Consider the following 70928-nt stretch of genomic DNA (forward strand, 5'->3'; position numbering starts at 1 on the left):
TTGACTTTCCGTAGCAGGTTTAGAATAACTTACGCAACAGCTTAGGATAATTCATGTAGAAGGTTTGGAGGAATAGGTTAAGGTTAGGGTTAGCTAGAATGCACCAAAACAACGTTTGACGTCAATTCGACAAAAGCAATATACAATCTAGACATAGGTGACAATGGTTGGTTCCACCCCCACGTGTAATACTGTTTCGTCAAACGCTCCCTACACTGTAGGCTGGGCAATTGAACGAGTCAAAATTCGCCCAAGCCAGTGACGTTTCTGAATTTGTGAATAAATACTCGAGCGCCACGAACGAAAGATCGTGAATGCATGACATGAACTGACTGAGGAGAATTCGCAGGAGGACACGATAAATTAATTAATAAAAGCCACAATATACGGCATTTATTTTATCTGCCAAACGAAGAACGCTAACAATGATGAACGGACAGATGAACGGTTTTCATAACTACCTTATTGACGAGGACTGCTTCCTATTCACCTCGGAGTCGGTAGGAGAAGGACACCCTGGTAAGAACTAACTAGCTACAAATACACCCTATAATAAAAACGTATGCCTTTGCTGTGTACCTATTTATTTAGATATGGGTAACAAACGTTGGCTTGCTAGCACACACGCAAGTCGGTGGTGCTTAGTTTAGCTTGCTAGTTAACATACTTAGCTAACTACCTGCAGATCAAACCATATTACATAAAAAGCCGCATGTGAGGCCCAACTGCATGCTTCTTGATTTATTAGCCAGCTAACGTTAGCTACTTTGCTGAACGTTAACATGGCCTCTATTGGACAATAATATCCGTCCTAGGGATTGAGTCGCTTAAAAAAAACATATGTTCTCGAGTCATAAGTATGCCTAATTCAAGAACGCTTTTGCCCGGACCGAGCCATAATATATTTCCAAGATTCGGACTAGTTTGCGCGCATGCTCTCGGGGAACGCGATCTATACTGGCGTTTGTTTCTACGTAAGGACATATACAGAGATTTTATTAATTGTTACACCCTTGTCTCGACGGGTCATAGTTTAGCTTTAGACGTCCAAACAAATACGTTTTTATTTACACGTGAACCCACGGAAATGGTGGCGGGTTTATCCCCATTGAACGGCTGCGAGTACAAGGTGTTCCCCGGTTCAGCCTCTCCCACCATCGCCATAATCCTGAGATATGGTACCGCATGTGTATAACTGCAGTCAGTAGACCACTGCGTAGCCTGTCATAAAATCGCGCCAAACAGAAGAGCACTACAATAATTCCCATCAGTGTCATGCCAGACGATTTACATGTTCTGTTCAATCTACCAACGTTGTACAAATGTCTGTACGATTGTGAACTAGTGCCAACTCTAGTCTTCCCTTTTTATATTTAGATAAGATTTGCGACCAGATCAGTGATGCAGTGCTTGACGCCCATCTCAAACAGGATCCTGATGCCAAAGTTGCTTGTGGTAAGAAAAATAACCTCTATGATGCAACTTCTAGCTGCCCTGGAGTCAGCTGTGACCACATAAATGAAGCAGCTCATTAAACTCTTGATGCATCTTGTTAATGTGTAGTAGGTCTATATTATGTCAACATTCCCCTGAGTTTTTTTTCCAGATGAGTATTGATGTGTCCTCTGAAAGGATGTGGTTATGTACTCTTCCCCTTCCACCTTTCTCAGAGACTGTTGCTAAGACTGGGATGATCCTGCTGGCAGGTGAGGTGTCATCGCGTGCTACAGTGGACTATCAGAAGGTTGTTCGCGACACCATCCGCCACATCGGATACGATGACTCCTCCAAAGGTTTTGACTATAAGACCTGCAACGTGCTGGTGGCCCTAGAGCAGCAATCTCCAGACATCGCCCAGGGTGTTCACATCGACCGCAATGAGGAGGACATAGGGGCAGGGGACCAGGTAAGTGTTGGGATGCAGAGGACTGCTGCAGGAGCAGTGTTAGCTGTACATTTATCTGAGTGCTATATGTGCAGCTTTCCTTTCTGATGTAACAGTTCTGTGTTCTATCCTCAGGGCCTGATGTTTGGATATGCTACTGATGAGACTGAGGAGTGCATGCCCCTCACTATTATGCTCGCTCACAAGCTCAATGCTAAAATGGCTGAACTGCGTCGCAATGGCACCCTGCCCTGGCTCCGGCCTGACTCCAAGACCCAGGTAAGCTGCCAGTGTGTAATTGATAGGTGATTTACATTAGGTTAATTTGAGGAAGTGCCTGTAAAACTAGTTTGTCCTAGCTTATTTATCACGCATCAGATAAGTGAATAAGAAAAGCAATATTGCACTCTTTCCAACCTAGTTTGTGGCCAGCAGTATCTCCAGCATTGAACTAGTTTTAATCCATGCCTGCTGTTGTACCACCCTGCTGACGTTCTCTCTGTGTAGGTGACAGTTCAGTACCGCCAGGACCGTGGCACAATGCTGCCAGTGCGTGTCCACACCATCGTTGTCTCTGTGCAGCATGATGAGGACATCTGCCTGGATGAGATGCGTGATGCTCTGAAGGAGAAGGTTGTCAAGGCTGTGGTGCCCTGCATTTACCTGGATGATGACACCATCTATCATATGCAGCCCAGTGGACGCTTTGTCATCGGAGGCCCACAGGTGAGACTAAGGGGTGGAGGTAGGACTGGGCATCTAGGACCTGGAACTCTGTGCTTGGGGGGAAATAAAGTAACTTTGATGGATGAGCTTGTTTAACTGATATTTTTTAATTTTTACTACTGTTAGAATTATAGTACCAGTAATAACTTTTGACACCTACTCATTCAAGGGTTTTTCTTTATTTTTGCAATTTGTAGAATAACTTTTGACTGGTACTGTATGTCTTGGTAAGAGTGACCATGAACTATTCATCCTTTCCCTTGCAGGGTGATGCTGGTCTGACGGGCCGTAAGATCATTGTTGACACTTATGGAGGCTGGGGAGCCCATGGTGGAGGAGCCTTCTCAGGGAAGGACTACACTAAGGTGGACCGCTCTGCTGCCTATGCTGCCCGCTGGGTGGCCAAGTCTCTGGTTAAGGCAGAGCTGTGCAAGAGGGTCCTGGTCCAGGTGAGGGCAGGGTGATATTGATACACCTCATGCACAGAAATCATAGGCGCAAAGGGGTGCCACAAAATCAAACCTAAAGTCTGCTGTATGTTTCTTCATCCATCTATGCTACATCAGGTTGCTTATGCCATCGGAGTGGCACACCCCCTCTCAATCTCCATTTTCCACTATGGCACATCCCAGAAGAGTGAGAGGGAGCTGCTGGACATCGTCAAGAAAAACTTTGACCTTCGTCCTGGTGTCATTGTCAGGTAAAGTATATGCCTCTATCTGAATCTCCCTCATGTTACTCACGCTTCCTGTCTTTCTGTTCTGCCTAAACATCACAGCCAGTGTTCAGAGATGGTTCTAAGCCTTTACTGTATGATTACTGTCATACTGCTTTCTGTTTGGCTCTGTCAATCGGGGCTTGTGATCTGTTTGCTGAATCTGATATTCTACCCCTTTCGCACCCAACCGGTCTTGCTTTCAATGCCAGTACAGTGTGTAATGTTAAAGCTTGGCGCATTGGGGTCTCTTCTGCTAGATGGCATGTTTAATTACCCAGCATGACTAAAGGTTTCCTGCTCATCCAATTGGAAGGTCATAGGGTTCTCAGACCTTGTTAAAGTTCAATGCCATTTATAAATGAGATCAGTGTGCTTTCCATCTCCAAGCTGCAGTCCCTACACTGCTCAAGGATGAGTTGATTGGCAGGGTAAGTGTCAACGCTTCACTCACCCTTCTTTACAAGCTGGCCTAATGAACCCTTCTGATCATGGTTTTCTTGCTGTGGCTCGACACTCCCTATTGGCTGGTTTGAGTGTTATAACTGTTGCTCTGAGGTAATCTCCTGTGACAGGCCTCTAAAATGAATCGATTGTGTATTCCAGGGAGCTGGAGCTGAAGAAGCCAATGTATCAGAGGACTGCTGCCTATGGCCACTTTGGCCGGGAATCCTTCCCATGGGAGGTGCCCAAAAAGCTAAAATACTAAACCTGTCAAGCTTTTTCCCCCAGGCCTGTTGGTGTATACTACAGAGAAGCCTGCATGGTCTTGGGGTGAAAGGCCCTTTAAACTCCCCTTCCCTCTTAATGGCATATTAAAACCTGATCTACCCCTCCACCTTCCCTCAAAATGCACCCCAACCCCCCCCCCCCGTTCTAATTCCGCTCTGTTATCTGTACTGTCTTTTTGCTGTTAGTAGTATAAGCTCTAACGTTCTCAAAAATATTTCAGGAAAGTAATGTTAAGTGAGTAAAAGGGTGTTAGCTAGCTACCTGAATCACTGAAATGTGCTTCATTGTCCCCTTTGAGGAGGTCCTGAAGTACCCTGGTCTTCTACTGATGTCCCTCACACTACAACTCCTAGCCCCTGCCCAGCCTTAACCAAACTGCAGTATTTACAGTTTCTTAGTATCTGGGCTTAGCTGTACTTATACTTGATTAGTTTGTTACCGTTAAGTCTAATGACTTACCAAGGCTACACTTTTATCATGTTAATTTACTGGTGCTATGGATGTAAGGGACACCGCTCGAAGCAAACCGTTTAGGGAAACCGTATTGACTGGGGATCCCCATTAGCTACTCTTCCTGTGGTCCAAACAGTAATGCCCCCAATCTTTCCTTTTAGTGTAGACTTTTTTTTTTTGTCTGGTTTTGTGACCCGCTAATCCTTCTCCCTCACCTTTTCAAGCTTTAACTTCAATTATCCTTTTGGAGGATATAAAAAGGGCACGGTTTTAAGGGTCAGTGGTTGCTGTTTTTCAAAAATGCTATGCATTGCATGCTGAATAACAAACACATTTTTATTGTCAAGTTCTTGAATAAGCGGAGTAAAGTCTCAGATACCCCTGCAGATGTCTGTGCTGTTTTCTGACGTAATACAGAAAAGTCAGAAGCTGCTATGTCACTGCGACTGTCTGTAGGTGTGTTTTGATATTATACTTGATCGTTTAGAATATTCTCATTGGATTGTCCTAATATTGAAGTTTAAATTTTAAACAATTCTTTCAAAAGGTAGTTTAATTTCCTTCTGTTTTTTTATTTACATTTTATATAAAATGGTTTAAGGTCAAGGCCCTCCTTCCTTGTGTATTGGTGGCAGTTGTAGCTACAAAGAAACCACAATTTTTATCCTGAAGGAGAGCTGTCTTTGCCACAATGCATAGTTCTTACTACTGGCAAACAATATAAAATAAACCTTTTAATATTTATTTGTTCTCTGAAACTTGCCATGGCTTCAGAAGGCAGCTTAAAGGTTTTAATCACATTTTGACTTGACTGAATGCCATAACTAAGGTCACATTTTTCAGTGTTTCTCTCGTGGTTCCAAAGTGTCATACAGAAAAGCTTTGGTCTGCTTCCACAGGGAACTGTCACTGGCTGATGTGATGAATGTTGCTATTTTGACCACAGATTATTTTGGGTGTGATTGTATTAACCATACAAGTCTACTATTTGCCTAACTCCCCCACCTTATCCTTACATGAAGAGATGGCAAAGTTTGGCTGGTGTTGTACAGAGAAACCAGCCTTGTTTACAAGCTGTCTCTTGTATGGATGGGGTTTCCCTTGGAGCTTTGGTTTTGTTTCCTGTTACCACTTGAAGACTAGTCTGCTGGCTACTGTGAGTAAGAGTGCCTTTTCTATTTCCTCCCCCCAATCCCTGTATTGAACCCATTTTTTCCCCTCCTGTTCTCTATCAGCATGCATCTGACATCCTGAGGAACATGTAGCTTGTCTCAATTCTGTCTTCAGAGGTTGGCTACTGATTCCTCATGTCAAAGATCTGAAATAAATGGCTACTTTCCTTCATGAAGCATGTTTCTGGTGTCTCATTCCTTGTCTTTTAAAATATATATATATTTTTTTTACTGTATTTGAAAAGGTAATTTGCTTTAATTGTCTGTCTAGCTAGGTCTTTGTGCACAATTGTTTGACCAGTGCTACCACTAAAAGTCATTAGTAACTAATGGTGTCATTAGTTGGGTCAGTCATGGGTGGTAAACATAAATAATAGTGTTGGAGTAACACATTGTAATTTGCCATAATCCCATGTTTCTGGGTATTTAAGCCATGGGGAACATTGGCTGTTCTATAACTGATAATGCAGCACAGAGCTGTTTACCTGAAATGCCATCTGGACACAACTGCTTTTTTATGTAATGGTAGTATCTTGCCTTAAGGCGATCCCATCCAAGTCCTTGACAGTTTTATGGTGGCTGTGCAAGAGTGTTTCCCCCAATAGTGACTTGTTAGGATGACTATTTAGTCAAGACAAATATTATGATGAGATATTACACATCCTGTATAGTGTACCAGCTTGACTTTCTCAACACTTGCCTGTGTGTAGTGGACACTGTTGGTGATTTACGTACTTAACTTAAAATATGACCCACCCAATGCTTTTCTCCTTGTATCTTTCATACTTACAAATGGATTAATCCAGGATCAAGTTGAAGGGCAAACAATTGTCAGGATAAGAGCTTCTCTTGCGATCTTTACTGTTAACCAATCACCTCACAGAATGTGCATACACCTCCTTGGACCACTGACAGAAATAATTACGTCGTGCAGGGTGTACAGTAAGATTACCAAGACAATGACTTGTTTTACCTACAGGTGTGTAGCAACTGAATGTAAAAATGTGCATAATGTAAATTGAATTATGCAGTGATTGCATTGTCCTAAAACATTTTTAATTAGTGTAATGCCCACTGGTTTGTGTGTCAAGAACTGCACCGCTGCTGGGTTTTTCACAATCAACAGTTTCATGTGTATCAAGAATGGGTCACCACCCAAAGAACATCCAGCCAACTTGACATGTGGGAAGAATTGAAGTCAACATGGGCTGCATCCCTGTGTAAAGCTTTTGATACCTTGAGTCCATGCATGCCCTGATGAATTGAGGCTGTTGTGAGGGCAAAAGGGGGTGCAACTCAATATTAGGAAGGTGCTCCTAATGTTTGGTATACTCAGTTTAAGAAATTAATGATCCAAGAAATAAAATGACAAAGCTGTAAAATGTTTTCCTGAATATAATCCTATTTCGTGGATACTGTTGGTGTTTGAGGGTTTTAGTGTGAAATATCCTTAATATTTTGAAACTTATTTTACTGAGTTTATTTTTCAATGCGTAGGTGTCAAATTGCTGGCAGTTGTGAAAAACGTATGCACTTCCGTTCTGACAGAGTGGAGACATGTCAACCCCCCCCCCCTCAGGTGGAACCATTCCAGCCAATGAGAGGGCAGATAGTATGTGTGTGAACAACAGGCACAACTGATATAAAAATGAGGGTGTTCTATAGCAAAGTTATTTCACATCGACCTCATGAATATGCATAGCCCATCTTGAATTTCAATGGGGACAACTCCAATATAAAGTGTTCTCAGTTGTGGGGATATCATGTGCATCATACTTACTGTATATCAGTACATAACCTAACCTGCTTAGGTTGTCAGTACATAACAACCTAAGCATTATGAAACCTCCAGGGGACCATGTCCCATGAACATCCTAAAATGTTCTCGGGAACTAGAACGTCTTAAAAACATCCCTGGGACAAACAAGGAACTAGACAAAACCTCCAGGGAACCATGACACAATGTCCTAACCACTTTAGGTGACTGTTTTGGGGAAGTCAAAGACTTTTTGTTTTCAGGGTTATCTATAAAAAAAAACATTGCATTGAGATTTTAGTAGTTTGCTAAAAGATTTGATGCACAAACACACACACACACACTCATTTACACAGACAGACTCCCTCAATAACTGACGGCCTCACTGATTCACTGACTGACTGGGGTTGTGGGGGTGTATTGGGGGGTCGATTGTGTAATTTGAAAGTCTTGATATTACTGCTGAAGTCAGGTTTAGAGCTATGATTTAGGAATGGGGTTTGGTGTATAGTCCGCTACTAGTGAAGCATGATACTTGATATGCATGAAAATAAAATGAATATTAAATTATTGGTTAAAGTTCTTACACTATTCATAGATTTATCATATTGTAATCAACACAATGTCATAATTATTACATTATGTGCAAAAACGTTAATTTTTGTTACATTATTGGCAATTTACATTATCAGCATTTATTACATTAAATGCATTATCAAATTAGCAGCTATTACATTATTGGCATTTTATTACATTATCAGTTGCTACAAAAGGTACAAATTGTAAATCCCTGCATTACATTATTAAATTTGTTAGAAGCAGTCAGTAAAGGTTGAGAGTTTGAGGTCTGAAGACAGCACTGTCCTTTGAGGATACAAAGCTACCGTGTCTTAGGTGGTCTTTAATATAAAATATACTGTCCTAGCCCAGTATTATTTCACTTCCTGATTTAGAAATAAACCCCCACCTTTCTCCATACGGATTGTTCTATCTGTAATTCTTAGAGTAATCTGCTTCCCAAAAAGTACAACTGCTTCGTTCTGTAGTATTCAGAGCATGATCGGTAATATAAACACTTTCTCAGGCAGACCATTTACATCACCAGTCAAATCCTGTTCAGTTTGTAACTCAGAATCCAAATAAAAGCTGTAACTAGTTGTTCTAAATGAGTAATCTTTTGCGGTGACTCCCTTCTAATAACTTGGGTGGTCATCGGCCGCTCTGGTACATTGTGACACATTTGACTGGCTGCCTTTTTGATCTAATTAATAGATTTCATAGTCTGCTCAACCCAGAGTCTGCTCCATCTCGAAGGGGATTGGGGATCAACGTTGTGCTATGTTAGCCTGGGCACCATTCTGTTTCTGTCTGTTCTGGCTTATCGCCATCTTGGCAAGGCAACAAAACAGCATTGTTGAACAATTGAGTAGCCTATAGACCAGGGGTCTCCAACCCTATTCCTGGAGAGCTACCCTCCTGTAAGTTTTCGCTCTAACCCGAGTTGTAAATAACATGGTTCAGTTTATCAACCACCTAATTATTAGAAACAGTTGTGCTAGATGAAGGTTGTAGTGAAAACCTACAGGGCGTAATCTCTCCAGGAATAGGGTTGGAGAGCCCTGCTAGAGTGGTGTATGTACAGCTTGTACATTAATTTGTCAAACTTAGTTTGTTTTGTGTCATGGTCTTGTGCCGACCAACCAGTGCTCCCACACATTGGCTAACCGGGCTATCTGCATCATGTCCCACCCACCACCCGACAACCCCTCTTTTACGCTACTGCTACTCTCTGTTCATCATATATGCATAGTCACTTTAACCATATCTACATGTACATACTACCTCAATCAGCCTGACTAACCAGTGTCTGTATGTAGCCTCGCTACTTTTATAGCCTGTCTTTACTGTTTTTTTATTTCTTTACCTATTGTTCACCTAATACCTTTTTTGTACTATTGGTTAGAGCCTGTAAGTAAGCCTGTTGTATTCGGCGCACGTGACAAATTTACTTTGATTTGAATGCAAGGGAAGCCAACGAGCATTTGGCCTCCCTTGAAAAGTATAAAATAATAGCTAAACAGCATTGAGCTAAAGTGAGTGAGCTCAACTGTGAATGGTCCTGGTTTGGATTTGGCGTCACTCCTATCAAATCGCATCGAGAGCATGTCATTGACAGAAACAACTTGAATCGTTGCATCTCGTTGCGTTGTTGTCCTCCGGTTGCTAGCTAGCTAGCTAAAATTGTCCCTTTCCTAAATTAGCCATGGATGGAGATAGGGATTTGGACTTGTGGTTTTACTTAATTCTCCATGCTGGCCAATGATTATAACGGTGATTCTGATCCAACCATTAATTCATACATTGTGCCCCTGGGCTGAGAGGATGGAAGTTCAATATGTAGCTAGATGTAGAAGGCTAATGTTAACTAGCTAACATTGCCCATGAAAGGAAGTTAGGCTAGCTAGCAAGCATTTTAGCCAGGTAGCATAAGACAACAAAAAATAAAAGTGTGTACTCTATGACGGAGTGACAGACCGTTTCGTTTACATGAAAGAGAAGAGGATTGCATTGGCGTTTCCCCAGAAGTAGGATGAGTCAACATGTTTTTTCTACTTGCACAAACGTGCACACAGAAATCAGAACCATGGACAGCCACATCATATTTAGCTTACGTTGATTGGACTAAATTGTTTTTGGTATCTTTTAGTTGTCACTATTAGACTTAGCATAGGTGATTTGATGTTGAAATGGTGCTGGAATAGTGGTGGCAGCTCCTCCTGTTTTCTTTGCGACTTGCGGTAACTCTGTGGTTGTAAATCAATAGTTGTTTAGTGGTCGGAAAACATTAACTTGATGGACCATGCTGTAGTGTTTTGTCACATGCAATATGCTTTGTGGACTTCACCGGACAGAGGTATAATTTATTTTGCCACTGTCTTCTCATTGTCTCGGCCTTTAGGCCTATATATCTCACAGTCGCCAGGCATATGAACTAACAGGTTATAGAGCAAACAATGCAATTATCACAACACATAGGTTGTAATATGGCTTTTCTGACTTCCCCAGTGATTTTACCCAGGCAACGTTACTGAATATTTATTTATTTATTTTTATTTCACCTTTATTTAACCAGGTAGGGAAATTGAGAACACGTTCTCATTTACAATTGCGACCTGGCCAAGATAAAGCAAAGCAGTTCGACACATACAACAACACATAGTTACACATGGAGTAAAACAAACATACAGTCAATAATACAGTGAAAAATAAGTCTATATACAATATGAGCAAGTGAGGTGAGATAAGGGAGGTGAAGGCAAACAAAATATATATATAAATAAATAAAAATATAAAAAGGCCATGGTGGCGAAGTAAATACAATATAGCAAGTAAAAAAAAAGAAAAAAAGTAGAGATAGTAGAGATAGAAAAAAGTAGAGATAGAAATAATGGGGTGCAAAGGAGCAAAATAAATAAATAAATAAATACAGTAGGTAAAGAGGTAGTTGTTTGGGCTAAATTATAGATGGGCTATGTACAGGTGCAGTAATCTATGAGCTGCTCTGACAGCTGGTGCTTAAAGCTAGTGAGGGAGATAAGTGTTTCCAGTTTCAGAGATTTTTGTAGTTCGTTCCAGTCATTGGCAGCAGAGAACTGGAAGGAGAGGCAGCCAAAGGAAGAATTGGTTTTGGGGGTGACCAGAGAGATATACCTGCTGGAGCGCGTGCTACAGGTAGGTGCTGCTATGGTGACCAGCGAGCTGAGATAAGGGGGGACTTTACCTAGCAGGGTCTTGTAGATGACCTGGAGCCAGTGGGTTTGACGACGAGTATGAAGCGAGGGCCAGCCAACGAGAGTGTACAGGTCGCAGTGGTGGGTAGTATATGGGGCTTTGGTGACAAAAAAATATACGAAAGGGGTGTTTAATGTGGTTGTCTCGTGTGTGTGTTTGGACATGGCAAGCATTTGTAAATTCACAGAACAGTATACAGTTAGTCACTCACCCTTTACCGTGGCAAAATTGGTTTGAATTCGGATAGCCTCTGGCTCTAGTTAGGGATTGTCAATGAATTACAGAAAGTACTAAGAGGGCTGGGAAAGCAAATATTCTAGATGGAAGCTAGGGATCGGGCTGGGAGATGCTACTTTTTCACCCTACAAAGATGACATATCTGATAATGTTGCATCATACTGTCACCCTAAACCCTGCAGCACCACACTCCTAACCTTGGCCAAACAGCCAACTGGCCTGATCATGACCTTCTCACCATGACACTACCCTTGCCCCCCAATGCCAAATTTGTTGGTCACATATACACTACATGATCAAAAGTATCTGGACACCTGCAGGTCGAACATCTCCTTCCAAAATCATGGGTATTAATATGGTGTAGGTCCCCCCTTTGCTGCTATAACAGCCTCCACTTTCTGGGAAGACTTTCCACTAGTTGTTGGAACATTACTGCGGGGACTTGCTTCCATTCAGCCACAAGAGAATTAGTGAGGTCGGGCACTGATGTTGGGCGATTAGGCCTGGCTCACAAAGGTGTTTGATGGGGTTGAGGTCAGGGCTCTGTGCAGAACAGTCAAGTTCTTCTACACCGATCTTGACAAACCATTTCTGTATGGATCTCGCTTTGTGCACGGGGGCATTGTCATGCTGAAACAGGAAAGGGCCTTCCTCAAACTGTTGCCACAAAGTTGGAAGCACAGTATCGTCTAGAATGTCATTGTATGCTGTAGCGTTAAGATTTCCCTTCACTGAAACTAAGGGGCCTAGCCCAAACCATGAAAAAAAACAGCCCGAGACCATTATTCCTCCTCTACCAAATTTTACAGTTGACACTATGCATTTGGACAGTCACTGTGCTCCTGGCATGTGCCAAACCCAGATTCATCCGTCGGACTGCCAGATGGTGAAGTGTGATTCAACATTCCAGAAAACGCATTTCCACTGCTCCAGAGTCCAATGGCGGCGAGCTTTTCACCACTCCAGCTGATGCTTGGCATTGTGCATGGTGATCTTAGGCTTGTGTGCGGCTGCTCGGCCATGGAAATCCATTTCATGAAGCTCCCGACGAACAATTATTGTGCTGACGTTGCCTCCAGAGGCATTTTGGAACTCAGTAGTGAGTGTTGCAAGGATTTTTAAGCGCTTCAGCACCCGGCAGTCCCGTTCTGTGGGCTTGTGTGGCCTACCACTTTGTGGCTGAGTCGTTGTTGCTCCTAGACTTTTCCACTTCACAATAACAGCACTTACAGTTGACATGGGCAGAAATGTGATGAACTGGCTTATTGGAAAGGTGGCATCCTATGACTAGCAGGGCAGACATTTGATGGACTGACTTATTGGAACATCCTATGACGGTGCCACGTTGAAAGTCTCTTAGCTCTCCAGTAAGGCAATTCTACTGCCAATGTTTGTCAATGGAGATTGCATGGCTGTGTGCTAGATTTTATACACCTGTCAGCAACGGGTGTGGTTGAAATAGCCAAATCCACTAATTTGAAGGGGTGTCCACATACTTTTGTACATAGGTGTTTTAGGTGTTTTTTGTGTAGGTGTTTTTTGTGTCTCTTATCTTGTGGGAGGTATTGTATACCTAATAGTGAACATGTCCATGGTGGATTGAGGCTGTCATAGTGCAAACCCCAGCAATCTAACAATGACTGTGAGTTAAAAATAGAAGTTTGAGTAAGCCAAGTACTAAGTACTTACCAAGTAAGTACTTGGATAGTGTGAGTGGACAGCAGCTGTGGAGTGTAGTCAATTTGTGGCAGACAGTTTGGACACTGGTCACATGAGTAACTTGAGAATAGAAGCTATTAATGGTCCCTGGTAAGTACAGTGTAACTGTAGTAATGTACTACCTCATGATCCGTAAAATGTGCTTGGGCAGACCTCCTGGAGGTTCCTGGAGTTGACGTGGAGTCATTAAATAAGGGAGAGAGATGAGTTATTAAAGGCCATTGAATGTCAAAGTTTTATTTGGTGTCACAGGGAAGCAGTAAGTAACAGTGATGATGCGGACAGGTTGGTCACAATTATTATATGTGATTCTATGAGGTTGATACTCACTTTGCCAGAGGACAGATTCCAAGAGTTCTGCAGAAGCAACAGAAAAAAACAAATATAGAAAAAGACTGCCCCTAAAAAGAAACTTCTACTTTTTAAAACGGCCTATGTGGCATCGTTATGAGTAAGAAACATTTATTCTTGTGTCAAAATTGACTGCAAAGTGTAAATAGGATAACTTCGGTCATAAAGTCAGTCTCGTCCAAAACTGAGATTTGCAAGATGATAGGGAAAAAAAATGGTATGGCACCGAATGAAGGGTACCGTAACACTTATCCTTGAGTTGGGTTTATTTCAATCCTGCCCACATGCCCACAGTTGGCAGCACCCAAGTAATCATCAATTCAGAGCGCAGCTGCACACGGCTCCATCGTAATGACCATGGTCAATTTGGTTTGACATTCAATATCCCTATGGGGCTGGTTATGGACCATCAGTAAATTACACAATATTTTTAAATGTCAATAGCTCCAAATGTCAGTGACTTAAAAACCTCCAACCAACTTTACATTTTTGAAATTCTTACACAAATATTGAAAGCATTTAATGAGCCAACTAAAAGATGTGCAATATGAAAATATTTTCCCATTTACATTGAGGTTTCGGTATGTAGAGAAATGGCACCCTAGTTCCTATACAGTGCACTACTTTGACCAGAGCCATATGGGAACTTGTCAAAAGTAGTGCACTATATAGGGGCTAGGGTGCCATTTGGGACATACAATGCATTCGGAAACTATTCAGACCACTTCCCTTTTCCCACATTTTATGTTACAGCCTTATTCTAAAATTGATTTTAAAAGCATTTTCCTCATCTACACACAATAGACTAAGTGAAAACAGGTTTTTAGAAATGTTTGCAAATGTAAACAACAAATACCTTAAAAGGTAATCAGACCCTTTGCTATGATATTCGAAATTGAGCTCAGGTGCATCCTGTTTCCATTGATCATCATTGAGCTGTATCTACAATTTGGAGTCCACCTGTGGTAAATTCAGTTGATTGGAAATTATATAGACAGGTGTGTGCCTTTCCAAATAAGGTCCCACAGTTGACGGTGCATGTCAGAGCAGAAACCAAGCCATTAGGTCGAAGGAATTGTCCGTAGAGCTCGGAGACAGGATTGTGTCGAGGCACAGATCTGGGGAAGGATACCAAAACATTTGTGCAGTATTGAAGATCCCCAAGAACACAAGAACATAGTGGCCTCCATTCTTCTTAAATGGAAGAAGTTTGGAACCACCAAGACTCTTCCTAGAGCTGGCCGCCCGGCCAAACTGAGCAAGGGAGGTGACCAAGAATCCGATGGTCACTGACAGAGCTTCAGAGTTCCTCTGTAGAGATGGGAGAACCTTACAGAAGGACAACCATCTCTGCAGCACTCCACCAATCAGGCCTGTATGGTAGAGTGGCCAGACGAAAGACAGTCCTCAGTAAAAGGCACATGCCAGCCCTCTTGGAGTTAACCAAAAGGCACATAAAGGACTCTCAGATCATGAGAAACAATATTCTCTGGTCTGATGAAACCAAGATTGAACTCTTTGGGCTGAATGCCAAGTGTCACACCTGGAGGAAACCTGGCACCATCCTTACGGTGAAGCATGGTGGCAGCAGTATCATGCTGTGGGGATGTTTTTCAGCGGCAGGAACTGGGAGACTAGTCAGGATCGAGGGAAAGATGAACGGAGCAGGGTACAGAGAGATCCTAGATGAAAACCTGCTCCAGAGTGCTCAGGACCTCAGACCGAGGCGAAGGTTCCCCTTCTAACCAACAGGACAACAACCCTAAGCACACAGCCAAGACAACACAGGAGTCGCTTCGGGACAAGTCTCTGAATGTCCTTGAGTGGCCCAGCCAGAGCCCGGACTTGAACCCGATCTAACATCTCTGGAGAAACCTGAAAATAGCTGTGTAGTGACACTCCCCATCCAACCTGACAGAGCTTGAGAGGATCTGCAAAGAATGGGAGAAACTCCCCAAATACAGGTGCCAACTTGTAGCGTTCGAGGCTGTAATCACTGCCAAAGGTGGTTCAACAAAGTACTGAGTAAAGCGTCTGAATACTTATGTAAATGTGCCATTTCAAATTCTAAAAACCTGTTTTGGATTTTTTATTATGGGGTATTGTGTGTAGATTGATGAGGAAAAAACAATTTAAACAATTTTAGAATAAGGCTGTAACGTAACAGAATGTACAAAAAGTGAAGGGGTCTGAATACTTTGAATGCACTGTAGGATTGTTGTCTGATAATCCATCTCCTCCTGCATGGTGACCGAGGAGTAGGCCTACAAGTCTGTCTGGATGACACTAATTTAATCTCTGTCTCCACTACCATTTAAAGCCCATAGGTTTGTGTTCCCAGGGCAACTTCTTCAGCTAGAAAATGTGCAATTGATAGGGTAATGCAATGGAGTTATGTGAACCATCAAACCATAATTCATTTTTACAACAGATTTGAATGTAAATTCTAAGAGAAACTTTTGATATCTTTGCATCTCTGATCTCATCCAGTATTTTGAAATAATGGAGTTATACTATTGTTTTGTTTATACAATTCCGTCATTGCGTGACTGGTTAGACAATACTCCTTCAGCAGTCTTGTCTTAACATGTAAACCTTTTATATAACACCTTAATCTCTGACATTGGTTGAACTGCTTTTCACAGTTTTGTAATATGCTAATTGAACAACGATGACTTACAAAACCAGTCAAAGGTGAGGAAGGAATGGGAGTCACAAAATCCTCTTAGTAATTGCACCATGTTCAGATGTCTGCTCTGCTTTCTAAAATCAGACTTGCCACACAAAGAGGTGGTTAATTAATTAATTCCAAATCAGGAAACCCTGTGCAGGCCAACAAACAAAAACAATTCATGGTGACAAATGAATGGAACACTTTTGCCATTTATACCCAAGCGGTAAAAGTACGCACAGATGAATATACCACCATTGTCCGACCATCAGACACCTGAGTCTGCACTGTGGCAAAATTGTGGTGTAGATATTGGGGGGGGATACAATTTCTGCAATTCTACAGTTTGACATTACTAATTATGCCACTCTTGAGGGGTATATGGAGGTGTATTTTGAAAATATAGTATAAGGATAAGTGGAAGCCTCCCAATCTAAAAATGTTTGTTATTTAGGAAAACATATTTTGGGGGGAGGGGTGAGGGACAGCTAATTTCCTGCATTTCAACACATTTTGCCATTGGGGCAGAGAAAATTGTGCAGTTTTATAATGCTATGCTACACATTTTTTCATGCGTCAGAGAACATATAGCAGTTTTAAAGCAAATATCCTTCAATTCTACACATTTTGCCATAGGGCAGAGAGTAAAATGCACTGTTTTATAGTCCTGGCACCACACACTGCCAGGTCTCTGACCTCCTCTCTATAGGCTGTCTCATTGTTGTCAGTGATCAGGCCTACCACCATTGTGTTGTTTGCAAACTTAATGGTGTTGGAGTCGTGCTTGGCCACGCAGTCGTGTGTGAACAGGGAGTATAGGAGGGGACTAAGCACGCACCCGAGGGGCCCCGTATTGAGGATAAGCGTGGCAGATGTGTTGTTGCCTACCCTTACCACCTGGGGGCAGCCCATCAGGAAGTCCAGGATCCAGTTGCAGAGGCAGGTGTTTAGTCTCAGGGTCCTTAGCTTAGTGATGAGCTTTGAGGGCACTATGGTGTTGACGTTATCGATGCACTTATTGATAAAGCCAGTGACTGGATGTGGTATAGTCCACAATGCCATCGGATGAATCCCAGAACATATTCCAGTCTGTGCTAGCAAAATAGTCTTGTAGATTAGCATCTGCCTCATCTGACCACTTTAGTTTTTGCATATAAGCAGGAATCAGGAGGATAGAATTATGGTCAGATTTGACAAATGGAGGGCGAGGGAGAGCTTTGTACACATCTCTGTGTGTGGAGTAAAAGTGGTCTAGAGTATTTTCCCTCTGGTTGCACATGTGACATGCTGGTAGAAATTAGGTAAAACAGATAAGTTATCCTGCATTAAAGTTCCCGGCCACTAGCAGCGCCGCCTCTGGATGAGCGTTTTCCTTATGGCCTTATATTGCTCCTTGAGTGCAGTCTTAGTGCCAGCATCGGTTTGTGGCGGTAAATAAACAGCTCTGAAAAATATAGAGGAAAACTTTTGGTAAATAGTGTGGTCTACAGCTTATCATGAGGTACTCTACCTCAGGCGAGCAAAACCTCAATATTTTTTAATATTAGATTTTGTGCACCAGCTAATTTTGACAAATATACATAGACCCCCACTCCTCGTCTTACCGGAGGTAGCTGTTCTGTCTTGCCGAAGCACGGAAAACCCAGCAATGTCGTCATTCAGCCAAGAATCAGTGAAACATAAAATATTAGCTATCCCGTTGGTAGGATAGTCTCGAACGGAGGTCATCCAGTTTATTCTCCAATGATTGCATGTTGGCCAATAGGACGGATGGTAGAGGTGGGTTACCCTCTCGCCAACGAATTCTCACAAGGCACCCAGATCTGCATCCCCTGTATCGGCATCTTCTCTTCTTGCGAATGATGGGGATTTAGGCCTGGTCTGGGAGCAGCATTAAAATCCTTCATGTTCAACTCGTTAAAGAAAAAATCTTTGTCCAGCTCGAGGTGAGTAATCGCTGTTCTGATATCCAGAAGCTATTTTCGATTATAAGAGACGGTGGCAGAAACATGTACAAAATAAGTTACAAAACAAGGCGAAAAAACACAAAAATAGCACAATTGTTAAGGAGCCCGTAAAACAGCAGCCATCCCCTCCAGCGCCATTCCAGCTTTCCCTTGTGTATCAAGAATGGTCCACCACCCAAAGGACATCCAGCCAACTTGACACAACAGTGGGAAGCATTGGAGTCAACATGGGCCAACATCCCTGTGGAATGCTTTCAACATCTTGTAGAGTCCATGCCCTGACGAATCGAGGCTGTTCTGAGGGCAAAGGGGCGGTGCAACTCAATATTAGGAAGGTGTTCTTAACCCTCCCCTATTTTGAACCAGTCCCGGTTGTTGTGTCGCCTCGGCTCAGCTGAGGAATGCCCAGTATCTCTGGTAAGGCTGCCCAATTCTGATATATTTTTCCCCCTAATTGGTAATTTGACAAATCCGAGCAGCCCTGAAAAAAAGAGCTGTTGTGAATGGTGGATGTTGTGAATCAGAATTGGGATGCCTGTGTAAACGCAGCTAGGGGCTTGAGAATGGGGCTTGAATTGGGGGGTTGGGCGTGAGTAGTAACAGTGGCAGAGGCTGGCAAGGCATGTGGTCCTAGGATAATTGGCATATTTTCATGCATTGCTGAAAACAATGAATTAATCTCCCACCAAAGGTCGGAGTCAGCAGATTTACAATGTTAGGTCCAATCCCCCTCGTTTTGTCTTTAGGTGTGATTGCTGAGTCCCATGGGAACAAGTTGTACTACAGCTCTGGGAAAAAAAAATACAAAATAAAAACATTGTTTAGTTGTAGATCTAGTCTCTATAAAAATGTTTCCACACCTTGCATTAGTGTCAGTAGGCCTGTGGTATGGATGGAGGTTTGTGTGCCACAACTCTAGTCATGTGACTCGTGAAGGCTGCAGGATCCTATCACTCTGGCTCAATGACTGACTAGTTACATAAGGTTGGACAACCTGTCCATGGGACAGTCAATTTTCCCAAAATGAGTAACCAAAAGGTTCCAAAATAAGTCACATTGTTACTATAAAGAAAAGTTACTTCATGGGTCTGAAAGTGTTTGAGGGCATTAAACCCGAATTAGTGTAAACCTAGACGAAACATACTCACTCCTGTCATTGTTAAAAGAGAAACCGTAACAGTGAGAATGGTGTAAGAGCATCAGCAGGTAGAATGGATGGAAAATACAAGTTGGTAATGGGCTCTGTGGATCAATTTTGTTATATTTGCCCTCAAGCTGGACGATTTCAGCATCTTGTCTAAGTAGTAATGGTATATGCTGCCCCCTAGTGACAAAACATATTGCCCCTAGAGATAAGTTATTTTCACATTACATTGGAAAGGGAAGGCAAAGGGGGATACCTAGTCAGTTGTGCAACTGAATGCATTCAAATGAAATGTGTCTTCAGCATTTAACCCAACCCCTCTGAATCAGATAGGGCTGTGCGTTCTGTTCACTCCATAACATGCCAGCAGCATACCACCCTGCATACCACTACTGGCTTGCTTCTGAAGCTAAGCAGGGTTGGTCCTGGTCAGGCCCTGGATGGGAGACCAGATGCTGCTGGAAGTGGTGTTGGAGGGCCAGTAGGAGGCACTCTTTCCTCTGGTCTAAAAAAATATCCCAATGCCCCAGGGCAGTGATTGGGGACACTGCCCTGTGTAGGGTGCCGTCTTTCGGATGGGACGTTAAACGGGTGTCCTGACTCTCTGAGGTCATTAAAGATCCCATGGCACTTATTGTAAGAGTAGGGGTGTTAACCCCGGTGTCCTGGCTAAATTCCCAATCTGGCCCTCAAACCATCATGGTCACCTAATAATCCCCAGTTTACAATTGGCTCATTCATCCCCCTCCTCTCCCATGTAACTATTCCCCAGGTCGTTGCTGCAAATGAGAACGTGTTCTCAGTCAACTTACCTGGTAAAATAACGGTAAAAAAATAAACATACAGAAGAGCAGGACTCGCCAACCCCGTTCCTGGTGAGCTACCCTCCTGTAACTTCCCTCCAACCCCAGTTGTAAGAGGCTCTATGCATTATACCGCCTCCCACATTCTATTTTGCTGACTTCCAGAGCGATTTCCGCTATTGTTTTTATCATTAGCTTACTAGCTAACTAACTGCCGTCGATGCATTCCTGACTGCAAAGGAGGTGCTAATGAACATTGTTCAGTGTCTGTGTTCAGTTTCTTCAAAATGCAATGGTATTGTGAGCTCCTATAGTTTCCCGGTTGATGTAGAGCTTTATTATTTCCTTACTCACCCCTGACATGGCTGTTATGGTGGATAAGGGCTTTCTCATAGACGACATTGGTCCGTGCAAGGTCTACCAGCCAGCCTTTCTGTCAAGACACACACAGATGCCAGCGCATGAGGTTAGGGAGACCCAATTCATTGCCAGGCTGAGAGTGCATGTTGAAAGAATGATCCGCGGAGTAAAGGAACACAAGCTGTTTGACACAGTCATCCCCCTGACCATCTCAGGCAGCGTCAATCAATTATTTGCAGTGGCGTGCCTGTTGGTCAACTATCATAACAGACCTTTGATCAGACCATGGGCCAAGCCAGCATAAATGTACATGTGCTTATTTGCTAGCAGCAAAATAAACCAATTATTATCTAGGACATGAACCAATAATTTGTGTTGTAGTGAATATGAGTTTAGGGGTGGGGGAAAGAAATCAAGTAAACACAGAATAGCCAGAATGCAAGATTGAATACAATTGGCTGAATACTTTTCAGGCGCATTTCTTTATGGATATGGACTCACAAGTGTTATTGGCTTGTGCCAACGCTGTTCTGTGTCTGTGCAGCTGAGAACTGGTGGTGCAGCAGGAATGTTGAGAGTAGTGCACTGTCTGGTAAAGCAGGGTCACCAGATGATTGCACATAAAACTTCCTGCAACACAGGAGCAGTGGCTTTGGACCACAATCCCTGGTACGGAGTGCTTTAACACCATCTGTGAAGATACGTGTGATGACAGACTGAAGTGAGAAACAAGAATGATGTGGCCCATAAATAACAATAAACATAGTAGTGTCTGGTCTTCTTAACTAGGGGCTCATTTAACTATACAGGAATACATTGTGTCTCAGTAACACAATTACCAAACACTGTATCAACAGATCTTTACCAAATAACCTGTTAAGTGTGCAATTCAAAATTGGGATCCATCATTAAGATCTATTAAGAGTAAATGTTGACACTGTCCCACAGGAGATGTTTAACAATGTCACTAGTAGCTATCTATAACCTTTCCCTACTCTCATGCTGTGCGGTTTTTCACTCTTCCTCATGGACCTGTGACAGGCAGCCCTCATGGTGATCTCCAATCGTCAATGTATCTTTGTTAGATACTGTGGATCTAACAAAGATACATTTTTATTATTTTTAGCTAGAAAATATAGCTTGCAAGCATAATTTGAGGAAACTAACAAAAATAAACATTTCCAGGTAGATTCTGTCAGCATTACAAATTTTAAAGTAACTAGCTAGCTACAGTTACTAGTTAAATTAGCTAGCTAGCATGATTGTAGCTAGCTATATCTGTCACTGACTTGGTACTCACCTTCATAGTGGTCTATGTAGCTTCCTATATACAACTTGAACTCATTTTCGTTCTTGCTAGCTGGAGTCTCGTTGGCTGATTTAATAATTTGATGTAAATCATTAATATTAATTTGAGGCAAGTCCTGAAGACACCTAGTAAAAAAAACTGCGACATAGTAGTAGTAATGTTATATCGTCGATAACAACTAGAATGACTTATCTATAGTATGCGCCACCGGAAATTGCCACACCGGTAGGAAGTGTGCTTTGAACATTCGGTCATGGAATGTGCATAAGGGCTATTTACCTGATTCAGTTTATCAGTTGGAGTGAAAACCTACAGGTTGGTAGCTCTCCAGGAACAGGGTTGGAGAGCCCTGCGCTAGAGTCTAATCTGGCCATGTCATTTAAGACTGCATGAAGCGCATCGTCTGGAATTTTAACCATGACAATGACCTTCTCCCCCACACTAATGGTACTCCCATCACCATGCATCACCCAGGTCGTAAATTAAAACATTGACCTGGAGTTGCGTAAGAGAAGGAGATCGATTAACATACGATCTTGGCCACCTTTACCAAAACTGTATACACTAATCTGCATACAACCAACCACCTTTTGTGAATAAATAGCCAATAAACCCCTCTGGAAAATATCTATATTTAATATACAGTATGTAATACTGAAACAATAAGGACCTCTCCATAAATGTACATTATCAAAAATAAAATCTCAGAAAATATAGGCCAATCAAAAATAAATTAGAATAGAGCGAAGTCATGACCACGGCACATTTGTAACAAACACAAAAAAACAGAACAGCTACGACCAAAAGATTTGCTCTCCAGCCTAATAGTCAAAGGTGGGGGGGTTACAGTTAAGGCCTGGCTCAGAGAGGGGTCCAGGTTGTATCAGCTAGGTCCTTGGGAGCAGGTTGACAGCCAATGCCAGTCCAATAGAGGAGCTATGAGGTCAGATCCATTTCTACCATTCTGTAAGTCAATCTATTCCACACAGAGGGGACGGCTTGGCTGTGTGAAGTCACTCGGATCCTGGCTTACAGTCCCTCAGGATGAGGGTCCACATTAGTCCTCTGCTACTAGTATTCTTTACATACAGGGAGAGTGTTGGCCAGGGGGTAAACAGAGGCTTCTTGGTCCTCCTCACCCGTTTGTCAACTCCATTCTCCTCCTTTAGCGTTTGTTCCGCCGCTTATCCATTTCCTTTCGAAGCCGGGCCTGCAGTGCCATCCTCATGGTGGAGTCCAGAACATTCTCCTCCGCTACGCGCTCCACCACCCTCTCTGGCTTATCCTCCTAAGAGACAGATGGAGCACAGGGGTCATGACAAGGACACATTGTACTGTATGCACCAGAATGAGGACAACCATAAAAATATTTAAGTGATAATGCCAGAGAAGCCAATGTTTGGAGGATATATTGGCATGGATATTCGGCTCGAGACGAAGTCAGGACACTGTTTTTCAGAGGAGCTAGTCAACAACACAGCTAACAATCACTTTAAACTGATGCTGGAAAGACTGCAAACTAGCTTAACGTCATTTAGTTGTACCTTTTTTAAATTTCACACACACACACACCTAGGTGATTCATGATTTAGACTGGCTGAGAAAGGCTGCTTGCCTGTCTGTTTCATCACGTTCATTACTATGGGGCAGCTGGAGATTGAATTTCAATATTGAAACATAGTTGCAAATGTCAGAGAGAGAGACAGCAAAGTTTATACAAATCTCCGCTGTTGAAAACGAAATGTTAGTCTAAAGGAAATGTGAGATAATGTCTAGATGTTTTTTTCTTGTGGAGATCAAGTTTATAAATTGTCAGATGGGTTGATGAGACAGTGCAGTCAGATGGAACATGGTAAATAGGCATTTTAACGTCATAGATTTAGCACGTGGTAACTTGTGGAATAGACACCGGCTGGAATGCGGTTTTAACCAAACAGCATTCAGGATTAGACTCACTCGTTGTATAAACATATAGGACACTTGAAAGTGTGAAAACTCTGCTGAAGGTGTTGAAACTACACTATATGGGCAAAATAATTTTGACACCCCTTCAAATTAGTGGATTCGGCTATTTCAACCACACCCGTTTCTGACAGGTGTATAAAAATTGAGCACACGGCCATGCAATCTCTAGACAAACATTGGCAGTAGAATGGCCCATACTGAAGAGCTCAGTGACATTCAACGTGGCACCGTCATAGGATGCCACCTTTCCAATAAGCCAGTATGTCAAATTTCTACCCTGGTCAACTAAGTGCTGTTATTGTGAAGTGGAAAAGTCTAGGAGTAACAACGTCTCAGCCGTGAATTGGTAGGCCACACAAGCTCACAGAATGGGACCGCCGAGTGCTGAAGCTCGTAAAAAAATATTTTGTCCTCAGTTGCAACACTCACTATCGAGTTCCAAACTTCCCCTGGAAGCAACATCAGCACAAGAACTGTTCATCGGGAGCTTCATGAAATGGATTTCCATGGCCGAGTAGCCGCACAAGCCCAGGATCACCATAAACAATACCAAGCGTCAGCTGGAGTGCTGTAAAGCTCGCCGCCATTGGACTCTGGAGCAGTGGAAATGCGTTCTCTGGAGTGGTGAATCTGGGTTTGGCAGATGCCAGGAGAACGCTACTTGCACAGTGCTAACTGTAAAGTTTGGTGGAGCAGGAATAATGTTCTGGGACTGTTTTTCATGGTTCGGGCCAGGCCCCTTAGTTCCAGTGAAAGGAAATCTTAAAGCTATAGCATACAATGACTTTAGACAATTCTGTGCTTCCAACTTTGTGGTAACAGTTTGGGGAAGGCCCTTTCCTGTTTCAGCATGACAATGCCCCCATACACAGAAATGGTTTGTCGAGAACTTGACTGGCCTGCACAGAGCCCTGAACTCAACCCCATCGAACACCTTTGGGATGAATTGGAACACCAACCTAATCGCCCAACATCAGTGCCCGACCTCACTAATGCTCTTTTGGCTGAATGGAATCAAGTCCCCGCAGCAATTTTCCGACATCTAGTGGAAAGCCTTCCCAGAAGAGTGGGGGCTGTTATAGCAGCAAAGGAAGGACCAACTCCATATCAATGCCCATGATTTTGGAATGAGATGTTCGACGAGCAGGTGTCCATATACTTTTGACCATGCAGTGTATGAACGTGACCAATAAACTTGATTTGATAGACAGACCTTGAGTACGATGTAGGAGGTGACATGGCCAGAGTCAGCCTGGTAGTCCAGCCAGAAGAGCTCAGTTCCATGGGTCTCTGGCTCTGTACTGGACCCACTCTCATTCCACTCCTCAGTCTCTGCACCCACTCCTGGCTGAGATCCATCTGGAGATGCATATTCATACATAAATCACCACTTACCAGATCCTTCCATCAAGTTGACAGAAGAGTTCATACTATCAGCAGTGTTTTCTTACTTCCACGTCGAGGATGGTACACTTGGATGTCTGGTCGTCGGGGGTGTCGGGAGGTAGTGGTGTGCCTGGGCCTCTGATGCTCATTGGCCTGCTTCACTTGCTTATCATAGTCATCTCTGCAAGACATCAAACAAGTCAGTGTAAAGAATCTATCAAAACATTTAGAGAGCATCTTGACTGGCTGTATCACCGCTTGGTATGGCAACTGCTTGGCATCCAACCGCAAGGCACTACATAGAGGGTTGTGCATACGGCCCAGTACATCACTGGGGCCGAGCTCCCTGCCATCCAGGACTTCTATATCAGGTGGTGTCTGAGGAAGGCTCTAAAAATTGTCTAAGACTCCTGCCACCCAAGTCCTAGACAAGCAATACGCACATAATCCAAAAAGTTGAAATAAATTAATATCAGAATGTGCAATATATCGGACTCTGACATCGCTCAGTCCGATATTTCTTCATTTTACTTTTTGGATTATGTGTGTATTGCTAGGCATTATTACTGCACTGTTGGAGCTATAAACACAAGCATTATGCTGCACCTGCAATAACAACTGCAAATCCGTGTACGCGACAAATAAACTTTGATATATATAATAGCACAGATACAAAGATGAGTCCTCTATCCATCTCTACGGCCTGTTGGTCACACGCGTATCTGCCCGCTCATTGGCTAGAATGTTCCCACCTGATCGCGCCTGCCTTCCATCTTTGGGATATGCATTTTCATCGTTAGAGCGGTCACATGTATATATTGTCAATAGAATAGACAGTCTTTAGTTATAGTTAGGGACGTCCCAATGAACCCGTATTGCACTATCCCTTTGACGAGCGGAAGGTCTCTGTTATATGTTGTGCGCATGCGTAGAAGTGATTAGCGTAATAGCGATTAATTTCAACATTATGTAGAAAACACTCGAAATTGAACATCTGCATGCTCTCAGAATTGATTACATTGATAAAATATACACTCCACATGTTAGTTCAGATTAACAAAGTTTAGTGATTCACCTGGCAATCTGGTTCCTTCGAATGTGGTGTAAGAAACCGTGGCTCATGTCCAAACGACCCGTGCGTTTATATTTGAGCTCTTGTTCTTCATCATCACGCAAAATCTCCATCGTGATTGACAATTGATTTAGTATTTCTTTATATGCACAACACCACAACAAACTGCATCGTAACGTTAATCAAGCTTTTAAAGTGGGCTGCTGTCCAACTAGAATTGCACACGGAGTTACGAGCCTGTTCATAGTCTATTTTTAATATCACGTTTCTACACCGCAAATGATAATTGTCTCACATTTTGAATCGTCATTCATTATTTTATTTAAACTGTATAATAACCTATGTGTGAAAGCTGCGTTAATTTAGAGGCCCACATAAAAATGGCCAAAATTATTCAATCTCAACCATTCGGTTTTCGCCAGAGTAAACGTGAAACTCGGGGTACATTCTGGTTGGCCATTTTGATATTGTAGCCTGGAGTTTGCAGTGTTTTGGCGAGCTCGCTAGTTAGCTAAATAAAAACTCACCAGTGGCTTTAGCTAGTTAACTATACATTTTCTCCATACACAACAAAGATGAACGCTATGGTATCTGTAAAACGGGAGCGAGAAATTGACTTGGAAGACGATGAAGGTAGCTAGCCAACATATTTTAAAACTTGTATAAGCGAACTCTAGCTAACGTTCGATAGTAACACTAACGTTACTATAACTAGCGAACGTTGGCGTTTATTTCTAAACGTGTAGCTATCTAGGTTAGCTGCTAAGTTAGCCTAAATCACATTGTTGGTAACTAGCTCTAGCTGGCTAATTATTGTTTGCTAGCTAAGACTCCATTCAAGCATCAAACGTGTTTTTCCTAGCTGCGTTATTGTTTGCCGCCAGAGCAGAGGTTTCCTGTAAAAATAACGATCTGGTGTTAGTTAACGTTACCTAGCTAGATACGATTGTTGTCATTGTTAGTTAACATTTAGCTACACTTAATTATTTGTTGAAATTGTTATTTGTCTTACACAGTACCTGTGAAAATTGGCCGTTCGTCCGAGGACCGCAGAAGTCGCCATTGTCCCTACCTCGACACAATAAATAGGTAACGTCAACTGGCCTTAACATGGAAGATGCACAAGATAAGGCATTTTTTGAATGTGTACTCTTTGTGTAAATCACCTCTAACACACACATTTGTCTTCAGGAGTGTACTGGACTTTGATTTTGAGAAGCTATGCTCCATTTCCCTCTCCCACATCAATGTATACGCCTGTCTCATCTGTGGGAAATACTTCCAAGGTAAAGTATCCAATACTTCAGATTAACGTTGTTTCCCCCCTCTCTACCTGAGAAGTGTAGAAATGATTTGACCTAGGCCGAAACCAATGCATGTATCTTCCAGGTAGAGGGCTGAAGTCCCATGCCTACACTCACAGTGTGCAGTTCACACACCATGTGTTCCTCAATCTGCATACCCTCAAGTTCTACTGTCTACCAGATAACTACGAGATCATTGACTCGTCGTTGGAAGACATCACGGTGAGTCTACAGAGATGGGTGTGCACAAAATTTACTCTGTAATAAGAAAGAACGTGTCAAATGTATCAATTCAAACAGGCACTGATTGAGTGGTGCTAAACTCATAGTTCTGAATTATAACTTTAACAGTTCTTGTTCAGTCATGGTTTATGCAATCATCCAGTGGTATGTGTCTAAAGTTATATAGTGGTGGTAATGTATTTTTATTTGTGTTTTAGTATGTACTAAAGCCCACGTTCACCAGACAGCACATCTCTGGATTGGATAAGCAGGGAAAGCTGTATCGAGCCTATGATGGCACCACCTATCTGCCTGGCATCGTAGGGCTCAACAACATCAAGGCTAATGACTACGCTAATGTGGTGCTGCAGGTAAGACTGTTATCCACACAGAGTATCCACACAGAGTATCCACTGGTGAATCTGACATCTCACCATTCACATGCTGCTAAACATTTTCCTGTGTGATGATCATTCATGTTGATTATGGTGAACTGTCCTTTCAGGCCCTGTCCAATGTGCCCCCACTGCGGAACTACTTTTTGGAAGAGGAGAATTACTGCGGCATCCGTAGGCCGCCGGGTGACATCATGTTCCTGCTGGTGCAGCGATTCGGTGAGCTGATGCGCAAACTGTGGAACCCACGGAACTTCAAGGCCCATGTGTCGCCCCACGAGATGTTGCAGGCCGTAGTGCTGTGCAGCAAGAAGAACTTCCAGATCACCAAGCAAGGTAGGATTTTATTATCACACATTCAGTGAGACACAGAGCCTCGATTCTCAAGAGCAAATTATTTTTTAGTACAGTTAGATGTATGTGTTGCATGTTATGTTGTGAATAAGCTATGCTGCTGATTGGTTTCTGTCCTTCAGGGGATGCTGTGGACTTCCTGTCATGGTTCATGAACGCTCTGCACGGCGCACTGGGAGGAACCAAGAAGAAACCCTGTGAGTGTCAGTGGGAGGTGGAGGGAATGATGTTGTGGTAGTGTTTTCTGCCTCGTTGTACAACCTGTGAGATTAACAAAGATATTTCCCACTTCTTTCCCCCCTCTCTCCTATTGCTATTATAGCAAGCCTTACCAAAGTGTTCCAGGGTTCCATGCGTATCTTTTCCAAGAAGCTTCCTCACCCAGATTTGGTAAGTGGCTTATTGTCAACCCTTTGTTAAAGACTTCAACATTGTATCAAAGTTTAAATCTTTACTTGTGAATTCATGACTCTTCAATATGATTACATATTTGAACTATTAAATTGTCCACGTTACATGCCTTTCTCTCCCTCTCCAGCCACCAGAAGAGAAGGTGGCTCTGCTTCTGAAGGAGGAGTACCAGGAGGAGATGTCTGACACCACCTTCCTCTTCTTGACCCTTGACCTCCCCACAGCCCCGCTGTACAAGGATGAGAAGGAGCAGCTCATCATCCCACAGGTCCCCCTCTTCAACATCCTGGCCAAGTTCAATGGCAACACAGAGAAGGTACTGCCCTCAAACGCACTTAAATTTGTTCAGATGAACAGCACTCCTATCCCCATGCCAGCCATCTCGCCCATCAAGTGAGATGAAAACTAGCCTCGGAAGCCTAGGTTTCTCACATTATTTTATTTTTTTGAAAGCCTGGGGAAATTCTCCTCAGGAAGATGACAAAAAGGGGTGGAATACAGAGGTCAAGATGTAAACTAGTGATGCGTTGCCACTTATCAAGCCAATCAAATATTTAGCATGGGTGGATTTACAAACAGATGTTGTGTTTCTGAGAAGATTTCAGACTAGCAACAAGCTAGCTGGCAGAAGATACAAAAGTAACGCTGCTAGTGCTCCCATTCAAATGCAACATCTTCCAAAAGCAGAGTCAACGAGACAAGATTTAGAATGTTGGCCTGTGAGACTTCAGCTTCTGTTTGAAAGAGATTTGATCACCTCTTGATTTTCATCACCTCTTCTTCGACATTTCCTCTGAACTCTCCTGTTTGCTTTTAGGAGTATAAAACATACAAAGAGAATTTCCTCAAGAGGTTCCAGTTGCTCAAGCTGCCCCCCTATCTCATCTTCTGCATCAAGAGGTTCACCAAGAACAACTTCTTTGTGGAGAAGAACCCCACCATTGTCAACTTCCCCATCACGTAAGTGACTGTTGCATACTTTCCCCATATACTCAGTTGTAATTTTGCATTGTGCTCAGCCTTATGATTATGTGTGTGTTTTTGACTGACCCCTTGCATTTGCTCCTTGATCAGGAACGTAGACCTTCGTGAGTATCTGACAGAGGAAGCACAGGTCACAGAGAAGAACACAACCTATGACCTGGTGGCCAATGTGGTGCATGATGGGAAGCCCACTGAGGGGGCATACAGAATACATGTCCTGCATCATGTAAGTGACAGATGTGTGTTTTAAGATATTTTTTTTTGTGAACTCTACAGGTGCAAATTTGCAAAGCTTTAGATGTGCAATATTTCTTAATATTGTGAAAGAAAATACTCATCCTGTTCAGTTATTGGTGCTAATGTGTGCCTGTCTTTGTCGCTGAAGGGCACTGGAAAGTGGTACGAGCTCCAGGACCTGCAGGTGACAGATATACTGCCCCAGATGATCACACTGTCAGAGGCTTACATTCAGGTAAGTTGTATTGTCACATTGATCACTGATTATACAAGATGCTGTTCTCTAACTTATCTGTTTATGTGTAGATAAGTTACTGACTCCCACTAACTGCCAATTGTGTTGATGTGTGGGTTCTGTGTTCCAGATTTGGAAAAGAAGAGAGAGTGAAGATGACACAACTAACCACACTGGGGCGTGAATTAGGCATTTAATGAGCATTGATCATATTTAAAGATTGATTATACAGGAAAGAGCTGTCACTTGCTGGCTAGTGGTCAGACAGTATCCCGTGTAATTGGATACTGTCCAAGATGACCTCAGAGTAAGCCCCCACCACATGAGGACCAGGACATTTTATTTGCGGATTTTGGCTATAGCGAAAACAATGATGTTTACTATTTTTTGTTCTTCGCTTACATTTTTAAGTGTAAATGGTAGATTAAACCAGCTTTGGCTTTTCTGTTTTCAGTCATTAATATTATTTGAGATTTTGCACAATTTGACACGTGTTGATTTGTCTTAGCCATAGTTGGGTCTTTATTTGTGAAACAAGGAAGTAAATACAATTCCAACATTTTGAATAAGACATGACCAAATAGTGAAGGTTACAAAAAGATGTTCATATTATAAGCAGTACATTATAGGATAAATATACTCATGTATACACAAATACTTCAGACTCACACATGAATATTACTTAGATCATAAAAATGGAACCTAAACATTGTATATTAAACTAAGGCAATGCATTGACATATTACTGGTTTAAAGGATTTCTCCATCAAAAGGAGGTATATGTTCACTCAAATACACTCAAGACACTTCACCACTTTATTTACTGTACCATGTTTGTTTTCCCTGATTATGACTGATTTTATATGAATAACTTTATTCCAGATAACAGGGAAAAGTAACAATTATTTTCTAATGTAAATGAGGTATTAAACTTGTGGATATATCTGCTTAAAAAGTAACACAATTTTTTTAACTCAATCATTTACAGTATGTTTGAATGAATTACTTACTGTACTCGTAATGGCCCACACAGTGAAAATCAAACCTGACACCATCAAATCATCTCAGTGCTACACCATTAGCCTAACACAAGTACAAATCTAAAGAAGGAAATATACAGACATTTTTCTCAAATTGCTCAACAGTGCAATATAATACCTGTTAAATTAAATGTACAGAAAAATTAAGGCAACAGTGCAGTCATTAACAAGTTACGTTCTTAAACACACTTAGCAGTTAATAAATGCAGATAATTCATCATAGCTTCATCCATGAAGGGAGATCTCTGGGTGTGGTTTTCAGCTCTAGTTCATGACCTTCTGGCAGAAGTCTACCATCTGGAGTTGTATCAAAATGAAACCTGATCAGATATAATGCACTATACCAAAACATTGATGTGGGTAGTGTTGTTTTTCAGACAATAAACCCTGGCTTGTACTATGCTCTAGTTTGCTTATTTACCTGTAGTTTGGGTTGTTGTATCAGATAGTAAACCATGGCAGATCTAGTTTACTTACGCCACACTCCTGAGAGGTTTTCACATCCCTGCAGATGTAAATGGGTCCCCAGGTACACTGGTTCTTCCTCAGAAGATGCTGCTCTTTCACAACAACACACACATCAGCTCTCTGGAGGACACAGTGACAAATAGCTGATATACCGACTAAGAGAAGACTCAGTCACTCTACACACAATCACACCACTGTTGTCACTGGGACAGTCAATCTACAAGAGTATTGGTCTGGGGATTATAGACAGTGAGGTTAGGAGTGTCATACACTGTAGAGACAGTGGAGGACCTCCTATGGCTCTGATGTGAATGGTTTAATTACCTCACATGCATCCATATGGCTTCCCAGAACCTTCTGCAGCCTGGGGCCATAGAGTTTGGTGAACATTTCACACTGGAAAGAACACAAAGACGGGTATAATGAAACTGACTTAACTGCTACTCGCTGTTTATTATCTATGCATAGTCACTTTACCCCTAACTAGATGTGCATTCGGAAAGTATTCAGACCCCTTCACATTTCGCTACGTTACAGCCTTATTCTAAAATCAACTCTTTACATACTTTGCATTCGGAAAGTTTTCAGACCCCTTCCCCTTTTCCACATTTTGTTACGTTACACCCTTATTCTAAAATGGATTAAATAAAAAATGTTCCTTATCAGTCTACACACACTACCCCATAATGACAAAGCAAAAACAGGTTTTTAGAAATTTGTGCAAATGTATTTAAAAAGAAGAAATGGAAATATCACATCTACATAAGTATTCAGACCCTTTACTTAGTACTTTGTTGAAGAACCTTTGGCAGTGATTACAGCCTCGAGTCTTCTTGGGTATGACGCTACAAGCTTGGCACACCTGTATTTGAGAAGTTTCTCCCATTCTTTTCTGCAGATCCTCTCAAGCTTTTAAAACAAAAACTGAAATACCTTTACATAAGTATTCAGACCCTTTTCTATGAGCTCAGGTACATCCTGTTTCCATTGATCATCCTTGAGATGTTTCTACAACTTGATTGAAGTCCACCTGTGGTAAATTTAATTGATTGGACATAAGTTGTAAAGGCACACACCTGTCTGTCTATATAAGGTCTCACAGTTGACAGTGCATATCAGAGGACAAAGGAAGATGGTGGAAGTGGATACTGAGTTCGAATTAAGCAGCGCGTCCAGCAAATTTGGTGAAGACAAATGTTCTGAATGGACAAGAGTAGTATTTGAAAGTTGTAACAAAAAGGAAATTGTCTAAAATTGGAGTGGATGATACGTGTGTAAATGATAATGAATCGCTTCTTTTTGGGATGCGTTTGTTGAGTAAGGCTGCATATGTGGAAAACTCGTTTGAGGTGTTAAAAAATGGTGAATTATGCGCTTGGAAAAGTGGAGTCTGTCAGAGTGATCAGGAGAAGTATTATGTTGATTAATTGTATTTCTGAAGAGCAGAGGAAGATTGCAGTGGGCCTCAAAAGAATCCGGACAACATAAGTTTTTTTTTTTTTGATTTTTGGTGTAGGGCACCCGTCAAAGGAGTCATCTCAGGGTTGGCGATGGATGTTCAGGCAGAATACCTGAAGATAATTCCTGGTGTGGTTGGTGCCCGGTGTCTGACCCCGATGGGTGAATGGTGGAAAAGAAGAAAGTCTGTCAGTCCTGTTGTTTTTTTAATAAAGAGCAAATGCCTACACATGTGAAGCTTGGTTATGTAAGATATGCCGTAAGAGCTACCGTCCCCAAACCACTGGAGTGTAAGAATTGTAAAGGATTTGGCTATGTTTCAAGTGTTCAGGTGAACCGAGTATACTGTAGAAGGATGACGGTGTTGCATTTGTAGTGGGGATAATGTTCCTGGAGTGCCCTGTACGGGTGAAGGAAATTGAGGTGGCAAAAAATTACAGCCTGTAGTAAAAGTTTGCTGCCAGACAAAATATCACCTTTTTAACGCACAGGATGATTTTGTTGCGTTCATTGCCACAGTTATAAACTGAACAGCAAGTCTCAAAGAAGTCAAAGAAACTGGACATTATTGTGGTTAATGGGACTCAAGGATTTTACATCTGAAGAATTGCAAGGGGTACTGGCGCCGGAAGACCCGCCCTCCCAGGTTCTCCTTCAGCCTGTGTAGGGATCAGATCAGTTTTATTTTTTTTAACTGAAATTTTGTTTTGATTTATTTTATACATTTTTTGGATAGATTTTTTGGGGGAATCCTGTTTACATCCCGCATAGTAGGTGGCGGGATGCACATTACATTGTGTGATTGGCAATATATCATAGAAAAAGTGCATACAAACATCTCTGCAGCACTCCACCTATCAGGCCTTTATGGTAGATTGGCCAGACGGAAGCCACTCCTCAGTAAAAGGCTCAAGATAGCCTGTTTGGAGTTTGCCAAAAGGCATGTAAAGAGCTCTCAGACCATGAAAAACAACATTCTCTGGTCTGATGTAACCAAGATTGAACTCTTTGGGCTGAATGTTAAGCATCACGTCTGGAGGAAACCTGGCACCATTCCTATGGTGAAGCATGGTGTTGGCGTCATCATGCTGTGGGGATGTTTTTCAGTGGCAGGGACTGGGAGACTAGTCAGAATCGAGGGAAGGATGAACGGAGCAAGGTACAGAGATATCCTTGATGAAAACCTGTTCCAGAGCGCTCAGAACCTCAGACTGGGGCGAAGGTTCACCTTCCAACAGGACAACAACCCTAAGCACACAGCCAAGACAACGCAGGAGTGGCTTCAGGACAAGTCTCTGAATGTCCTTGAGTGGCCCAGCCAGAGCCCGGACTTGAACATGATCTAACATCTCTGGGGAGACCTGAAAATAGCTGTGCAGCAACGGTCCCTATCCAACCTGACAGAGCTTGAGAGGATCTGCAGAGAAGAATGGGAGAAACTCCCCAAATACAGGTGTGCCAAGCTTGTAGTGTCATACCCAAAAAGACTCGAGGCTGTAATCACTGCCGAAGTTGCTTCAACAAAGTACTGAGTAAAGGATCTGAGTACTTATGTAAATGTGATATTTTTTTTATACATTTGCAAAAATTCTAAAAACCTGTTTTTGCTTTGTTATTATAGGGTATTGTGTGTAGATTGATAAGGGGAGAAAACGATTTAATACATTTGTATTACATCTGTATTACCTCAATTACCTTGACTAACCTGTATCCCCGCATATTGACTCGGTATCGGTAACCCCTCATTATTATTATTTACTCATTGTTATTTTATTGTTATAATATCCGGTTTGGAGCGAGCGGTCGCATTTGCATTCGCTCTGCAGGTAGTATAACTTTTCATTACATTTCATTACATTTCATTATAGTACAACGGTTTAATTTGTCTAACCTTAGCAATTTCTTCTTAGCTAGCTACTTAGCCGTCTGTGTATAAAAGATAATTGCGTAATTATCGTATTTCGTTGTCTATCGTAGTCCACACTGCTATCTGCCCAGCAGCTAGCAAACGTCCACCGTCTACCGAATAGTAGTATAACTTTTCATTACATTTCATTATAGTACAACGGTCTGATTTTAATTTTCATTACAGTACAACGGTTTGATTTGTTTGATCTTAGCTAGCTACATAGCCGTCTTTGCATCAAACATAATTGTGTAGTTATTGAGGTTCGCCAGCCAGCTATTTTCGCCCTAACGTAACGCAACGTAGCCAACACTGCTAGCTAGCCAGCTTGCCACCGAATAGCAGCATTGTAGAAACGAGTGCATTACAACGGAACGACTTGATCAGTGTAGTGTTGGCTGACTACACAGTTGTCTTTGCTATCTTTGATTTGTATTTGTTCGATCTTAGCTAGCTACTTAGCTGGCTACATAGCCGTCTTTGTATCGGTGATAATTGTGTAGTTATCGAGGTTCGCTGAGGTTCGCTAGCCAGGTATTCTCGTCCTAACGTAACTTAACGTAGTCAACCCTGCTAGCTAGCCAGCTAGCCACCGATTAGCAGCACTGTAGAAACGATTACATTACAACAGAACGACTTGACTTGTGTAGTGTTAGCTAGTGTGGCAAAGAAGGGGGTCGAGTGATAAATGGCAGATATGTGAGAGCAGAACTAATAAACGGGCTCTGCCCGATCACTAAAATGGCCACCCCGATCAGAACTACAGATCACAAAATGGCCGACTGCCAAAACTACAAGTCCCAGAAGCAAGGGGAACCCACAGAAGGTGGAGCCGACACACAGATAAAGGGTCAAGATAAACCAGGAAGAGGAAGTGAGGGCTGGAAGGATCTGTGAACCATAGAGAAAGAGACAATAGATATTGGCTGGATTTACTGTGTATGAGCTGGACTGTTTTGGACTTACCTGTTGGCGTTTGGACCTGGACCTCCTGAGAACCCGATTCGTGTACCGAACCCTGCTATCCTTGACCTTGCCTACGACCTGGGTGGACCAGGACGGAGAGACAAACACACAGGTACTGTCCTGTTCGAAAGAACTCTCATTCTGGGGTAATTTGGTGACAGTTTCCCACTTAATTTGTGACAAATGCTCATAACCTTGAAGAGGTTTGCCACACGTGGTGGAGAATGTGGGCATATGGACTAACCATTCCGCTGGTTAGGTAAAAAGAAAAAAAAAAAAAAAAAAATCAGTTAGCACTCCAAAGGGGAGTCAGGTTTTTTTTTTGTGGCTTTGTTTGGTTAGGACAGTTTCTCAGGAAAATGAGTATGGAGGGAGCCATACAAGCCCTGTTACAAGCGGCGGCCACCCAACAAGAGGCAACTAGAGCTCAACAAATAGCTCATCAGGATGCAATGCGAATGTACCAGGACACGTTACAGGTCCAGCACCGCACCAACCAGCTGCTCAGAGAAGAGCAAGAGAGAAACACCCAGGAGTTAAGAGAAGGCCTAAAGGGGCTAGCGGACCAAATTGGGGCTCAATTACCAGCTGCAAATACCCAGAGGCGGGCCAATCATTTTCTTCAAAAAATGACAGCACAGGATGATGTGGAAGCATATCTTACCACCTTTGAAAGGACTGCAGAGAGGGAGAAGTGGCCGAAAGAAGAATGGGCAGGGCTTCTGGCACCATACCTGGCAGGGGACGCTCAAAAAGCGTATTTCGACCTGGAGTTGACAGATGCACAGGATTACGATAAACTAAAGGGAGAGATTCTGGCAAGACTGGGAGTGACCGATACCGTGAGGGCACACCGCTTTCACCAGTGGTCCTACCGATCTGGACAACCGCCCCGAACACAGATGTTCGACTTGATTCACCTGGCACGGAAATGGTTACGATCGGAGACCCGTTCCTCCGCCGAGATTGTCGAGACCATCGTACTCAACCAGTTTCAGCGAGGTCTACCCCAAGAAGTGCGACGATGGGTTGGCCAGAACGAGGTACTTTCCGCCGACCATCTCGTGGGCCTAGTTGAACGGTATTGTACGGCAGGAACAGCTGAGCAGGCACAGGAGGAAAGATTCCCATACCCCAGGCCTGGGCGAACCAGCGGACAGGGTAAGACTGTCCCAACAGGTGGAGGGGGAAGAGAGCAGCGTGGGGGCATGAGGAAAGAATCAGAATCGGGCCGAGACACTAAGGGAGAAAACGGAAACCGGGACCGGGGGTTGAGGGGGTCTCCCGCCCGAACGCCTATTATCTGTTACAATTGTAATCGACCAGGACATATTGCAGCCTACTGCCCTATTAAAGAAGAGCCAATGCAATGTAACCTCGGTGAAAAAGAAGATGATATGTGGTATGCATGTCCTGTTGTAACCACTGTACTTGAAAGATCAAGAAACAAACATATGTGCAGGGTGACAGTTGAAGGGAAAGAGGTTGAAGCACTGCTGGATTCCGGCAGTATGCTAACCCTGGTCGTTGCAAACCTAGTGCCAACTCATAAACTGGATACAAGTCAGGATATCAGTGTTACCTGCATTCATGGGGATACCCGTCTGTACCCCACAGCCTTAGTGAGCATACAAACAGAGGACGATCTGCTGAATTGTGAGGTCGGCGTGGTCCCAAAGATGCCATATGATGTAATATTGGGTAGACACTTTCCTAACTTTGCGAAGTTAGGCCAAAAGAATGGCATATTTGAGAAGCCAACAACCCTGACCAAGCAGGAAGAGGCATGGGGCCTTCAACCAAAACCAAGAAAAGAGGTCTCCCAGGGGCCAACCTCACAGGTGCTAGTAGGGGAGGATGAGGATGAAGTGGCAAACCTCGTTGACAACGAACAGCCTGGTACTACTGGGGCTGGGGTCGATCTGAATCCAGAGGATGACAATCTAGAACCAGCAGACCTGGCAGGGTCCTTGACTAATTTCGGGACGGCCCAAAGCCAGGATCCAACCCTGCAGCAAGCCAGAGCAGACGTGCAGGTCGTCGATGGTACTCCCATAAATGATGGGATGAGGCCTAATAGTTTTCCCCACTTTATTATGAAAAAGGGTTTGGTGTACAGAGTCTCAAAAATAGGGGTTGATGTGGTTGAACAGTTGTTGGTCCCCACCCGGTACCGGAGGACAGTACTGGATCTAGCTCATGGGCACATTCTGGGTGGACACCTTGGTATCGATAAAACCCGAGACCGGATTGTAAGGAGGCTTTACTGGCCAGGAATTCAGGCTGAAGTGGCTCGGCATTGTGGAGAGTGCCCGGAGTGCCAGTTAACAGCTCCCCGACCAGCTGTTAGAAGCCCGTTAGTGCCACTCCCCATAATCGAAACGCCATTTGAGAGGATAGCGATGCATATAGTGGGCCCACTACCCAAGTCCGCCAGAGGACACCAATACATTCTGGTCATTCTAGATTATGCCACTCGCTACCCAGAAGCCATTCCCCTCCGGACGATGACTTCCAAAAATATTGCCAAGGAATTAGTGCTCTTGTTCACCAGGGTAGGGGTTCCAAAGGAGATCCTTACTGACCAGGGGACCCCCTTTATGTCCCGCCTTATGGCGGACCTTTGTAAATTGTGGCAGGTGAAACAGTTGAGGACATCGGTTTACCATCCTCAGACGGACGGGCTGGTTGAGAGATTCAACAGGACCCTGAAGTCAATGCTCAGGAAGGTAATCGATAAGGATGGGAAAAACTGGGATTGCATGTTGCCGTATCTGATGTTTGCCATTAGAGAGGTTCCTCAAGCCTCACTGGGGTTTTCTCCCTTTGAGCTGGTATATGGGAGGCACCCCCGGGGAATCTTAGACATCGCCCGGGAAACCTGGGAGCACCAATCCACCCCGTATACTAGTGTCATAGAGCACGTCACGGCAATGCAAGACAGGATAGCCACAGTCATGCCCATCGTCCGAGAGCACATGAGACAAGCACAAGAGCACCAGCGGCACACTTATAACCGGCAGGCTACCCTGAGGGAATTTCAACCGGGAGATAAGGTGTTAGTGCTGATCCCCACGGTAGAGTGCAAACTACTAGCCACATGGAAAGGACCATATGAAGTACTGGAGAGAATAGGAGAAGTGAATTATCGGATCCGACAGCCAGGTCGACGGCCACAGGAACAGATCTATCGCATAAACCTGTTAAAAGCATGGAGAGAGAGAGAAACACTAATGGTCACATACCCTACACACACTCAGGGGGCAGCCGAAGTAAATATTTCACCTACTCTGTCCCCAGCACAAGTACAGGAAGTAAAGACCCTGATCCAGAAAAACAGAGATGTGTTTTCAGAGGTACCCGGCCGAACTGAGGTTACGGCTCACGATATCGTTTCCCTACCAGGGAGAAAAGTGAGCATGAGGCCATATCGGGTACCCGAGGCTCGACAGGCCGCGATTAGAGCAGAGACAGAGAAAATGTTGACAGCTGGAGTGATCGAGGAGTCACATAGTGAGTGGTCTAGCCCAATTGTGATGGTCTCCAAGCCCGATGGGTCTTTGCGGTTCTGTAACGACTTTCGGAAGGTAAATGAAATCTCCAAGTTTGATGCCTACCCCATGCCCCGAGTAGACGAACTACTGGAGAAAGTTGGTAAAGCTCGGTACATTACGACCCTGGACCTGACAAAAGGGTACTGGCAAATTCCTCTGACCCCCAGGGCCAAAGAAAAGACAGCCTTTGCAACCCCTGACGGTTTGTTTCAATACACCGTCATGCCATTCGGCTTACACGGGGCCCCAGCCACCTTTCAACGGCTCATGAACAAGGTCCTAAAACCGCACCAGGCATACGCCGCAGCTTATTTAGATGACGTGGGAATCTACAGCCCTGATTGGGAATCCCACTTACCCCGGGTACAGGCGGTGTTAGACGCCCTTAGAAAGGCAGGGCTCACGGCGAACCCTGCCAAGTGTGATGTGGGGTTAGGGGAAACAGAGTATCTGGGATACACCGTGGGGAGAGGGTTAATCAAACCCCAACAGAAGAAGGTGGAGGCAATTAGAGAATGGCCGAAACCAGTAAATAAGAAGCAAGTTCGAGCGTTCCTAGGGCTGATTGGTTACTACCGGAAGTTCATCCCAAGTTATGCCACAGTGGCTGCCCCACTCACCGACATGACTAGAGCCAGAGGGCCAAACATGGTCAAATGGGATGAAAGGGCCACCAAAGCATTTAGGACATTACAGGAGGCTCTCTGCTGTAATCCAGTGATGGTGGTACCAGACTTTGAGAAAGAGTTTGTGGTTCAGACGGATGCCTCAGAGGTCGGCTTGGGAGCAGTGCTATCCCAAGAGGTAGAAGGGGTGGAACACCCCATCCTGTTTTTAAGCAGGAAGCTGGAACCACGGGAAACCAACTACGCGGTCGTTGAGAAAGAGGCGCTGGCAGTAAAGTGGGCTCTAGAAAGCCTGAAATACTACCTGCTGGGGCGCCACTTCACCCTCATCAGTGACCATGCCCCACTCACCTGGATGCATAGGGCTAAAGAGAAGAACGCTCGGGTGATGCGGTGGTTTTTGAGTCTCCAACCGTTTCACTTTGACTTGAAACACAAAGCAGGGAAGGAAATGGGAAATGTGGATGGGTTATCCCGCATGCACGCATATTTTGCTGCGGTAGCCCGACCTAGGGGGTCGGATCTAGGGGGGGAGATGTGTGGCAAAGAAGGGGGTCGAGTGATAAATGGCAGATATGTGAGAGCAGAACTAATAAACGGGCTCTGCCCGATCACTAAAATGGCCACCCCGATCAGAACTACAGATCACAAAATGGCCGACTGCCAAAACTACAAGTCCCAGAAGCAAGGGGAACCCACAGAAGGTGGAGCCGACACACAGATAAAGGGTCAAGATAAACCAGGAAGAGGAAGTGAGGGCTGGAAGGATCTGTGAACCATAGAGAAAGAGACAATAGATATTGGCTGGATTTACTGTGTATGAGCTGGACTGTTTTGGACTTACCTGTTGGCGTTTGGACCTGGACCTCCTGAGAACCCGATTCGTGTACCGAACCCTGCTATCCTTGACCTTGCCTACGACCTGGGTGGACCAGGACGGAGAGACAAACACACAGGTACTGTCCTGTTCGAAAGAACTCTCATTCTGGGGTAATTTGGTGACAGTTTCCCACTTAATTTGTGACAAATGCTCATAACCTTGAAGAGGTTTGCCACACTAGCTACATAGTTTTCTTTGCTATCTTTGTATCTAAGATAATTGTGTAGCTTTGAGTAATTATCGGTTAGCTAGCCAGCTATTTTTCGCCTGCCGCGCTGCCGTCCTCCTACCTAGCCAACACTGCTAGCTAGCCAACTTCTACCGAATAGCAGCACTGTAGAAACTTACATTACAACGGAACAACTTGATTAGCGTAGTGTTAGCTAGTTGTCTTTGCTGTCCTTGTATCCATGATAATTGTGTAGTTTAGAGAAATTTAGTGAAATTGTCGAGGTTACCTAGCCAGCTTCACTTTCAACAACGTAGCCACTGCTAGCCAGGCTACTTCACCAGCCTGCAGTACTATATCATTTTAGTCAATAAGATCTTTTATTTTATTTATTTTTTTGCAACGTAAGCTTAACTTTCTGAACATTCGAGACGTGTAGCCCACTTGTCATTCTAATCTCCTTTGCATTAGCGTAGCCTCTTCTGTAGCCTGTCAACTATGTGTCTGTCTATCCCTGTTCTCTCCTCTCTGCACAGACCATACAAACGCTTCACACCGCGTGGCCGCGCCCACCCTAACCTGGTGGTCCCAGCCCACACGACCCACGTGGAGTTCCAGGTCTCCGGTAGCCTCTGGAACTGCCGATCTGCGGCCAACAAGGCAGAGCTCATCTCAGCCTATGCGTCCCTCCAGTCCCTCGACTTCTTGGCACTGACGGAAACATGGCTCACCACAGATAACACTGCTACTCCTACTGCTCTCTCTTCGTCTGCCCACGTGTTCTCGCACACCCCGAGACCTTCTGGTCAGCGGGGTGGTGGCACCGGGATCCTCATCTCTCCCAAGTGGTCATTCTCTCTTTCTCCCCTTACCCATCTGTCTATCGCCTCCTTTGAATTCCATGCTGTCACAGTTACCAGCCCTTTCAAGCTTAACATCCTTATCATTTATCGCCCTCCAGGTTCCCTTGGAGAGTTCATCAATGAGCTTGATGCCTTGATAAGCTCCTTTCCTGAGGACGGCTCACCTCTCACAGTTCTGGGTGACTTTAACCTCCCCATGTCTACCTTTGACTCATTCCTCTCTGCCTCCTTCTTTCCACTCCTCTCCTCTTTTGACCTCACCCTCTCACCTTCCCCCCCTACTCACAAGGCAGGCAATACGCTTGACCTCATCTTTACTAGATGCTGTTCTTCCACTAACCTCATTGCAACTCCCCTCCAAGTCTCCGACCACTACCTTGTATCCTTTTCCCTCTCGCTCTCATCCAACACTTCCCACACTGCCCCTACTCGGATGGTATCGCGCCGTCCCAACCTTCGCTCTCTCTCCCCCGCTACTCTCTCCTCTTCCATCCTATCATCTCTTCCCTCTGCCCAAACCTTCTCCAACCTATCTCCTGATTCTGCCTCCTCAACCCTCCTCTCCTCCCTTTCTGCATCCTTTGACTCTCTATGTCCCCTATCCTCCAGGCCGGCTCGGTCCTCCCCTCCCGCTCCGTGGCTCGACGACTCATTGCGAGCTCACAGAACAGGGCTCCGGGCAGCCGAGCGGAAATGAGGAAAACTCGCCTCCCTGCGGACCTGGCATCCTTTCACTCCCTCCTCTCTACATTTTCCTCTTCTGTCTCTGCTGCTAAAGCCACTTTCTACCACTCTAAATTCCAAGCATCTGCCTCTAACCCTAGGAAGCTCTTTGCCACCTTCTCCTCCCTCCTGAATCCTCCTCCCCCCCCCCCCCCCCTCCTCCCTCTCTGCAGACGACTTCGTCAACCATTTTGAAAAGAAGGTCGACGACATCCGATCCTCGTTTGCTAAGTCAAACGACACCGCTGGTTCTGCTCACACTGCCCAACCCTGTGCTTTGACCTCTTTCTCCCCTCTCTCTCCAGATGAAATCTCGCGTCTTGTGACGGCCGGCCGCCCAACAACCTGCCCGCTTGACCCTATCCCCTCCTCTCTTCTCCAGACCATTTCCGGAGACCTTCTACCTTACCTCACCTCGCTCATCAACTCATCCTTGACCGCTGGCTACGTCCCTTCCGTCTTCAAGAGAGCGAGAGTTGCACCCCTTCTGAAAAAACCTACACTCGATCCCTCCGATGTCAACAACTACAGACCAGTATCCCTTCTTTCTTTTCTCTCCAAAACTCTTGAACGTGCCGTCCTTGGCCAGCTCTCCTGCTATCTCTCTCAGAATGACCTTCTTGATCCAAATCAGTCAGGTTTCAAGACTAGTCACTCAACTGAGACTGCTCTTCTCTGTATCACGGAGGCGCTCCGCACTGCTAAAGCTAACTCTCTCTCCTCTGCTCTCATCCTTATAGACCTATCGGCTGCCTTCGATACTGTGAACCATCAGATCCTCCTCTCCACCCTCTCCGAGTTGGGCATCTCCGGCGCGGCCCACGCTTGGATTGCGTCCTACCTGACAGGTCGCTCCTACCAGGTGGCGTGGCGAGAATCTGTCTCCTCACCACGCGCTCTCACCACTGGTGTCCCCCAGGGCTCTGTTCTAGGCCCTCTCCTATTCTCGCTATACACCAAGTCACTTGGCTCTGTCATAACCTCACATGGTCTCTCCTATCATTGCTATGCAGACGACACACAATTAATCTTCTCCTTTCCCCCTTCTGATGACCAGGTGGCGAATCGCATCTCTGCATGTCTGGCAGACATATCAGTGTGGATGACGGATCACCACCTCAAGCTGAACCTCGGCAAGACGGAGCTGCTCTTCCTCCCGGGGAAGGACTGTCCGTTCCATGATCTCGCCATCACGGTTGACAACTCCATTGTGTCCTCCTCCCAGAGCGCTAAGAACCTTGGCGTGATCCTGGACAACACCCTGTCGTTCTCCACTAACATCAAGGCGGTGGCCCGTTCCTGTAGGTTCATGCTCTACAACATCCGCAGAGTACGACCCTGCCTCACACAGGAAGCGGCGCAGGTCCTAATCCAGGCACTTGTCATCTCCCGTCTGGATTACTGCAACTCGCTGTTGGCTGGGCTCCCTGCCTGTGCCATTAAACCCCTACAACTCATCCAGAACGCCGCAGCCCGTCTGGTGTTCAACCTTCCCAAGTTCTCTCACGTCACCCCGCTCCTCCGCTCTCTCCACTGGCTTCCAGTTGAAGCTCGCATCCGCTACAAGACCATGGTGCTTGCCTACGGAGCTGTGAGGGGAACGGCACCTCAGTACCTTCAGGCTCTGATCAGGCCCTACACCCAAACAAGGGCACTGCGTTCATCCACCTCTGGCCTGCTCGCCTCCCTACCACTGAGGAAGTACAGTTCCCGCTCAGCCCAGTCAAAACTGTTCGCTGCTCTGGCACCCCAATGGTGGAACAAACTCCCTCACGACGCCAGGACAGCGGAGTCAATCACCACCTTCCGGAGACACCTGAAACCCCACCTCTTCAAGGAATACCTAGGATAGGATAAAGCAATCCTTCTGCCCCCCCCCCCCCTTAAAAGATCTAGATGCACTATTGTAAAGTGGCTGTTCCACTGGATGTCATAAGGTGAATGCACCAATTTGTAAGTCGCTCTGGATAAGAGCGTCTGCTAAATGACTTAAATGTAAATGTAAATGTAATAATATATTTTTTTACTTTATTTAGTAAATATTTTCTTAACTCTTAGTTTTCTTAAAATGGCATTGTTGGTTAATATGGCTGCAATCCCGTTAACGGGATGATATGACAACAGCCAGTGAAAGTGCAGGGCGCCAAATTCAAACAACAGAAATCTCATAATTAAAATTCCTCAAACATACTATCTTATACCATTTTAAAGGTAATCTTGTTGTTAATCCCACCAAAGTGTCCGGTTTCAAATAGGCTTTACAGCGAAAGCACCACAAACGATTATGTTAGGTCACCGCAAAAACAGTCATTTTTTCCAGCCAAAGACAGGAGTCACAGAAAGCAGAAATAGAGATAAAATTAATCACTAACCTTTGATGATCTTCATCAGATGACACTCATAGGACTTCGTGTTACACAATACATACATGTTTTGTTCGATAAAGCTCATATTTATATCCAAAAACCTCAGTTTACATTGGCACCATGTTCAGAAATGCCTCCAAAATATCCGGAGAAATTGCAGAGAGCCACGTCAAATAACATAAATACTCATCATAAACTTTGATGAAAGATACATGTTTTACATAGAATTAACGATACACTTGTTCTTAATGCAACCGCTGTGTCAGATTTCAAAAAGCTTTACGGCAAAAGCACAATATTCAATAATCTGAGAACAGCGTTCAGCCACAAAAGGAAGCCATACAGTTACCCGCCAAATTGTGCATTCAACAAAACTCATAAAAAGCATTATAAATCTTCACTTACCTTTGCTGATCTTCGTCGGAATGCACTCCCAGGACTCCCACTTCCACAAGAAATGTTTGTTTTGTTCGGTAATGTCCATCATTTATGTCCAAATAGCTATTTTTGTTAGCGTGTTTGGTATACAAATCCAACGTCAGGAAAGCGTGTTCACTAAAACCTGACGAAATGTCAAAAAGTTCCGTAACAGTCAGTAGAAACATGTCAAACGATGTATTGAATCAATCTTTAGAATGTTTTTAACATAAATCTTCAGTATCGTTCCAACCGGAGAATTACATTGACTTCAGATATGCGATGGAATAAAGCTCCCTCTCATGTGAACGCGCATGGTCAGAGCATGGCCAGGTCATGGTAGACATGACTATTTCTGTCTGTCTCCTTCGGCCCCACTTCACAGTAGGCCCCACTTCACAGTAGAGGCATCAGACAAGGTTCTACAGACTGTTGACATCTAGTGGAAGCCGTAGGAAGTGCAAACTCAGCCATATCCCACTGTTTGTTCAATAGGGGCTGTGTTGAAAATCTACCAACCTCAGAATTCCCACTTCCTGTGTGGATTTTTTCTCAGGTTTTTGCCTGCCATATGAGTTCTGTTATACTCACAGACATCATTCAAACAGTTTTATAAACTTCAGAGTGTTTTCTATACAATACGAATAATAGTATGCATATATTAGCAACTGGGACTGAGGAGCAGGCAGTTTACAATGGGCACCTCTGTGCACCTTTCATCCAAGCTACTCAATACTGCCCCTGCAGCCATAAGAAGTTAAAATCCTCTTAAGGATCTGTCCATTTTATTTTCTTTTTTTGTTGTTGCCTAAAATGACATCTAACTGCCAGTAGCTCAGGACCTGAAGCAAGGATATGCATATTATTGATACCATTTGAAAGGAAACACTTTGAAGTTTGCAGAAATGTGAAAATAATGTAGGAGAATGTAACACATGGTTAACGATAATACAAACACAAAAACATGTATTTTTATTTTTTTATCGTCTTTTTGAAATGCAATAGAAATGCCATTATAGAATATTGCATTTCAGACACCAGCTAGATTTTGGCCACAAAATGGCAGCAGTGCGTGTGCAATGTTTCAGATTGATGCAGGGAAGTATTGCAGTACAGGACAATATTTTGTATCAAGTCTGCCCAAATGTGCCAAATTGGTCAATTGATACATTTTAAAGTATTTAACTATAGAGAACATACACAAATTATATGGTAATACAAAATCTAAGTTTACCCACTCCCAGGAATGTCATACATTAGCTTATACACTAACTTTCACACATCTAGATGGCGGGCTGGGTGGGTATGGAGCCAGAGACAGCAGGGTTCAAACTGTAGAACCCAGTTCCTACATTTGAATATAAAAATGGATTTTATCAAACAACTTTGCTACATTTGATTTCTGGGACCCTCAGGATGACAAATCGGAGCAAGATTACTGAATGTAAGTACATTATTTACCTTCACAGGTGAATGTATCAAACCAGTTTCCGTGATAAAAGTTTTTTGTTCCTGTGCACTCTCCTCAAACAATAGCATGGTATTTTTTTCACTGTAATAGCTACTGTAAATTGGGCTGTGCAGTTAGATGAAGAAGATTTTAAGCTTTCTGCCCATATAAGACATGTCGATGTCCTGGGAAATGTTCTTGTTACTTACAATGTCATGCTAATCACATTAGCGCATGTTAGCTCAACCGTCTAGGTAGAGGGACACCGATCCCGTAGAGGTTTTAAGGGCTTGTAAGTAATCATTTCACGGTAAGGTCTCCTACACCGGTTGTATTGGGTTCATGTGAAAAATCTAATTTGATTTGTTTTTCACACCGTTGAATGTTTTTTGTTATTCTGTCTCTTACGGTGACTACAGCATAGATCACTATGTTTAGGCCTACTCCTGGAACTGGTAGTGGTGACAACTTGTGCAAACTCAGAGACTTCTCATACACTAAATTAAAATGTAGGGGCAGACCTTGGGGATGGTGTTGGGGTGCTTCAGGCAGACAGACTGGAGGAAAGAGGAGGTCTGAGATTCAGTGGCGTTGAGACCCAGGTGGAACCGGCTCAGAACCGCCATCGTACGGCAGGAATCACAGTCAGAGGATAGGAGCATCTCTGGAGAGGAGGAAGGGCGGGGGAGTCAGGGTTACAGAGGGCTACAATGTGGAAGAGCAGCATCAAGTGAGACGGACAATCTACAGACCATGGACTGCATAAACAACGAGTGGTGAAGAGGAGAGAGCCGAAAGGAAATGTGTTACCTATCACAGTCTTCTATCAGTATAGACGACACACCACGCATATAACTTTATGATTGAGGAGGATAGAGCCCTGGTCTGAACAAATTATCCCACACACCCATGCTGGGGGTCTCATGGAACAGGTGCAGCAGGGCACAGATGGAGTAAGGGGCGGCTGACGGCAGCAGGAAGTTAACTATCTTCTTGCCATACTTGTTGATGAAGTCATTGCACTGGTCCTTGTAGCTGGCAGGCAGAAGGCCACACACACCTCCCATTAGCTTCACTATGGCATCCTGCAAGGTTCAAGGGGAACAAGGGTGTCCAGCAAAAAGTGTTTTTGTCTGTGTGTTAGTGGGTGCAGACGTATGAAAATAAGAATGCATTACCTCAATCTTCTCCGTAGGCAAAACGCTCTCCAGTTTCTTCATGAGATAAACACAGAAGGTACATTGTGGGCTGACCTGCACCTAAAGAGGAGATGACATGGTGACAGAGCGTTCAGTGCAGACAGATAATGACTAACTGACAGCCAAATAATTTAGAACAAGACAAACACATTGACAAACAAACAGAAAGGGCATGAAAGGGACTTCTGCTCCTAAACTGTACAAAAGTTCAGCTCACTCGCCTCTGGGTTGGTGCCTGAGTCAAGGACAGCGTTGGACAGGTCCATGTCAGTGATGGTAGGAGAAAGCTGTTTAGGTGCTCCCCTCTTTGAGTGGACAGCACACAGTCCCAATACCATACATGTCTCACCTGGCTTCTACAGATATGAAGGATGGAGGAAGAGCGTTAATAGAGAAGAAGACAAGTAAGTTCTTGTATAATCACAAAATCATCGCCCTTGAATGTATCATAAAAGTGAACGTAAAAACATTTTTGATGGTTATGTTGTAGCCCTGTAAACCAGACTTCCCTATCTCTGTATGTTTGCAGTGCTCAGGAACTCACCAGTATGCCAATGAGGTACTGGAGGGCTTGGAGCAGGTACATCTGAACCTGGGATACACAGTGGCTTTGAGCCACACCTCCGGGGAGGCGCTGACACAGGTCATCCAGGGTGCTGTTGATCAGCTCCTAAACAATCAACACAGGTACATATTTCTTAATTATATTATTTTACTTTTAGATATGTGTATATTGTTATAAATTGTTAGATATTACTGCACTGTTGGAGCTAGGAACACAATAATTTTGCTACACATAACATCTGCTAAATATGTGTGTGGCCAATACAATTTTATTTGATTTTGATATACAATTACACTGTTGGTGACTCACTTTGATGAGGGGTGAAATTATCTGTCAATTTGACATCCTTCTAGTAGACTTTGTTTCAAGATCAGAGTTCAACATAATGTAGTCTCTGTTGACTAGTGTAAGGGAGTTTTTGCTAGACATTATATTCTATATTTGCACTGTAAACGGGAACTGAAAGATGGCGGAGGAGAGGTCTGAGACCAGATGTTTTTTAGATGTACATATATTTCTGGCTACAGAAATTGAAGTATAAGTAACACTTTCTGGTCAGGGTGTTATCTGGATCTCTGGCTATAATTTTATTTCATTGAGCAACATACTTCAGCAGAATCAGAATGGGTACTCACCTGGGTGTCTGTGTTGGAGATCATGTCTGTGAATAGCTCAATGATCTGGCTGCAGTCTGAACAGATGTCAGATGTCTGGTAGAAGGACATCAGAGGTGAGAGGTCAGTGATTCACTATAATTGACCATTTCAGGCATAATCTCCTACATCTAATTTAACAACCACATGATCTTCAGCTTGTGTACAGTTCAGGCCTGAAAGCTCTGGTGAAAAAAGGGACACCACAACAACCATCTTTTTAAAGTTGAAAATGACTTGTTGCTCGTGTGTGAAAGCAGAAGTGAAACAGGCTTGGTGTGTTAATAGAAATATGTGGCCAAGAGATATCTATAGATGAATGATTTGTGAACCAAGTACTGGCGTGTATCTTCTAGAATAGAGAATACAAGCTATACAATTGGTAACTGTTAAGAGGGGACTTGGGTATAGTCTCCATCAAACTTGGTCCTGGAAGACTCATGTTAGATCTGTTGGTGTTTTATGCATACAGTAATTATATTACAGTAGTTATATCTTACTGATGACTGCTGTGTGATGTCCAATTTGGCCCTGGTAGGCTCACGGATGACCATGGTCTCACCTGTGAAGATCCCGCAGAATAACTCACAGTTTAGTTAGTTACTAAAAACAAAAGTTGTTAACTAGGTCAGGTCTGAACCAGTATCTGTGCATTAGAGACCTCTCTAATGCCCAGAAAGCTCAGATTCAAACTTCCATTCACCAGCTCTGCAAGCATTATAATGTAAAAATACGTTCATTGCTCAATATGGGTGACAGGCAGCGTAGTGGTTAGGATAGTTGGGCAAGTAAATGAAAAGTCGCTGGTTCAAACACCAGAGTTTACCAGGTGAAAAATCTGTCGATGTGCCCTTGAGCAAGGCACTTAACCCTTGTTGCTCCAGGGTCGTCGTCAATAATGGCTGATGTGCAGGCATTATCAAAGTGTCACTGGACTAGTGCACTTGCCACAGTCTTTAGGTTGTCTATATCTACGTTTCCATTCAATTGGTGACAGATTTTCATGCGAATATTCTAAAATCTGCATATAAACAATATGAACATTTCACGCTTTCCTTTAGGAAAATTTGGCACCGGATAACATGACCGGGAACATTTAAATTTACTGAAAATTTGAGAAATTGACCTCAGATTCAACATGGCGCAGGCAGCGCCGTCAATAAACGAGGGATATTGGCCAAATGAGCCACATTTATTTGTCCTTAAAAACAGCCTAATAACAAATTACAAAACACCATTCCTTTTGTTTCGATATGTAGCATAAGAAAAACTTTATATCCTATTTTTTATTGTTTTTTGGGCTACTTTCCTACAACAATAATTGTCCACCTCGCGGTTCAGGTGTCGGGTATTTGAGCACCAAATGCATCAAGGCATTGCATGCATAGGCCTATCGGCTTAGGTGTCCACTGTATGATATTAATATTTTAAAAACAAATATAGCCTATATAAAGGAAGAGAAGCTTACACCTAGCCCCAGGGAGATGGAGAGAGAGATATGCCGGCGGCATGCTACACAGCCATGCATTTCTTTATGTATGATGGCTGCTGCGTCTGCTATACAGATATAGACTTACAGAAGGAGGTTAATTCGTTAATTTTCTATCAGAATATGTTGTATTATGATAAGCATTATACTGTTAGATTATAGGAGTAACTCTAGTAGGCCTAAAACATTTCTCCTCACCTCAAGTTCAATTGTCGAAGTCAGTGCACTGCCTTCATATCATAGGCTTGCAGTAGCCAAAGCTTAATAATAGCAACACCAAACCTTAACAAAAGTTTTTAAACTTTATTAGGGTAATATCAAAAGTAAGCGAAGCTATTGTTTATAGCGAAAATATGAGCATGCTATTTATTATATTAGCAAACACAGCATTACAGCCAAAGCAAATGGCTCAACATAATTTCATAAAATACTTTCGAACTGATTTAAACATTCACAAAAGTTTTGAATAGGCTATATTGCAGTAACTACCAACAAAGGCCAGCGCCTACCATACCTAACACATGACAGAAATAGGCTAATGTTCTTTATTTTACAACAGACCTACTTATAACCTATTTTAAACTAAATCATTAAAAATACAAATGTTATTTAGCCAATACAAATCTCTGAACAGAATTAAACAAAACAGGTTTTGCATATTTAAAAAAACAGGTTTTGATTAATAAATAGGCTTACAATAATAACAACGATATACAATAATAATAATAATAATGATAAAACAAATGATTATAAATACATTTAAATTCTAAAACTGCATCCTACCTGAATAGGGAGTTGCACAGTAGCCTGCATATGGCCTTGCCAACATCCTTCTCATCTTAGTCCACTACAATATTAAAACTTATATTAAACTCCCATTGTAGGCTTCACTATAGGCATACTATTTGTCCTCACGTTTGTTTTACTTCAATGAAAAAGGCCTCCTTCACAATCAACAGTAGCCTAGGTACCTCTCTCAATCTCTCTCCTCAGCAGCAGGCCAGCGCACACAAGGCGTGAGAGAATGGTGCTGAAGACCGAATTCCGGGTGTAGTCTATGATAGACAGCCTCTCTTGGACAATTTGGCTGGCTACAATTTTATTTATTGACTTTTAATTTTTATCGGCCAAAAACCGCAATTACCGGCTAAGGGAAACCGTGGCGCATTTTCCTATCAGAGTTGTGTTTCCATCAAATGTACTTGTTGCCGATACAAGTATGTGTGTCAATACGTAGTGCACATAAAATAATTTAGGAGGTGAAATTACTCAAATAAAAAATACAAGTTAAATGAGTTTCCATCGCATTTTCAACTCTAGGCCTACTGATGGTTTTGTCACAAAAAGTGTAGCAAATGTGCTGACTCGTATGCATTTGCGCTCTAGCCATCCGTTTGCAGATACAATGCAGGTATAGCCTACTACATGATGAGATTATAATGGACAACAGTGACGATATTATTTTTCTTTGTCAAATGGCGTCGATGATCATGTCACCAGAATAAGACCCTCCATATTTATTGAAAGGAGCATCAACCTCATCACTGTGCACTTTCAAGTGATGAACTGTGAAGTTCATCATACTGTAATTTATTTAATCCGTAGCCTAATAAACTGCATGCGTTCCCATGATTCCATTACATTTTTTAAAATCTCACATGTACGCTACTTTACTGCATAAAAAGGTTGGATGGAAACCTGGTTAATGTCAAGGCATTTTGAGGATGCTGGAATTATATTTTGGATGAACGTGCGTATGGCTACAGTCAATCAATCAATCAAACACATGTATTTATAAAGCCCTTTTTGCATCAGGAGATTTTTGAAATAGCCTAATCCGATTAAAACATTGTGACTGGTTGTGTTTATCCCACATATAAAACGCAATACATTTAAAAAGTGGAATTATACATATTTAGGCTATATTCATGCGTTGGGTTCTAGGTGCGCGAGTAATAGCCGCTCGGATTGGAGAGGAGGCAGAGTACATGTTAAACTTTCTTGAATAACTGGGCCTGCCGGTTGCATATGTGGCAACATTATTATAGGACGACCCGAGAGAATGGGTTAGAACTTAGCTCTGACATGTTAAAAAAAACATTTTTAATCAAAGCTCTCGAGTTCCAATATTGAATTGAATGTATAGGCATTCAGTTAGGCAAACGGAAAAGGCAGACATTTATGTTCCATAATCTGGCTTTACTAATTAATGAAAAAAGCACTGTGGTCAAAGTCTGAAAATAGCACGACTGCTTCCTAGCGCAGTGTAAACTCATTAATTAGTGCAAAATACACCAGGTCTATTTTTGTAACTGGTGAAACAATGCAGCGACAGCCATTCAGTGACAGAGACTCGATGCATTGTCTGACAAGGATTCGCCAAAAAGACTGTCAATATAGAATCATATATTAGCTAGGGTAGTATCTACTTACCGATACAAAAATATGCAATAAAGATCGAAACAATAAATTGTAAAACCGCCATTGTAAGAGAGAACAGAGTATGATTTACAGTCGGCCCTGAATCAATAAAGGGTGACAGTAGGCTATCCAATGGCTATGAGTCCGGAAGCACAGATTGACTCGCAGCCAATCAGAGAGACAGGAAATAATGCATTTAGGCATAGTTTATTTTTAAGTTAAGGCAGTCGAAAAAAATAACAACATAGTGACATGTTATGCTTGCTGTGTCAAATGACCTTACCAGTTGACATGCTTACAAAAAACTTAAACAGAGTTAGGGTACTAAGGGGTAACTAGCCCCCGGGGGTAACTGCCCCGCCCCCACCCCCCTGTAATTCACATTTAAACCACAAGATGTCACCAAATTATTTTACCAACACTTTGCCTGGCTGCCACTGCTCTTGCTCAACAAAAAATGTCCTTGGAGATATTTCAACAAAACGATTTTGTGGTAAGTTGATCTATTTTTTTACATTTTGATTTTTTTTAGATATATTCCACTGCTACTGAGCATACTATTTGCCAATGTCTAGTCTCTAGACAACAAGGTGGACGAAATTAGGGCACGAGTTGCCTTCCAAAGAGACATCAGAGATTGTAACATTCTCTGTTTCATGGAAACATAGCTCACTTGAGATGTGTTGTCAGAGTCGGTACAGCCACCGGGTTTCTTCATGCGTAGCGCCAACAGAAACAAACATCTCTCTGGTAAGAAGAAGGGCAGGAGTGTATGCCTCATGATTAACGACTCATGGTGTAATCATAACAACATACAGGAACTCAAATCCTTTTGTTCACCTGACCTAGAATTCCTTACAATCAAATGCCGACCGAATTATCTTCCAAGATAATTCTCTTCAATTATAGTCACAGCCGTGTATATCCCCCCCAAGCAGATACCTCGATGGCCCTAAAAGAACTTCACTGGACTCTATGTAAACTGGAAACCATATATCCCGTGGCTGCATTTATTGTATCTCTGGATTTTAACAAAGCTAATGTTAGAACAAGGTTACCTAAATTCTACCAGCACATTGATTAATGCACCCGCTCGAGCAAAACATTGGACCACTACTGCTCTAACTTCTGCGATGCATACAAGGTCCTCCCCCGCCCTCCCCCACCCTCCCTTTGGTAAATCTGACCATGACTCCATCTTGTTGCTCCCCTCCTACAGGCAGAAACTAAAACAGGTCGAATCCGTGCTTAGGTCTATCCAACGCTGGTCTGACCAATCGAATTTCACGCTTCAAGATTGCTTCGATCACGTGGACTGGGATATGTTCAGGGTAGCCTCAGACAATAACATCGATGTATATGCTGACTCAGTGAGTGAGTTTATTAGGAAGTGCATTGGAGATGTTGTGTGTCAGGAAAATAACCTCTCACTCAACGTCAACAAAACAAAGGAGATGATCGTGGACTTCAGGAAACAGCAGAAGGAGCACCCCCCTATCACTATCGATGGGAAAGTAGTGGAGAAGGTGGAAAGTTTTAAGTTCCTCGGCGTACACATCAGACAAACTGAAATGGTCCACCCACACAGACAGCGTGGTGAAGAAGGCACAACAGCGCATCTTCAACCTCAGGAGGCTGAAGAAATTTGTCTTGTCACCGAAAAGCCTCACAAACTACTACAGATGCACAATCGAGAGCATCCTATCATGCTGTATCACCGCCTGGTACAGCCACGGCACCGTCCTCAACCGCAAGGCTCTCCAGAGAGTAGTGCGTTCTGCATAACGCATCACCGGTGGAAAACTACTTGCCCTCCAGGACACCTACAGCACCTGATGTCACAGGAAGGCCAAAAAGATCATCAAGGACAGAAACCACCTGATCCACTGCCTGTTCACCCAGTTATCATCCAGAAGGCGAGGTGAGTACAGGTGCATCAAAGCTGGGACCGAGAGACTGAAAAATAGCTTATATCTCAAGGTCATCAGACTGTTAATAAACAACATTCACTAACATAGAGAGGCTGCTGCCAACATACAGACTCAAATCACTGACCACTTTAATAAATTGATTTAATAATGGTATCACTAGTCACTTTAACTAATGCCAATTTAATAATGTTTACATATCCTACATTACTCATCTCATATGTATATACTCTATTTTATGCCATCTATTGCATCTTGCCTATGTCGCACGGTCATCACGCATCCATATATTTATATGTACATATTCGTATTCCATCCCCTTACATTGTGTGTATAAGGTAGTCGTTGTGAATTTGTTAGATTACTTGTTAGATATTACTGCACTGTCGGACTGGAAGCGCAAGCATTTCACTACACTCACATTAACATCTGCTAACCATGTGTATGTGACCAATACAATTTGATTTGATTTGAAGTTAGATCTATAATTGTTTTTAAATATACAAGTAGGAAAGCCTTAAACTATTGAAAGCCTTTTGCTCCTGAAAGTCATTTTATAGACTGCTGGGATTTAAAATCTTACATTATTCAAATAATATTTAATACAATTGTAAATAATGGATTGAATGGGAAAAGAACAACAAAGAGAGAACAAGGGAAATTAATGTGCAGGTGAGATAAAAAGAGGGACTTTACATAAAAATCTCCTCATAGTGCGGATATTAATAGTAACATGTGCGACACCATTTCCCTCCATATTTTATTTAAATAATTAAAATAAGACAACTAGACAACTAATATTTTTTGAATGGCCAAATTTGGGGTGTAGGTTTTGTCGTGACGTTGCTATCATTAATGCAATGATGGCTATTCATTGAATAATTACATATCACGTTCAATTATTACGTGATTAAATTAATCATATAACAATTAATTTAGTAGTAATCTGGGGCACCAGAGAAAAAAGTTTATTTAGCAAGTTACCGTTTCCCGAATCAACTCAAAAAAATCGAAATATCTCGATATACTAGCCGTCATCCATCAATCATTTGCTCCTATTTCAGTCTCATTCTGAACGTCGTAATATCCTAAAAATCTGCACAAACCCTAGTCTCCATGATGAATCAGCTTACAAAAATTGGCTTAATTATTTATTTACTAACTAATGAAATAATCGCACAGAAATAGATAAACACACATAGTATAGTATTGAATATTAACATAATGCCAATGAAAAGTCCCTAGTTGTCTAACCCGATATTACGGCTGGTTACACAATGAAAGAGGGTGGGGAACGAAAGAGCGGGAGGAGGAGAGACAAAGGAATTCAACTATTGTGCATACAGTTGAATAATACGCTCATCGTAACTGTGGATACTTACCACCCTAACAACCGATCATTCGGATTTAGAAATGCAAAGTACATATTTATGCTTGTATGTCATTGTCGTCTCTCTCTGGTGAAATTGCCCAATCAGTCTGTGGAGAGTAATTCGGCAGAAGTCTCTCTTGTGTAAGTCTCTGGTTGTCCACCAGAGGTCACCATGTCCTTTGTATTTGTAATAGGTTGGTCTCGGGGTGTCTGTTAGAACTGATCTTCCAGAGGTGTACCACATGGTGTTCAGAGGTCCTTGTCCTTCACTCTGTTTGTATAGATACCCTAGAGATACCTATGTGTCACTGCAACCTTAAAGGTCCTCAATGATGTCACCATTGCTCCCAGACAGGCTAAATACCTTTTTTGCCCGCTTTGAGGATAATACAGTGCCACTGACACGGCCCACTACCAAAACCTGCGGGCTCTCCTTCACTGCAGCCGAGGTGAGTAAAACATTTAAACGTGTTAACCCTCGCAAGGCTGCAGGCCCAGACGGCATTCCCAGCCGCGTCCTCAGAGCATGCGCAGACCAGCTGGCTGGTGTGTTTACGGACATATTCAATCAATCCTTAGCCCAGTCTGCTGTTCCCACATGCTTCAAGAGGGCCACCATTGTTCCTGTTCCCAAGAAAGCTAAGGTAACTGAGCTAAACGACTACCGCCCCGTAGCACTCACTTCCGTCATCATGAAGTGCTTTGAGAGACTAGTCAAGGACCATATCACCTCCACCCTACCGGTCACCCTAGACCCACTCCAATTTGCTTACCGACCCAATAGGTCCACAGACGACGCAATCGCAACCACACTGCACACTGCCCTAACCCATCTGGACAAGAGGAATACCTATGTGAGAATGCTGTTCATCGACTACAGCTCAGCATTTAACACCATAGTACCCTCCAAACTCGTCATCAAGCTCGAGACCCTGGGTCTCGACCCCGCCCTGTGCAACTGGGTCCTGGACTTCCTGACGGGCCGCCCCCAGGTGGTGAGGGTAGGTAACAACATCTCCACCCCGCTGATCCTCAACACTGGGGCCCCACAAGGGTGCGTTCTGAGCCCTCTCCTGTACTCCCTGTTCACCCACGACTGCGTGGCCATGCACGCCTCCAACTCAATCATCAAGTTTGCGGACGACACTACAGTGGTAGGCTTGATTACCAACAACGACGAGACGGCCTACAGGGAGGAGGTGGGGGCCCTCGGAGTGTGGTGTCAGGAAAATAACCTCACACTCAACGTCAACAAAACAAAGGAGATGATTGTGGACTTCAGGAAACAGCAGAGGGAGCACCCCCCTATCCACATCGACGGGTCAGTAGTGGAGAAGGTGGACAGTTTTAAGTTCCTCGGTGTACACATCACGGACAAACTGAATTGGTCCACCCACACAGACAGCGTTGTGAAGAAGGCGCAGCAGCGCCTCTTCAACCTCAGGAGGCTGAAGAAATTCGGCTTGTCACCAAAAGCACTCACAAACTTCTACAGATGCACAATCGAGAGCATCCTGTCGGGCTGTATCACCGCCTGGTACGGCAACTGCTCCGCACACAACCGTAAGGCTCTCCAGAGGGTAGTGAGGTCGGCAGAACGCATCACCCGGGGCAAACTACCTGCCCTCCAGGACACCTACACCACCCGATGTCACAGGAAGGCCATAAAGATCATCAAGGACAACAACCACCCAAGCCACTGCCTGTTCACCCCGCTATCATCCAGAAGGCGAGGTCAGTACAGGTGCATCCAAGCAGGGACCGAGAGACTGAAAAACAGCTTCTATCTCAAGGCCATCAGACTGTTAAACAGCCACCACTAACATTTAGCGGCCGCTGCCAACATACTGACTCAGCTCCAGCCACCTTAAAAATGGGAATTGATGGAAATTATGTAAAAATGTACCACCAGCCACTTTAAACAATGCCACCTAATATAATGTTTACATACCCTACATTACACATCTCTTATGTATATGTATATACTGTACTCTATATCATCTACTGCATCTTGCCATCTTATGTAATACATGGACCACTAGCCACTTTAAACTATGCCACTTTATGTTTACATACCCTACAGTACTCATCTCATAGGTATATACCGTACTCTATACCATCTACTGCACCTTGCCTATGCCGTATGTACCACCACTCATTCATATATCTTTATGTACATATTCTTTATCCCTTTACACTTGCGTGTATAAGGTAGTAGTTGCGGAATTGTTAGGTTAGATTACTTGTTGTTATTACTGCATTGTCGGAACTAGAAGCACAAGCATTTCGCTACACTCGCATTAACATCTGCTAACCATGTGTATGTGACTAATAAAATTTTATTTGATTGATTGATTTGATTTGATTCTAAGCAATGTTGTGCTGCTATTTTTAATGACTTGGCCAAAGCTTTTGATACGGTAGACCATTCCATTCTTGTGGGCCGGCTAAGGAGTATTGGTGTCTCTGAGTGGTCTTTGGCCTGGTTTGCTAACTACCTCTCTCAAAGAGTGTAGTGTATAAAGTCAAATGTACTTGGTGCTGATAAATGTCTCAATACGTAGTGCACATAAAAATAACTTTTGACGAGAAAAAAATAAAAGTTAAATGAGTTTCCATCACATTTTCAACTCTAGGCCTACTGATGGTTTTGTCACAAAAAGTGTAGCGAATGTGCTGACTGGTATTTGCATTTGCGCTCTAGCCAACAGTTTGCAGATACAGTGCAGGTATAGCTTACTACATGATGAGGTTATTATGGACAACAGTGGCAAGATTATTTTTATTTGTCAAATGGCAGCCAAGTGTCGATTAAATGGATTCTATACACTTGTGTGAAACCCTATGCTATAATCTTCTATCTGGGTAACTGGCACCCCTGGGCGCCAGTTACCCCATGGGGAGGGGCCAGTTACCATGGCACTTTAAAAAAGCATCCCTTTATTAAAAACAAAATTTCATGAAATTACTAAAAAAGTTTAAACCGTAGCCATTTATTTCCCTTTATAGTTTATTCTAGGGAGGCACTGATTTGACATTTTTGGCCAATACCGATATCCAATATTTTCCTAGCCAAAGAAAACAGATACCGATTTAGCGGCCTTTTAAGCATTCTAGTACAGGTAAATAGTTGAAACACACATACTGACCAAAAAGTTATTTTGTTGGCATTTACGTATGTCCCCATTACCAGTAAAACATAATCAAAACCTATTTCTTTCACTTACTTGCCGTGCTGTTTTGTTGTTCATTCTCAACCGGGATTTCATCATACATATCAAGCAGTCTGTCACTGTGTCCGTCACTGTGTCCGTTTCAATCTTGTCCAGCTGTGTTTGTAACATTTCACGTAATGTTTCAAACATGTTCTCAAATTCCATTGAAATGGCAGCAGCGGTATGAGAACCAGCACACTCTTGAGCATGCAATACAGCTTTCCTCAGTACAAAATCCTCTTTTACCCACTGTGCTGTCAGACTCAGCATGCTCATGGGGATGACATCAGTGGTCCAAATGTCAGTCGTGAAGCTAATAGCAGTGATGCCCATAGCAAGTAGCTCAAAGATGTGCATTTCAACAATACTGTGTAACTCCGGTAGGGCAACATCTAAAAAATAGCGCCTACTTGGTAGTGTGTATTGGGGCTCGAGGCGCTAGACCAGTCGGCAAAAGCCAACATCATCCACGACAGAGAACAGTTGATTGTCAAGGGTAATGAATTACATTATTTTGGTGTTAATGGATTTCGCCTTTGAGTTGTCTCGCTGAAATTGTCGTACTCTTTTAAATGACTGCTCGACTTGAACTTGTTTTGTTGTTGGAAGTGTGCGCTTAGTATTTTTCTTCTTTTGTTCTGTGTAGCGCTCTATTTTTCATGGCGTCATTACGTCATCTACCTACGTTATATAATGTAGGTATGCACGTCAGCATTGACATCGGTTTTGCACATCGGCTTTAAACTAGACAGCAGGCCGATGCCGATGTTGGCATTTTTAGCTAACATAGTCCGATTCCGATATGCTTACCGATATATTGTGAATCCCTAGTTTATTCGCCTAAGCATGACCTTCATCCACATACCATTTTTTCCCCGAAACAGTTATTTTTTGTGTCAGCAATTAGACATTGTTCTAAAGGGGGCTAGTTACCCCCTAGTACCCTACATTTTATTTGTCTTGGTTTATTTGTGCAAAATCAAATCAGCACTTGTGTTTGTCCATGGTTGTTATTCTTCTAAGTGGGCCTAGAGCCAATTTAGTATTAACAGTTGTAACTATTATTCCAGATCTAGGCTTACAAAGTAATAACTAACAATTAACTATTTATGAACCATTTATAACCCCTTTATGCACCTTTTATAATGTTGCACCAAAATAAGTTTCAGAACCGACTTTGGGAAACCCAGAACCAAGTTTAGGAAACGCTAGTATGAAGGAACTGAAACACTTGTGTGTACTATAGGGACCTCTAGTGAATAATGTTAGACATTGCAGTATGACAATTATTGTTATTTTTTTTTAAATTTCCCCTTTATTTAACAGGTAAACTAGTTGAGAACAAGTTCTCATTTACAACTGCGACCTGGCTAAGATAAAGCAAAGCAGTGCGACACTGATGGGCAAGTAGTGATACTGGTGTGCAAAAGAGCAGAAAAGTAAATAAAAACCATATGGGCATGAGGTAGGTAGATTGGGTGGGCTATTTACAGATGGACTATGTACAGCTGCAGTGATCGGTTAGCTGCTCAGATAGCTGATGTTTAAAGTTAGCGAGGGAAATATAAGTCTCCAGCTTCAGCGATTTTTGCAATTCGTTCCAGTCACTGGCAGCAGAGAACTGGAAGGAAAGGCGGCCAAAGGTGTTGGCTTTGGGGATGACCAGTGAGATATACCTGCTGGACCGCATGCTATGGGTGGGTGTTGTTATCGTGACCAGTGAGCTGAGATAAGGCGGAGCTTTACTGAGCATAGACTTATAGATGACCTGGAGCCAGTGGATCTGGCGATGAATGTGTAGCGAGGGCCAGCCGACTAGAGCATACAGGTCGCAGTGCTGGGTGGTATAAGGGGCTTTGGTAACAAAACGGATGGCACTCTGATAGACAGCATCCAGTTTGCTGAGTAGAGTATTGGAAGCTATTTTGTAGATGACATCGCCAAAGTCAAGGATCGATAGGATAGTCAGTTTTACTAGGGTAAGTTTGGCGGCGTGATTGAAAGAGGCTTTGTTTGCGAAATAGGAAGCCGATTCTAGATTAGATTTTGGATTGGAGATGTTTGATATGAGTCTGGAAGGAGAGTTTACAGTCTAGCCAGACACCTAGGTATTTGTAGTTGTCCAAATATTCTAGGTCAGAATCATCCAGAGTACTGATGCTAGTCGGGCGGGTGGGTGCGGGCAGCGAACGTTTGAAAAGCATACATTTGGTTTTCCTAGCATTTAAGAGCAGTTGGAGGCCACGGAAGGAATGTTGTATGGCATTAAAGCTCGTTTGGAGGTTAGTTAACACAGTGTCCAAAGAAGGGCCAGATGTATACAGAATGGTGTCGTCTGCGTAGAGGTGGATCAGGGAATCACCAGCAGCAAGAGCGACATCGTTGATATATACACATTATGCATCTCCAACACAAAATTAAATCTAGAATCGGATTCCTATTTCGCAACAAAGCCTCCTTCACTCATGCTGCCAAACATACCCTCGTAAAACTGACTATCCTACCGATTCTTGACTTTGGCGATGTCATTTACAAAATAGCCACACTCTACTCAGCAAATTGGATGTAGTCTATCACAGTGCCATCCGTTTTGTCACCAAAGCCCCATATACTACCCACCACTGCGACCTGTACGCTCTCGTTGGCTGGCCCTCGCTACATATTCGTCGTCAGACCCACTGGCTCCAGGTCATCTATAAGTCTTTGCTTGGTAAAGCCCCGCCTTATCTCGCCTTATCTCAGCTCACTGGTCATCATAGCAACACCCTCCAGCAGGTATATCTCACTGGTGATCCCCAAAGCCAACACCTTCTTTGGCCGCCTTACCTTCCAGTTCTCTGCTGCCAATGACTGGAATGAATTGCAAAAATCACTGAAGCTGGAGACTTATATCTCCCTCTCTAACTTTAAGCATTGGCTGTCAGAGCAGCTTACCGATCACTGTACCTGTACACAGCCCATCTGTAAATAGCACACCCAACTACTTCATCCCCATAGTTATTTTTTTGTTGTTGCTCTTTTGCAACCCAGTATCTCTACTTGCACATCATCATCTGCACATCTATCACTCCAGTGTTAATGCTAAATTGTAATTATTTTGCCTCTATAGCCTATTTATTGCCTTACCTCCCTAATCTTGCCTCATTTACACACACTTACACACACAATAGACTTTTTCTATTGTGTTATTGACTGTACGTTTGTTTATTGTTGTTTTTGTCACACTGCTTTGCTTCATCTTGATCAAAGGTGTCAGGTAGGCTAGCAGTTAGGGCGTTGGGCCAGTAACTGAAAGGGCGCTGGTTTGAATACCTGAGCCGACAAGGTGAAAAGTCTGTCGATGTGCCCTTGAGCAAACCACTTAAGCCTATTAAGCTTAATTTGCTCTAGTGGCACCGTACTACTATGGCTGACCCTGTAAAACAACACATTTCACTGCACCTATCCGGTGTATATTTTTTCAAAATTTATTCAAGTATAAATTACACAAGTTACGATAGATTGCCATAGATTTTCTCTTAATTACCAAAATTACTGAAGATTCCGGTAACTTTGGTAAATTACCGGTAGTATTGCAACCCTATTTGGGCCACCATGAGCCAGAACAGCTTCAATGCACCTTGGCATAGATTCTACAAGTGTCTGGAACTCTACTGGAGGGATGCAAGAAATTCTATAATTTGGTGTTTTGTTGATGGTGTTGTCATATGTCATGGCCGTCTCTGTGACCAGATCTCAACCCAGTTGAACCCTTATGAGAGATTCTGGAGCGGCTCCTTAGACAGCGTTTTCCATTATTTTCATGCTCATCAAACTATTCAGTGACCACTCGTGCCCTGTGGATGGGAGCATTATCATCCTATGGGGGCATAGCCCATTCATTCATTCATCCATTCATTCATTCATTCATTCATTCATTCACATAGCCCATACTTATGTGAATGAGATATTTCTGGGGTGGCAGGTAGCCTAGTGGTTAGATCGTTGGACTAGTGACTGAAAGGTTGCAAGATCAAATCCCTGAGCTGACAAGGTAAAAAATCTGTCGTTCTGCCCCTGAACAAGTATCCTAGGCCGCCATTGAAAATAAGAATTTGTTCTTGTGGAATAAATCAAGGTGTATGCATACTTTCTGAAGGCATTGTAATCATGTAATTCAAATGCCCACTAACTTCCTGCTGCAGATTCTGATAATATATACTGTAGTGTGTCTTCCTTCTTGTCACCATGCATTATTTGAACAATAGGTTCCAAAAAGGTTCTTCAGCTGTCCACATAGGAGAACCCTTTTTGGTTCCAAGTAGAAACCTTTTTGGTTCCAGATAGAACCTTTTTGAGTTCCGTGGAGAACCCTCTATGGAAAGGGTTCTTCATATAGCCCAAAAGGGTTCTACTTTGAATCAAAAGGGTTCTTTAAAGGGTCCTCCTATGGGGACAGCCGAAGAACCCTTTTAGGTTCTAGATAGCACCTTTTTTTTAACAGCGTGCTTATCAATCATTACTGTCATTCAGTGTGTGTCACTCCTAATTTGGGGTGGCAGATAGCCTTTGAGCGTTGTCACTCCTAATTTGGGGCGGCAGGTAGCCTAGTGGTTAGAGCATTGGACTAGTAACCGAGAGGTTGCTAGATCAAATCCCCGTGCTGACAAGGTAAAAATCTGTCGTTCTATCCTGAACAAGGCAGTTAACCCACTGTTCCTAGGCCATCATTGTAAATAAGAATTTGTCCTTAACTGACTTGCCTGGTTAAATAAAAAATAAACCTATTCATCATTATGACCCATGGCTGCCAGGGCTGCTAAACTGCATCCTTCAATCTAGACAGTACAGTATAGCCACCACGTGATACATCTGTGTAGAACATTTCTGCCCTGAAGCCAGATTAGAATTATTGGCTCTTTGAGAAGTTCATGTTGGACCTAATTCAGATTTTATTGAAAAGATAGTGAGAGAGGATGACAGTGGGGAAAGATATAGTGAGAGAGGATGACAGTGGGGAAAGATAGAGAGAGAGGATGACAGTGGGGAAGATAGTGAGAGAGGATGACAGTGGGGAAAGATAGTGAGAGAGGATGACAGTGGGGAAAGATAGTGAGAGAGGATGACAGTGGGGAAAGATAGTGAGAGAGGATGACAGTGGGGAAAGATAGTGAGAGAGGATGACAGTGGGGAAAGATAGTGAGAGAGGATGACAGTGGGGAAAGATAGAGAGAGAGGATGACAGTGGGGAAAGATAGTGAGAGAGGATGACAGTGGGGAAAGATAGTGAGAGAGGATGACCGTGGGGAAAGATAGAGAGAGAGGATGACTGTGGGGAAAGATAGAGAGAGAGGATGACCGTGGGGAAAGATAGAGAGAGAGAATGACAGTAGGGAAAGATAGTGAGAGAGGATGACCGTGGGGAAAGATAGTGAGAGAGAATGACCGTGGGGAAAGATAGAGAGAGAGGATGACTGTGGGGAAAGATAGTGAGAGAGGATGACCGTGGGGAAAGATAGTGAGAGAGGATGACAGTGGGGAAAGATAGTGAGAGAGGATGACAGTGGGGAAAGATAGTGAGAGAGGATGACAGTGGGGAAAGATAGTGAGAGAGGATGACCGTGGGGAAAGATAGTGAGAGAGGATGACAGTGGGGAAAGATAGTGAGAGAGGATGACAGTGGGGAAAGATAGTGAGAGAGGATGACCGTGGGGAAAGATAGTGAGAGAGGATGACCGTGGGGAAAGATAGTGAGAGAGGATGACAGTGGGGAAAGATAGTGAGAGAGGATGACAGTGGGGAAAGATAGTGAGAGAGGATGACAGTGGGGATAGATAGTGAGAGAGGATGACCGTGGGGAAAGATAGTGAGAGAGGATGACAGTGGGGAAAGATAGTGAGAGAGGATGACAGTGGGGAAAGATAGTGAGAGAGGATGACAGTGGGGAAAGATAGTGAGAGAGGATGACAGTGGGGAAAGATAGTGAGAGAGGATGACAGTGGGGAAAGATAGTGAGAGAGGATGACAGTGGGGAAAGATAGAGAGAGAGGATGACTGTGGGCAAAGATAGAGAGAGAGGATGACAGTGGGCAAAGATAGAGAGAGAGGATGACCGTGGGGAAAGATAGTGAGAGAGGATGACCGTGGGGAAAGATAGTGAGAGAGGATGACCGTGGGGAAAGATAGTGAGAGAGGATGACAGTGGGGAAAGATAGTGAGAGAGAATGACAGTGGGGAAAGATAGTGAGAGAGGATGACAGTGGGGAAAGATAGTGAGAGAGGATGACAGTGGGGAAAGATAGTGAGAGAGAATGACAGTGGGGAAAGATAGAGAGAGAGGATGACCGTGGGGAAAGATAGTGAGAGAGGATGACAGTGGGGAAAGATAGAGAGAGAGGATGACCGTGGGGAAAGATAGTGAGAGAGGATGACTGTGGGGAAAGATAGAGAGAGGATGACCGTGGGGAAAGATAGTGAGAGAGGATGACCGTGGGGAAAGATAGTGAGAGAGGATGACAGTGGGGAAAGATAGTGAGAGAGGATGACAGTGGGGAAAGATAGTGAGAGAGGATGACAGTGGGGAAAGATAGTGAGAGAGGATGACCGTGGGGAAAGATAGTGAGAGAGGATGACAGTGGGGAAAGATAGTGAGAGAGGATGACAGTGGGCAAAGATAGAGAGAGAGGATGACAGTGGGGAAAGATAGTGAGAGAGGATGACCGTGGGGAAAGATAGTGAGAGAGGATGACAGTGGGGAAAGATAGTGAGAGAGGATGACAGTGGGGAAAGATAGTGAGAGAGGATGACCGTGGGGAAAGATAGTGAGAGAGGATGACAGTGGGCAAAGATAGAGAGAGAGGATGACAGTGGGCAAAGATAGAGAGAGAGGATGACCGTGGGGAAAGATAGTGAGAGAGGATGACAGTGGGGAAAGATAGTGAGAGAGGATGACCGTGGGGAAAGATAGAGAGAGAGGATGACCGTGGGGAAAGATAGTGAGAGAGGATGACAGTGGGGAAAGATAGTGAGAGAGGATGACCGTGGGGAAAGATAGTGAGAGAGGATGACCGTGGGGAAAGATAGAGAGAGAGGATGACAGTGGGGAAAGATAGAGAGAGAGTTTGTTTGTCAAAGGGCAGGAGGCCGGATTCAAACTTACACGGATAATGTAGACGTGTGCAGGTGGAGGCTGCACACATACCACTAATTATGTTCACAATCACTTCAGGTGTTGGGATAATGGAGATGGCAATAAACACACCCCATTTATGTTAAATCGGAAACAATGTATTTCTTATGTAAGAGCCAGCCTAACTGTGGCAGGTGCATCTGCAAATATGATATTAAAATAGCTGACGTAATCTTTAGTTTGTCTAACCTATATTTTATAATAGTGTACAGTATGTGAGTCATTCAACAACATGCACCACTCGATGTTTCTCTGCCACCCATTGCAAAAGAAGTCTTTCATTCCTGCTGCCATATCGCTTTTAAACAACACATAGTTGCCTAATTCAGACTTTTTTTTAAACGATGTACTATGTTATACTTTGTACTGTATATGGTGTCCTACTCTTAGATAAATGGCTGTTGCTGCTGTTGTTGTTGTTGGATATTATCCTGCTGCTTCACTGGAGTTACTGTAGACTAGACATTTCGAGAGCTTGGAAATATAAGGTTCTGTATGCATTTTTGTCTAAATTGATTTACTGACAGCCTTGTTCTGTTCAATGTTTTCTACCTATAGTACTCTAAATACCCCAATTCATTTTGTTGAGTTCAGAAGAATAAAATATTACATTTGCTGACGCCATTCTAACCAATGAGGGTTCAGAACTTTAATGCCAATTGTCTTAAAATCACTCTTTTGTTGATAGAATCTTTTTCTCAGTTATTGTTGTCTTTAGCCACAGACAATTGACACATCAAGTAAGAGAGAGCATACAAAATGTGTGTGAGAGAGAGAGAGTGAATTTAATTGATTTGAGAGAGAGAGAGTGAATTTAATTGATTTGAGAGAGAGTGAATTTAATTGATTTGAGAGAGAGAGAATTTAATTGATTTGAGAGAGAGAGAGTGAATTTAATTGATTTGAGAGAGAGAGGGTGAATTTAATTGATTTGAGAGAGTGAATTTTATTGATTTGAGAGAGAGAGAGGGTGAATTTAATTAATTTGAGAGAGAGGGTGAATTTAATTGATTTGAGAGAGAGGGTGAATTTAATTGATTTGAGAGAGAGAGGGTGAATTTAATTGATTTGAGAGAGAGAGGGTGAATTTGTAAGTCGCTCTGGATAAGAGCGTCTGCTAAATGACTTAAATGTTAAATGTAAATGTAATTTAATTGATTTGAGAGAGAGAGAGTGAATTTAATTGATTTGAGAGAGAGTGAATTCAATTGATTTGAGAGAGAGAGGGGGAATTTAATTGATTTGAGAGAGAGAGTGAATTTAATTGATTTGAGAGAGAGTGAATTTAATTGATTTGAGAGAGAGAGTGAATTTAATTGATTTGAGAGAGAGAGGGTGAATTTAATTGATTTGAGAGAGAGAGAGTGAATTTAATTGATTTGAGAGAGAGTGAATTTAATTGATTTGAGAGAGAGAGGGGGAATTTAATTGATTTGAGAGAGAGAGAGAGAGTGAATTTAATTGATTTGAGGGAGTGAATTTAATTGATTTGAGAGAGAGAGTGAATTTAATTGATTTGAGAGAGAGAGGGTGATACAAAAGTTATTAACACTATTGAAAGATTTGAAAACATAGATGTACTGTAATAGTTAAAGAGAATATAAAATACAAAATATATAAGAAAGATAAAAACTGGCAAATACGTTAAACCCTCATAAACAACAATGGAGATTAAAATAGTATCACGGTTACAAAATAATGTAGGAAAATAATTCAATATTTGACATTGTATTTTTCAGTTGAACTGATTTGAGAAGCACTATCTGTCACGTTCCTGACCTGTTTTCTGTTAGTTTTATGTGTTAGTTGGTCAGGACGTGAGTTTGGGTGGGCATTCTATGTTTTCTGTTTCTGTGTTGGTTTATTGGGTTGCCTGGTATGGCTCTTAATTAGAGGCAGGTGTTTGGCGTTCCTCTAATTAAGAGTCATATTTAGGTAGGCGTTTTCACAGTGTTCGTTGTGGGTGGTTGTCTCCTGTGTCTGTGTATATGTTTGCACCATACGGGACTATTTGCGGTTTGTTCGTTTTATGTAGTCTGTTCCTGTTCATTGCGTTCTTCACGTTATATGTAAGTTCGTCGTTCAGGTCTGTCTGCATCGTTTATTTGTTTTGTTTGTTTATGCAAGTTTAGTTTGTTTTTCCGTCGTGTTCAATAAATCATGTCATTTCACTACGCTGCGCCTTGGTTCGATCACTACTCCTCCTCATCTGATGAAGAGGAGGAGGACTGCCTTTACAGAACCACCCACCAAATCTCCAGAACCAAGCAGCGTAATGTCGAGCAACGGGAGAGTTTACAGGACTTGTGGAGTTGGGAGCAGGTATTTAACGGAGAAGGACCATGGGCTAAAGTGAATCACCGTCCATGGGAACAGCTGGAGGCAGTTCGGAGAGCGGAGGAGAAGAGAGAGAGGAACAGGCGTTATGAGGGGACGCATCTTGCACGGAAGCCCGAAAAGCCTGTGAGTAACACCCAAAAATTTCTTGGGGGGGGGGCTAAGAGATAGTGGGCCAAGGGCAGGTAGGAGACCTGCGCCCACTTCTCAGGCTAACCGTGGAGAGCGGGAGTACGGGCAGACACCATGTTACGCAGTAGAGCGCAGGGTGTCTCCTGTACGTGTGCATAGCCCGGTGCGGGTTATTCCACCTCCCCGCACTGGTAGGGCTAGATTGGGCATTGAGCCAGGTGTCATGAGGCCGGCTCAACGCGTCTGGTCTCCAGTGCGTCTCCTCGGGCCGGCATACATGGCACCTGCCTTACGCATGGTTTCCCCGGTTCGCCTACATAGCCCGGTGCGGGTTATTCCACCTCCCCGCACTGGTCGGGCGACCGGGAGCATTCAACCAGGTAAGGTTGGGCAGGCTCAATGCTCAAGAGAGCCAGTACGCCTGCATGGTCCGGTATTTCCGGTGCCACCTCCCCGCCCCAGCCTAGTACCTACAGTGCCTACACTACGCACTAGGCTACCAGTGCGTTTCCAGAGCCCTGTTCCTCCTCCACGCACTCTCCCTGTAGTGCGTGTATCCAGTTCGGTGCCTCCAGTTCCGGCACCACGCACTAAGCCACCTGTGCGTCTCCAGAGCCCTGTACACACTGTTTCTTCTCCCCGTACTAATCCTGATGTGCTTGCCCTCAGCCCGGTGCCACCAGTGCCGGTACCACGCACCAGGTATAGAGTACGCTTTGAGAGTCCAGTGTGCCCTGTCCCTGCTCCCCGCACTAGCATGAAGGTGCGTGTCCTTAGCCCGGTGCCTCCAGTTCCGGCACCACGCACCAGGTCTACAGTGCGCCTTATCCGGCCAGAGCCATCCGTCTCCCCAGCGCCATCTGAGCCATCCGTCTCCCCAGCGCCATCTGAGCCATCCGTCTCCCCAGCGCCATCTGAGCCATCCGTCTCCCCAGCGCCGTCTGAGCCATCCGTCTCCCCAGCGCCGTCTGAGCCATCCGTCTGCAATGAGCCTGCAAAGCCGCCCGTCTGCCATGAGCCTGCAAAGCCGCCCGTCTGCCATGAGCCTGCAAAGCCGCCCGTCTGCCATGAGCCTACAGAGCCGTCCGCCAGACAGGAGCCGCTAGAGCCGCCCGCCAGACAGGAGCCGCCAGAGCCGCCAACCAGACAGGATCTGCCAGAGCCGCCAACCAGACAGGATCTGCCAGAGCCGCCAACCAGACAGGA

The 70928-nt window shown here is 43.5% G+C and overlaps 4 protein-coding genes and 1 long non-coding RNA gene across 8 annotated transcripts; 2 read left to right on the plus strand and 3 right to left on the minus strand.

Annotated features, from left to right (window-relative positions):
- The first annotated feature begins 212 nt into the window (after positions 1 to 212).
- LOC129826366 (S-adenosylmethionine synthase-like) lies at positions 213 to 5859 on the plus strand. 2 transcript variants are annotated; one of them, XM_055887010.1, is made up of 8 exons: positions 213 to 519; positions 1378 to 1455; positions 1671 to 1906; positions 2021 to 2164; positions 2393 to 2611; positions 2878 to 3060; positions 3178 to 3311; positions 3933 to 5859. In XM_055887010.1, exons 1-8 carry the CDS (start codon positions 426 to 428, stop codon positions 4033 to 4035), a joined length of 1191 nt encoding a protein of 396 aa, XP_055742985.1. In that variant the 5' UTR covers positions 213 to 425; the 3' UTR covers positions 4036 to 5859. The 2 variants fall into 2 exon arrangements, with proteins under 2 accessions (XP_055742985.1, XP_055742986.1); XM_055887011.1 differs by lacking the exon at positions 3933 to 5859 and having other exon boundaries at positions 3178 to 3926.
- Positions 5860 to 10528: 4669 nt separating this feature from the next.
- On the minus strand, positions 10529 to 20798 carry LOC129826371 (uncharacterized). The gene is made up of 3 exons (XR_008755024.1): positions 20478 to 20798; positions 17814 to 18964; positions 10529 to 17653 (listed from the first exon to the last, which is right to left on the minus strand). It is a non-coding gene; the product is annotated as an uncharacterized LOC129826371 (long non-coding RNA).
- A 1610-nt stretch (positions 20799 to 22408) lies between these two features.
- On the minus strand, positions 22409 to 27333 carry LOC129826369 (UPF0561 protein C2orf68 homolog). 2 transcript variants are annotated; one of them, XM_055887016.1, is made up of 4 exons: positions 27235 to 27333; positions 25209 to 25324; positions 24971 to 25116; positions 22409 to 23080 (listed from the first exon to the last, which is right to left on the minus strand). In XM_055887016.1, the coding sequence occupies exons 1-4, from the start codon at positions 27276 to 27278 to the stop codon at positions 22958 to 22960; spliced, it is 429 nt and encodes a 142-aa protein (XP_055742991.1). In that variant the 5' UTR covers positions 27279 to 27333; the 3' UTR covers positions 22409 to 22957. The 2 variants fall into 2 exon arrangements, with proteins under 2 accessions (XP_055742991.1, XP_055742990.1); XM_055887015.1 differs by lacking the exon at positions 27235 to 27333 and adding an exon at positions 26219 to 26470.
- On the plus strand, positions 26685 to 31799 carry LOC129826367 (U4/U6.U5 tri-snRNP-associated protein 2-like). Its single transcript, XM_055887012.1, has 13 exons — positions 26685 to 26848; positions 27232 to 27304; positions 27407 to 27501; positions 27605 to 27741; positions 27960 to 28112; positions 28247 to 28472; positions 28613 to 28687; positions 28813 to 28880; positions 29029 to 29217; positions 29719 to 29861; positions 29976 to 30111; positions 30271 to 30357; positions 30488 to 31799. The coding sequence occupies exons 1-13, from the start codon at positions 26791 to 26793 to the stop codon at positions 30539 to 30541; spliced, it is 1494 nt and encodes a 497-aa protein (XP_055742987.1). The 5' UTR covers positions 26685 to 26790; the 3' UTR covers positions 30542 to 31799.
- On the minus strand, positions 30852 to 53677 carry LOC129826368 (prosaposin-like). Of its 2 annotated transcripts, none has more exons than XM_055887014.1 (11): positions 53583 to 53677; positions 50161 to 50222; positions 49643 to 49717; positions 48987 to 49112; positions 48664 to 48798; positions 48422 to 48502; positions 48151 to 48328; positions 47765 to 47907; positions 32190 to 32261; positions 31875 to 31985; positions 30852 to 31694 (listed from the first exon to the last, which is right to left on the minus strand). In XM_055887014.1, the coding sequence occupies exons 1-11, from the start codon at positions 53632 to 53634 to the stop codon at positions 31662 to 31664; spliced, it is 1068 nt and encodes a 355-aa protein (XP_055742989.1). In that variant the 5' UTR covers positions 53635 to 53677; the 3' UTR covers positions 30852 to 31661. The 2 variants fall into 2 exon arrangements, with proteins under 2 accessions (XP_055742989.1, XP_055742988.1); XM_055887013.1 differs by having other exon boundaries at positions 31819 to 31985.
- Between the last annotated feature and the right edge of the window lie 17251 nt (positions 53678 to 70928).

The sequence above is a fragment of the Salvelinus fontinalis genome, chromosome 28, assembly GCF_029448725.1.
Source record: "Salvelinus fontinalis isolate EN_2023a chromosome 28, ASM2944872v1, whole genome shotgun sequence".
Lineage (NCBI taxonomy): Eukaryota > Metazoa > Chordata > Actinopteri > Salmoniformes > Salmonidae > Salvelinus > Salvelinus fontinalis.

Excerpts from the sequence above, each read along its gene's own strand:
- LOC129826366 (XM_055887010.1), top strand. The coding sequence starts at position 426 with ATGATGAACGGACAGATGAACGGTTTTCATAACTACCTTATTGACGAG. Across the intron at positions 1,456-1,670 it reads TGATGCCAAAGTTGCTTGTG|AGACTGTTGCTAAGACTGGG; the intron begins GTAAGAAAAATA and ends CACCTTTCTCAG. Across the intron at positions 2,612-2,877 it reads TTGTCATCGGAGGCCCACAG|GGTGATGCTGGTCTGACGGG; the intron begins GTGAGACTAAGG and ends TTTCCCTTGCAG.
- LOC129826367 (XM_055887012.1), top strand. The coding sequence starts at position 26,791 with ATGAACGCTATGGTATCTGTAAAACGGGAGCGAGAAATTGACTTGGAA. Across the intron at positions 27,305-27,406 it reads TACCTCGACACAATAAATAG|GAGTGTACTGGACTTTGATT; the intron begins GTAACGTCAACT and ends ATTTGTCTTCAG. Across the intron at positions 27,742-27,959 it reads CGTCGTTGGAAGACATCACG|TATGTACTAAAGCCCACGTT; the intron begins GTGAGTCTACAG and ends TTTGTGTTTTAG.
- LOC129826369 (XM_055887015.1), bottom strand. The coding sequence starts at position 26,328 with ATGGAGATTTTGCGTGATGATGAAGAACAAGAGCTCAAATATAAACGC. Across the intron at positions 25,325-26,218 it reads CGAAGGAACCAGATTGCCAG|AGATGACTATGATAAGCAAG; the intron begins GTGAATCACTAA and ends GATGTCTTGCAG. Across the intron at positions 23,081-24,970 it reads CCTCCTACATCGTACTCAAG|GAGGATAAGCCAGAGAGGGT; the intron begins GTCTGTCTATCA and ends TCTGTCTCTTAG.
- LOC129826368 (XM_055887013.1), bottom strand. The coding sequence starts at position 53,634 with ATGGCGGTTTTACAATTTATTGTTTCGATCTTTATTGCATATTTTTGT. Across the intron at positions 49,718-50,160 it reads ACATCACACAGCAGTCATCA|ACATCTGACATCTGTTCAGA; the intron begins GTAAGATATAAC and ends TCCTTCTACCAG. Across the intron at positions 32,262-47,764 it reads ACCCCAACACCATCCCCAAG|TGTGAAATGTTCACCAAACT; the intron begins GTCTGCCCCTAC and ends TGTTCTTTCCAG.